General features: G+C 50.8%; 2 protein-coding genes and 1 long non-coding RNA gene across 5 annotated transcripts in view; 1 reads left to right on the top strand and 2 right to left on the bottom strand.

The window, feature by feature from the left end:
* The window catches only part of ATP6V0C (ATPase H+ transporting V0 subunit c), an 11,987-nt gene extending 5,740 nt beyond the window's left edge, over window positions 1–6,247 (bottom strand). The window contains exon 1 of the mRNA XM_071571268.1: window positions 5,871–6,247. Coding sequence (XP_071427369.1) covers window positions 5,871–5,946 — 76 coding nt within the window. The 5' untranslated portion in view covers window positions 5,947–6,247. The remainder of the gene's footprint in view (window positions 1–5,870) is intronic.
* Window positions 6,248–23,716: 17,469 nt separating this feature from the next.
* TBC1D24 (TBC1 domain family member 24) lies at window positions 23,717–58,664 on the bottom strand. 3 transcript variants are annotated; one of them, XM_071571050.1, is made up of 10 exons: window positions 58,605–58,664; window positions 54,028–54,081; window positions 44,822–45,052; window positions 41,991–43,021; window positions 39,152–39,169; window positions 34,335–34,493; window positions 33,546–33,609; window positions 31,400–31,495; window positions 29,783–30,017; window positions 23,717–27,563 (listed from the first exon to the last, which is right to left on the bottom strand). In XM_071571050.1, the coding sequence occupies exons 4-10, from the start codon at window positions 42,947–42,949 to the stop codon at window positions 27,409–27,411; spliced, it is 1,686 nt and encodes a 561-aa protein (XP_071427151.1). In that variant the 5' UTR covers window positions 42,950–43,021; window positions 44,822–45,052; window positions 54,028–54,081; window positions 58,605–58,664; the 3' UTR covers window positions 23,717–27,408. The 3 variants fall into 3 exon arrangements, with proteins under 3 accessions (XP_071427151.1, XP_071427152.1, XP_071427153.1); XM_071571051.1 differs by having other exon boundaries at window positions 58,616–58,651; XM_071571052.1 differs by lacking the exon at window positions 39,152–39,169.
* Window positions 58,665–60,007: 1,343 nt separating this feature from the next.
* Window positions 60,008–62,420, top strand: LOC139679477 (uncharacterized). Its single transcript, XR_011699199.1, has 3 exons — window positions 60,008–60,442; window positions 61,115–61,394; window positions 62,343–62,420. It is a non-coding gene; the product is annotated as an uncharacterized lncRNA (long non-coding RNA).
* Window positions 62,421–68,594: the final 6,174 nt, after the last annotated feature.

Genomic DNA, 68,594 nt, shown 5'->3' with positions numbered 1-68,594 from the left:
CAGCTCAGGTCACACACTGGGAAAAGTAACCTTGCAGGTGAGTCAGGCCAAGTGTCCCCATGTGACAGTCCCCTGGGACAGGAAGAGGCTCTGGGGAGCCTTCCAGTCAGGGAGATCCAGTAGCAGAGATCCAGTTTCACCAGTGGATACATTCAGACAAGATCAGCCCAGGAACGGAGGCTCAGAACCAGCCACACTCCAGCAGGATCTGGTCCATTCAGAGCCAGGGATTCCTTTGGTGTCCCACCATGGAGAAGGTTTCCACACTGCACATGTGACACATGTCCAGAACACTAACCTGCAGAATTCCCCTGCATTAGGAAGTGAGGCAGTAACACAAGTCAGATTTCCGACCAAGACCACCTGGGATGAGCACTTACACCTGGAGCCTTCTTCAGCTCATCACTCCCCAGTGGGCTGCCCTCTGGAGCCTCCCAGGGAACAGACAGGCACCAGTTCACCAACACCCGTCCACACTCCAGCACATTGTTCTGGAGAACCGTTAGAGGTGAAATCCAGGTCAAGTACAGTCCTTGCTTTGCCATGCCAGAAACCTGGGCACTTCCACAGAAATAGGCTGCTTCCCACTGGTTTTCCCTGCCCCCCATTTGACACAGCTCCACCTCAGGTTACAGTAATAGATACTCCACAGGTGCCTTGGAAAAACCCTGTTGCTCTGCCAGGTGCATCTCTACAGAGCAAGCAGGGGAACTGTACCTGGAGCCTGTGCAAGTCCCCATCCCACTGGCTGAGGCCAGTTCCCCACAGGGGTGAATAGAGAAGCTGTCCTACAAGAAGGTGGAGACTCTTAAGACCTTCAGTGAGTCACCTGTTACAGGATTAGGGACAGCTTTTTGTTCTTCCCTAACGTAATGAAAGGGTGTGGGGATTCCCACCAAGCCTGGCACTGTCAGCTGACAGTATTAGCAAAAATCCTGCAAGGCTGGCAGGCCTTTTGGGTCAGTACATCTGAGAACTTAGAAGTCCACCAGCTCCTCGAGAAGCTGTCACAATAAAAGCAGCCCAAGGCAAAGAGGAGCCACCAGTCTGCTGTCCAAGAGCTGGCACTGCTGCAATTGGCACTCTGGACTGTCTGACAGCACATGGAGTCTTTTGATTTTTTAACTATGGTAAGGCTGGCACTAACACCATGGTGCAGAGTCTTGCCCTTCTGCAAGCAGCAAAGTCTCTCCAGCCACTTGTTACTCATTTTTATCATCATACAAGCTCCTCCCTGCAACCTTCAAGACAACCCATTTCACAAACTGGGTGATGAGCACTCTCCAGGTACTGACTGGCAGAGTAGTTTGGTACAGGACCCCTTTCCACCAAGCAGGTCCCAGGGCAGCTCACAGCACCCACAGCCCCATCTCTGCAGTGTGGGAAAGCCCAGGTCACCCGCCCACATCCAGCAGACACTCCTGTGGCCAGAGCAGCCTGAGCCTCATGCTCAGTACAGGGTTCAGGCTGAAGGAAGTGAGTTTAGCCAGTTATGGCTCACTGGTGAGAAGCACACACTGCTGTACAGCACTGGTTCAAGCAGCACCCAGCAGCCTGGCCTGCCTGGGACACTGCTCAGCCTGCAACCTCTGAGTGCAACCAGAGAGATGGAAGAGGCCAGTTTTAGGGAGAAAACCTGTCCTGAGGCAGCTGGCATCCATGTCCACTGCTGCTCCCAATGTTCCCACCAGAAGGGAAAGCACCTGGAAGCTCTGCAGAGACTCCATGGTGATTCAGAGATCCATCAGGAAGCCACAGTACAAACTGCAGCATAACTGCCTGGGCCACGTTCTCACAGCCAATGGTTCATACTGATGCTCCATCTCATTTTCAGATGTTTCAGACTGGCATTGCCAGAGAAGAAACGATGCCCTTGCTGAGATGCCTTCCCTCCATCTCAAGCAGCAGAAGCACTGCCCACCTCACTTCTGTCACAGCACGTAGGTCTGACATCCAGTGCTTCACCTGCTGTGAGGGAGGAAGGCTTAGGCTAATCTGTGCTGCAGACAGCCTGGGAGCTCCCCCACTGCCCACACCACAGGGCCTTTGAGGTGCTGCTCTGCCATTTCATTTCCCCCAAGCTCCTCTCAGAATGAGGTGCCCAGCTCCTCACTGAGCAGCAAGCAGCTCTCCTGTTCCACCCCCCAGCTCTCAGCCAGTATTTCAGGAAGCACAGGTGCCATTTGCCTTCAAGGCTGCAAGTTGTTTATAGTCACGGTGCCTTCAGGAATCAGCCTGTGCAGGGCTGGCAGATGCACCAAGCGACATGTTCTGAGCCAGCAGCTCCACCATGGAGGTCCCTTAAGAGCCAACCAACTGCTACAATATCTGCAGCCCCAGTTTAAAAGAGAAATACTCTTTCATTAGCTCTGTAGCAACACCGAGAAGACACAGGGCTAATTTAACACTGCTGGCTAGAGCTCCCTTCATGAGGAATGTTTCAGCAGCTCGGCAGAGCAGCAGCTCCTGAAGGCACTGAATGCCCAACTGGAGGGCAGGTCTAAGGACAATCCTCCCCACACCAGGCAGGGCACAGTGGGCACACCAGGCTTTCCACAGAGCACCAGCACACCCAGGACCAGCCAGCTTTGCCCAGCACCACACTTGTCTGTTCTGGAGCTCAAGTCACATGGAAAAGCCACAATAATTTAATCACTCAACAGCACCTGACCCTGAGCCACCACATTTTACACATGGGAAATAAGGAACTGCAGCAATGAGTTGTAATCTGCAAATAACCAGACAGGCTTGAAGATGGCCAAGGTCACAGCAGCCTGCTCTTGTCTCTCACTGACCAGAACAAGTTCTGCTATTTACCATCAGCAGGTAACGATCACAGGTCACACAGCACTGCACAAAGTCACTTGTTTTCACATCAAACCAGCCTGGACAGTACAGAACCTGAGCATGTTTACTACAAACAGGTCTCAGAACTACAAGCTCCACAAGAATGTGATCTTTAGATACAGCATGAGTCAGACATGATCACTGCACTAATTAAAACTGATCCAGGACAATTTTAGAGAGTTTAACCCTGCTTGTCCAGACTTAGCTCCTTTCTTCTAAATCAGGGTGGGGTTTTTGACAAAATACAATTAATACCAGAACATGCCATGTTCCCATTACAAAGCCACATGACACTGCAAGTTTTAGTTTATCTATATTGACACCTCTGCCATATTGCCTTAAAAATCCAAACTACTTCACTACGTCCCCACATCCAAGACATAATTTCTCTGAGCAGCACCTATAACCTGCTGTCAGCACCTGAACCCATCAGAGGCCCTGGCAGGAACACCTGCACGGCTGAGACCTGCTGGAATTACAGCTCCACTGAGGACGGGAGAGCTCTAATCTCATGGATGCAGGAGCAGCTGACACAGATCCTGCATCAAGCACCATCACACACCAGCAGTGACATGACAGATACCAAGGCTTCATTACAGCTTAAGCCCTGACTGTGCATCATCACCCCACTCAAACCTCCCCCTGCAATCCCACAGCATCACACTGTCAGCCATGCAGCTTCCAGGGAAGGCTCCACTGCTGCTTCAGACACACCTCAGTGAATTGTGCTGAAGCACCAACTCCAGCCTGGCTCCCACTGCTGTTCCTGATGGAGCAGCTCCCATGCCACAGCCAGCTGTCCAAAGCCACACAGCCATGTTCCTCTGCTTCCCAGATCCACTCTGCAAGAGGAACCCAGGGTCCCCTTCCTTGCAAAGGAAGCTCAGTATTTAAGACCATTTCACAAAAGGCTGTGAACTGCTGACTACTTTTGCCCAACAAGTGACTATGTCTTAGATTCCTCTTCTATTATGTCAGAGGAGAGGAACGAGGCTGGAGAAGGGACTGGATGTGGCACTGAGTCTCCTCTTAACACCTCCAGGGACAGAGAATCCACCATGTCTTAATCCGACCCTACTGTGACCACCAGCCCAGGGCACGGAGTGGGGTCGGATCAAGGTTTGGACTTGATGATCTCGGAGGTTTCTTCCAATCCAACTGAGAAGAGCAACAAGGCTGGAGAAGGGACTGGAGCACAAGTGCTGTGGGGAGAGGCTGAGGGAGCTGGGGGTGTTCAGCCTGGAGAAGAGGAGGCTCAGAGGTGACCTCAGCACTGTCTAGAACTCCCTGAAGGGAAGTTCTGGCCAGGTGGGGGTTGGTCTCTTCTCCCAGGCACTCAGCAATAGGACAAGGGGGCACGATGGGCTCAAGCTCTGCCAGGGGAAATTGAAGTTGGAGATCAGAAAGAAATTCTTTGCAGAGAGAGTGCTCAGGTATTGGAATGGGCTGCCCAGAGAGGGGGTGGATTCCCCATCCCTGGAGGTTTTTCAACTGAGCTTGGCCGTGGCACTGAGTGCCATGATCTGGTAAAGGGACTGGAGTTGGCCCAAGGGTTGGACTTGATGATCTTGGAGGTCTTTTCCAACCCAATTGAGTCTATGATTCCATGAGGCAAGAGGCAGGTAGGTCAGCAGTCCCAGCACTGGCTCCTGTGGCATTTCAACCACTGAGTTTTCAGGAAACCCTCACTTGTCAAGTGTGAGTACAATGACTGAGTTCCAAGGTGGCCTCAGCACGGGCATCCCCCCAGCAGGTACAGACTGAGCAAGACTAAACACAGCCAGCCAAGCTTTTGTTTTAGCCAACACTAAAGCCATGAATGTGGGTGGTGTGAAACACCAGCCCATGGTGCCCACACCAGCATGGCCAGACAGCTTCCTAGTTTTAATCCACTGTCTCCTTGGCTGTCTGCACAGTTTAATATACGACATTCATGAACCAAGAGCAGCTTCCCCAAATCTGTCCTGCACAACCAGCCACCATCTCAGACGCTCCACACAGCTCGAGCTACAGCCAATTCAATACTGGAGGGGCTGGACTGCCCAACTGGGAGCCAAGTGAGGTGGCAGACGAAGACCAGACAACTCGCTCATGGCTGTGGAGACACTGGCTAAGACTTCAGAAGAAAAAACCAGACCGACTCCCAGTTCTTTTATTCCCAGTTACTGTAACACTTGCATTTTGGAAACAAACAGCCTTTGCTGTGTTACATCCCAGATGTAACGGCAGGTCTGCACCCACCAGGCCCAGCAGTGACGCTCTGGGGGGGTTGGCAGGCTCGGAGAGGGGGCAGCACCGCAGGGGGGTCTCTGGGTTCGAGGCAGCCCCGCCGGTGCCTCCGCGGGCGCTGCTCGGGCAGGCGGAGCGGTGCCGCAGCATGACCCAATTTACACCGCACTGTGCTCGCCGCAGAGGGCCGGGCACGGAGCGGGCTGGGCCGGCATCCCCCGGCACGGCGGCACCGCCGGCCCGGCATCCCCCGCACCCTTCGGTTCGGCCCCGCATCCCCGGGAGCCCCCGGCACGGCCCGGCATCCCCGGGAGTGCTCGCACCTTTCGGTTCGGCCCCGCTAAAACCCGGTGTGGCGTTACCGGGAGATGGCTGAAAGCCGCCCGTGTCCCGCTCGCAGCGGGGTGGGGGCGGCCCGGTGAGAGCCCCGGGGCTTGGGGGGGAGGGTCCGGCCCGGTGAGACCCCCCGGGATGGGCGGGAAGGGGGGAGGGTCCGGCCCGGTGAGATCCCCGGGGGTGGTGGGAGGGCGGAGGGTCCGGCCCGGTGATGGGGGGGGGGGGGTGCCGGGCGGCGCCGCCGCAGTCACGTGGCCCCGGGGGCTCCGCCGGCGGTGACGTCACCGGCGGACCCTCCGCCGCCCCCGGGAGCCCGGATGGAGCGGGGGGAGGGGAGCGGCGGCCGCCGGGCCCGCAGGACCCCCCACCCTGCGCCCCGCCGGGCAGGGCACACCGCGGGACGGGGACTCGCCCCCGCCACCCTCTCCCCGGCCCCTCCGGTGCCGGTCGGTGCTCACCGCTGAAGACCATGGCGGCCGAGGCGCCCATCACGGCGAAGAAGGAGGCGTACTCGGGGCTGGCGCCGGAGGACATGGCTGCGTGGGCCGGGCCGGACCGAGGCGCCGCTGGAGCGGGACTGTGAGAGGGCGGGAGGGGGAAGGCGGGAGGCTCCGCCGCGGCGCCGGTCCTCGGCGGGCAGCGCTCGGCCACAAAATGGCGGAGGCGCGGCGGGCGCGGGCGGGTGCGTGTGTGTGTGCGGGGAGGGCAGGAGGGAGCCGGTTTGGGTGCGGGGCGGTGGCGGGCCGGGTGGCAGCTCCGTCCCGGCGGCAGTGGCGGCGGCGCGGGCGCTGCGCCCTAAATAGCGGCCTCCGCAGGACAAAATGGCGGCGGCCCGCCCGTCACGTGACCGCGCCCACCGCCCCCGCCCGCCCCGCCCTCAGCGCGCACCACGCGCGCACGAAGGGGGGGCCGCTCGCTCGGCCTCACGGCTGCCCCGCACCCCCAGCCCCGTTCCCGCGGCAGGGACAGCGCCGAGCACCGGCGAGGCTCGGGGCTCCCTGCGCGCACCGGGCCGCGGGCCGGGCGCCTGGCCGCGCTGGACGTGCTGCTCTGCCCTCATGGCCCTCCTCCCCCTCCGCGCCGCCAGGGTGGGCCCGTCCGGCCCGGCTGCCGGGGCCCGCTGAGCGTGATTCAGCGCTCATTTGCATAAGGGGCGTGTCCCGAAGAGGCCCCGCCCACGCGGCGGCTCCGCCCCGGGCCGGGGGCGCCGGTGCCACGTCCTGGGGTCGGTGTCATGTCCCGGGGTCCTGTCCCGGGGTCTGTGCCGTGTCCCGGTGCCACGTCCCGGTGTCGGTGCTCTGTGCCGGTGTCATGTCCCGATGCTGTGTCCCGGTGCCACGTCCTGGTGTCGGTGCCATGTCCCGGTGCCCTGTCCTGGTGTCGTGTCCCGGTGTCGGTGCCTTGTCCCACTGTCACGTCCCGGTGCTGTGTCCCAGTGCTGTGTCCCAGTGTCCTGTCCCTGCCACACCGCCCGGGCCGTGTCCCTGTCCCCGACCCCAGGACACAACCTCCACCGCGTGTCCCCGTGCCCATCTACCGTGTGCCGGTGCCGCATCTCATGTCCTGTGTCCCATGTGCCATGACCCCGGTGCTGTGTCCCCCATGGCACATCCTGTGTGCCATGTCCCCCATCCCGTGTCCCGTCTCCCATGACCCCGGTGCTGTGTCCCCCATGGCACATCCTGTGTGCCATGTCCCCCATCCCGTGTCCCATGTTCCCCAGAGCACATCCTGTGTGCCATGTCCCCCATCCCGTGTCCCATCTCCCATGTTCCCCAGAGCACATCCTGTGTGCCATGTCCCCCATCCCGTGTCCCGTCTCCCATGTTCCCCAGAGCACATCCCGTGTGCCATGTCCCCCATCCCGTGTGCCTTGTCCCATGGGCCATAACCCCGGTGCCATGTCCCATGTCCCAGGTGCCATGACCCTCCCCCATGGCACATCCCGTGTGCCATGTCCCCCAGGGCACATCCCTTGTCCCCATCCCGTGTCCCATGGGCCATGATCCCTGTGCCATGTCCCCCGTGTCCCCCATCCTGTGTCCCATGTCCCCTATCCCATGTGCCATGCCCCCGGTGCCACATCCCCCCCGGGGTGTGCCAATGTGCCACACGCCGTGTCCTGCCTGTGCCGTGTCCCCCGAGCTGTGCTGACCTCCCGTGGGCTCCCCACGAGGGACACGGCCATGCCCAGGGGATGTCACTGGCTTGGGGTCCCCTCTGGGGGGGTCCAGCCCCTGCTCTCCATCTCCTCCCGGGGCCCAGAACCACCAGCATCCTGCTGGGGTTCTCCTTCTCCCTCCCATCCATGGCTCCAGCTCCCTGGGGGTGACAGCCAGTCCTCTGGCCCATCCCTGGGGCAGGGGGGGAGCAGCTGGGCTGGCTCTGAGCCAGGGGGTCACCCCTCCATGGGCTCTGCCACCTGTCCCTGCCTCTGAGCCAACCCCATCCTGAGACATCCCAGAGAGATAGTCCTACAGCCCTCCTGGAGGGGTGACTGATGCCATCCTGTTCCCAGGGTTTGGGGGGTTCAACAGCACCCTGTGCTGAATTTTCCATGCTCCAAAACACCAGCTCTCCCAGTTATTTGAGGGACACCTCCCCTTTCCCAGTGCTGCCCCTTTTCTGGGCCTTTCCAGAGCTCACAGAAGGTGAGAACAGGATTTATTTTGGCAAACCCAGGTGCTGCAGTGGGCAGAGGTGGATGCCACGTGCTGGGTGCTGGCACCAGGACACGCTGGTTCTGAGGGGGACATGGGCTTGTAGCAGACAAGTTCTTCATGGGGTCATCCAGCACGTGGCTCACAGCAGGATCTGGCTGAAGGCAGAGAGAAGGAGAGGGCTGGGGACACTGCCAGGGGGCAGAGCCACAGAGGGGGACCCCATCCCAGGCTCTGGCTGGGGTGGGCACAGGGGCTGTGGGTCCTGTGTGTGGAGTTTGTCACCAGTGCCACTGTCACCACCATCACCTGCACCATTGAGGTCACCATTGCCACCACGGCCACCAGCACCACCACCCTCCTGCTGCCTTTCCTGCAGTGTTGCACCCCGGGACCTGTTGGCTCTCACGGTTGTCATCGCTCTGTGGTGGCTGTCAGCAATAGGACAAGGGGGCACGATGGGCTCAAGCTCTGCCAGGGGAAATTGAAGTTGGAGAGCAGAAGGAAATTCTTTGCAGAGAGAGTGCTCAGGCATTGGAATGGGCTGCCCAGAGAGGGGGTGGATTCCCCATCCCTGGAGGTTTTTCAACTGAGCTTGGCCATGGCACTGAGTGCCATGATCTGGTAAAGGGACTGGAGTTGGACCAAGGGTTGGACTTGATGATCTCAGAGGTCTTTTCCAACCCAATCAATTCTATGATTCTATGATGAACTTCCCAGCAGCCCCACATAACCTCTCACTAGGATGGGGACAATCCCTGCCCCAGGGGTCCAGTGCATTTGGTCAGTGGGTGAGTTCCTCACCCCTCAGGCACTGGCAGCACTGGCAGTTTGTTCACCAGACTTAGGTTGGTGAGGGGAGCAGGGACTGGTGGTACCTCATCTCACGGTTCCCCTGAGGTCTGTGCCCCCCTGGGCTGTGTCCAGCCACGTTGCCACCAGCCCTCACCCAGAGTGGGCATCTCTCCAACACTGTGCCCAGCCTGGCTGCAGTGAGGGCTCCCTGTGGGATGCAGAGCCCAGGCAGAGGGTGGCACGGGCATCCTGGCTGGCAGGGATGAGCCCAGACCTCTGCCCCATGGGATTTATCCGTGCTGATGGGGCTGTTGTGCTGCTGGGCAAGAGCTTCAATGCCCCAAGGGCAGCAATGACCCGGGGCAACAACAGCATCAGTATTTGGGGCAGGGATCCAGGGCCCAGGGTGGATTTTAGGAGTCTCCAGAGGGTGTTCTTCCACCAGTGTCTGCACCCTCTGCCCCTGAGGTCTCCCTGTGCCACTCCTGGGTCCTGGTGGGTAGTGGTGGCTGCCCAAAGGAGCAGCTCCATGATCCCCACACCACGATGCTGCCTTCTCCTCCTCGATGGAAAAGCTCCATGACCCCCAACACCACAAAGCTGCCATCTCCTCCTCCTCGAGCAGCTCCATGACACCCACAACATGATGCAGCAATCTCCTCCCCCATGACCTCCATACCATGATGCTGCCATCTCCTCCTGGATGGAAAAGCTCTGTGACCCCCCACCCCACGATGCTGCCATCTCCTCCTGGATGGAAAAGCTCTGTGACCCCCCACCCCACGATGCTGCCATCTCCTCCTGGATGGAAAAGCTCTGTGACCCCCCACCCCACGATGCTGCCATCTCCTCCTGGATGGAAAAGCTCTGTGACCCCCCCACCCCACGATGCTGCCATCTCCTCCTGGATGGAAAAGCTCTGTGACCCCCCACCCCACGATGCTGCCATCTCCTCCTGGATGGAAAAGCTCCATGACCTCCCACCCCACGATGCTGCCATCTCCTCCTGGATGGAAAAGCTCCATGACCTCCCACCCCACGATGCTGCCATCTCCTCCCCCATGACCTCCACCCCACAAAGCTGCCATCTCCTCCTCCATGAGCAGCTCCATGACCTCCACCCCATGATGCTGCCATCTCCTCCTGGATGGAAAAGCTCCATGACCCCCCACCCCACACTGCTGCCTTCTCCTCCTGCCAGAGCCCCAGCCCCACTGCCCTTTGCTGGTTGGCAGCTTCCCACAGATCATCCAGGCCGTCTCCATCGCTCCATCCGCTGGTGAGGGACCATCCCAGAGAACAAAGAGCCTCCTTGTGGCCGTGAGCTCACCAGTTGTGGCGGTGGGGACGCTCTGGGGACGCTGTGTCTGCACAGGGGCCGAGCAGTGGCTCAAGGGCTGAGCTGCTCTCCTTCCACCCTTTGGAGCAGTGGGATGCTGGGACACTCCTTGTCCCTGTGTTGTGGTTGAGCACCTTGAGCCAAACCCTCTTGCCCTTCCTCTTCCTTCTTCCCCTCCCATGCTCTTCACTGGGGACTCACTCGATGTTTCTGGGTCTCAGTTCTCCAGCACTAAATGTTTAACAAAGTGTTTGGGCTTCACCAGAAATTGCTGATTCACAGAAGGAATATTTTTCATGCTTTTGACAATGCTTCATTTCAAAACATTCATTTTGCATTTTCCTGTGTCCTGTGTTTATTCAGCCCCCCCTACCAGGAGGAGCCACAGAGTTCATGGTGGGGTCAGTGCCATTCCTGCTGCTCATGTCAGTGCCAGCACAATCTGGGCTGTGCACACAGGGAAGGTCTGGGTGCTGGAAATGGGAGCATCCATCTCCTTCCACCCACCCAGGACTGCCCAGTCCTTCTCCACTCACCCCACACCAGCCTGCACTGACCAGGCCAACAGTGTGCTGGGCATCCCCTGGGATGCCCACGGAGCCACCCCAGTGGGCCAGGTGTGGCTGTGATGTGTGGAGTGAATGGACACAAGGATGCACAAAGCCCACATGGGCCAGAGGGGGGAAGGACCATTTGGATGCTGGTGACAGCACGTGTGACCTCGCCTGGCTCCCTGCAGGTACCTCCCCTGATACCCTGAGGTAGCCAAGAATAATGTGATGCCATGAAGTCCTTCCCACACTCCTGCAGTTTAAAAGCACTATGGCATTCCCACCATGGCATTCCCACCGTGGTATTCCCACCACCAGCAGCTGTGTCCCCTGGCCTGGGCAGCCGCTGGAGTGATGGCACTGCCTGGCCGGGTCTCTCACTCAAATCCGGGTCTGTTCTGTCCCCACGGGAGCTGCACCCACCCCGCCCTCCTCGGGGTGCCACCGTGCCCTGCCACCCCCTGCCTGGGGCACCGAGGCTCTCATGCTACTGCTGGCTCTACCTCGAGGTGCAGGCATGTTTCTTCCTCAGGGAAAGGGCAACAGAAGGAGGGAACAACACTCAACGCAAACCGGGAGGCGAACGCAACGTCAAGAGCGAAGAGCCAGAGGGCGGATACAGAACAACCCGAATTCCTGTTCCCACAGCAACCGGCGCTCGCCCCTCACCCAGCCCCGGGCGCTCGCCGGGCTGGCACCGCCACCGAGGGCACGGGAGCTTGTCCCCTCCGGCTCTGCCCTTTCATTTGGAGCTAGATTAACCCTCTTCTGTGTGCGTGTCGGGCGGAATTGCACAGCACCACACCAAGCCCAGCCTAAGGGGGCTTTTAGACCGTCCATTCCCATCCCAAGGAAGGAGCAGAGGGATGAGGGGGTGAGCCAGCAGGTGCAGACTCGGGGTGCCACCACCTTTTGGGGGCCACTTTCTGAGTGACCCTGTGGCAGAGGTTTTTCCCACCACCCTGGGCTGTGCAGCTCTCTGGGCATGGACCAAACCTGCTGGAGAGCAGCCCCAGAGGGCTCCAGCTGCTGTTGGCAGCTCCCAGCGAGCAGGACAGGCCCCTCCACGCTGCCATCCGGGACCCCAGGACTGCTGCCCTGCCCTACCCTGCCCCGGCTGGCTTTTGGCAGGCTGGAACAGCTGTTTGTCAGGGGATCTGTTTCTAAATGCCACAGCAATGCTGGCAGCTTTGCCCGTGTCATGAAGCAGGATGGAAGGGGTCTGGGAGCACCCTGCTCTTTCAGCAGGTCTGGGCACAGAGGTGGCAGCGTGGAGGGTGCCAGCCATGAAGCAAACCCTGTGGAGCATTTCCTCACTCAGTGTCTCCTGTGGTGTCTCACCCAAATCACACGGCCAAGTCACGGGGCTGAGGGGCCCATCCTCCATCCCCGGGCTCCTCCCCACTCCCTGAGTCCCTGGGGGGACACCATTGGCCAGGAGAGCAGGACCTTTGGCCATTGATAAATGAGGTTTCTCTCACTCTACTTGGTTCTTAATTAACTGGTGCCCACTGTGAGCTGTTTGTTCCCTCCTTTTCTGAGTCATCCCGGTGCTGGACTTCTTGATGAGGCAATTGGGGGCCTCTGATTCTGATTCTATTCTATTCTATTCTATTCTATTCTATTCTATTCTATTCTATTCTATTCTATTCTATTCTATTCCTCATTCCATCCCTGTCCCCGTCCCTATCCCCATCCCTATCCCCATCCCCATCCCCATCCCTATCCCTATCCCCATCCCCATCCCCATCCCCATCCCCATCCCCATCCCTATCCCTATCCCTATCCCTATCCCTATCCCTATCCCTATCCCTATCCCTATCCCTATCCCTATCCCTATCCCTATCCCCATCCCCATCCCCATCCCCATCCCCATCCCCATCCCTATCCCTATCCCTATTCTATTTGCACTAAACCAGATCCAATCCCTTTCCCTTCTCTCTCTCTCCAGGACTTTCCTGCCCTCTGTAAACTCTCTGATCTCCCCCTTTTCCACACCACACTCATGGGTGAATGCAGCAGGGAAATCCTTTTCCCAAATTCAGCTCCTGGGGATGGTGCAGAGAAAAGGTATTTTTTTTTCCACCATCCTTTTTCTGACATACTCTGTCAGGGGCCTTTCCAGGATCTCAAGGTGTGCATGGCTGGTCTTCATCCTTCCCTCCCCAGGGCATCCATGCTGGACCCCAGCAGGGATCAGCCAGGGCTTCCCATGAGGAGATTCTTCTGGGGTTTGAAAACAGCATTTATTTGCTCTGGGTTACCATAGTTACTGGTGGAAGTCGTGCTGCTCCTGCTGCTTGGTTGGGAGATTCTCTCCAACGTGGCACCACCAGCTGGTTTCACCTTCACCCATGGAAATGGCAGGCACTTCTTGGCTGTTGGGTGGACTCTCTGTGGGATGCCCCCGCTGCCCCTGGCACCCTTCAGCAACCTCCTCTTCAAAGCACAGGCTGCACCCACAGTGCTGTCACAGACTTGCAGTCCCCAGGCACAGGGTCTGCATTGCTGGGAGGGGCCAGTGTGGTTTTCCCAGCACGGAGCCTGTACCTATGCTGCATCTCAGAGCTCTTGGAGACAGACACAGAGCCAGCATGGCAAACCTCCCACCACACCCCACGCCTGTTTGTTGGGAAGCTGGTCTGCAAATGGGGGCCTGGAGCAGCTGGTGAGTCCTGGAGAGGCAGTTTTGGAGAGAGGATGCTTGGTGAGAGGGGGATGCAGCGTGGGAAGGACACTGGGCTGCTGGGAGCCACATGTCTCTTTCTACGATCAGGTGACCCACCTGGTGGATGAGGGGAAGGCTGTGGATGTGTCTATCTAGACTTCAGCAAGGCCTTTGACACTGTCTCCCATAATATACTCCTGAAAAAGCTGGTAGCCCATGGCCTGGACAAGTGTACCCTCTCCTGGATTAAGAGTTGGCTGGAGGGTCGGGCCCAGAGAGTGCTGGTGAACGGAGCTGTGTCCAGCTGGTAACCAGTGGTGTTCCCCAGGGGTCTGTGTTGGGTCCAGTCCTGTTTAACATCTTTATTGATGATTTAGATAAGGGGATTGAGTCCATCATCAGCAAATTTGCTGATGACACCAAGTTGGGAGGGAGTGTCGACCTGCTGGAAGGCAGGAGGGCTCTGCAGAGGGATCTGGATGGACTGGAGAGATGGGCTGATTCCAATGGGATGGAGTTCAACAAGGCCAAGTGCAGGTCCTGCCCTTTGGCCACCCCAACCCCTGCAGCGCTCCAGGCTGGGCACAGAGTGGCTGGAGAGCAGCCAGGCAGAGGGACCTGGGGGGACTGAGGGACAGGAAGCTCAACAGGAGCCACCAGTGTGCCCAGGTGGCCAAGAAGGCCAATGGGATCCTGGCCTGGATCCAAACTAGCGTGGCCAGCAGGCCCAGGGCAGTGACCCTTCCCCTGGACTCTGCATTGGGGAGGCCACACCTTGAGTGTTGTGTTCAGTTCTGGGTCCCTCAGTTGAGGAAAGAGATTGAGGGGCTGGAGCGGGGCCAGAGAAGAGCAACGAGGCTGGAGAAGGGACTGGAGCACAAGTGCTGTGGGGAGAGGCTGAGGGAGCTGGGGGTGTTTAGCCTGGAGAAGAGGAGACTCAGAGGTGACCTCAGCACTGTCTGGAACTCCCTGAAGGGAAGTTCTGGCCAGGTGGGGGTTGGTCTCTGCTCCCAGGCACTCAGCAATAGGACAAGGGGGCACGATGGGCTCAAGCTCTGCCAGGGGAAATTGAAGTTGGAGATCAGAAGGAAATTCTTTGCAGAGACAGTGCTCAGGCATTGGAATGGGCTGCCCAGAGAGGGGGTGGATTCCCCATCCCTGGAGATTTTTAAACACAGATTGGCCGTGGCACTGAGTGCCATGATCTGGTAAAGGGACTGGAGTTGGACCAAGGGTTGGACTCGATGATCTTGGAGGTCCTTTCCAACCCAATCGATTCTATGATTCTATGTGGGCTGTGCTCCCAATGCTCCCATGCAGAGACACCCAGAGGGGCACAAACCCAAAGTACAGGTTGGTCTGGCACTGGAGCCTCCCAGTGATGGGATTTTCCTGCCAGAGGCTTGTGGGAACAAGGTGGTGTTTGTCACCCCCCTGTAGCCACAGCTGCCACCACCCCACAGGAAGAGCCAGGAGCCAGCCTGGGATGCCACTGGGACTCACCTGCCCCTGGATGTTGTCCTGCTGCCCCAGGGACACAGGACATGGCAGGGCAAGGCCAGGCCCAGGGTGCCACTCTGGATGCAGAACCACCTCTTCTTGGGGATGGATGATGAGAATGGGCAGCCACAGGGTGCCAAGAAATGGAAGGATGCTTTTGGGTCATCACACTCAGTTTTGGGGAGAAAACCCAGATTGGCTTCTCCCAGGAGAGGTGAGGGCTAAGGCTTCCTGCTGCCTGGATGGAGCTGCTTTGGAACTGTGGGCTGGGCTGCCCTGACTCTGCCCTTTGTCACTGGGCTGGGGCAGTGCCATGGCTCTGCCCCCACAGTCCGCTCCTCCTCCGTGCTGCCAGCTCTGCCAGGCCTGAGGAGCTGGCAGGAGGGGAGGGAGATAAAGCCTTGGCAGAACACGGTCCTTCCTGCAGAGCTGCCACGCACGAGGCACTGGGGAATCGCTGCTGCTCTGCCCCGGGCTGTGCCAGGGCAGGAGCCTCCTCTCCCCTCCCTTCTTCCCTCCCTGCCTGGCTCAGCTCACATCAGGCTGCCCCACTACCACTTAGTAAATTAAACTCAGTCCCTCTGGCCCTTCCCAGGTATTCCTGTACAGCTGATGTGTTTTCAGCTCCTGCACTCTGAGGGAGCAACACCTCTGGCCCACTGTCATGCTGTGCCTCACCATGTCTCCAGGCTTCTCATACCTATGGACCCCTCAAGGACTAGAGATGGGACTGAGCTGGTGTTGGTGCTGGTGGCAGCAGGTTGGGAGCACCCAAATGTCCCTGGATGCCGTGGGAGCCCCACCTCCCACACCCCTCCTGCACACACCACTCTCTGTTGGGCCTGACTAATTTGTTTAGAGAGGGATATTTTTGGCTGGGTGAATAATTTGCCAAAACAGGGTCAGATTGTCCCTAACAACTGTTCTGTGCCTGAGTTGGGGTGACCAGTGTTTCTGCAGATGTGTGTGTGGGTGCTGGCAGTGCCCCAGTCCTGCTCTGCCTGGCTGGGGGGACTGTGGGCATGGCACTCCAGCCCTGACAGCTCCTGTTAGCTCAGAGTGGGGCAGAACATCCTCCAGCCTCACCTCCCTGCCCTGTTGTTGGGCAAAGGATGTGGCAGCTGGCACTGCCATGTCCTGGCTGTGTTCCTGCTGCCCAGGAGCACCCAGCCCAAAATGCTACGGGTGAGACAAATTAACCAGCACTCAGTTATCGCTCTGTTTGAGCAAAGACAAACTGAGAGGGAGAAGGAATGTGTTTCCTTTGCTCTGGTTATTTCCCTCTCAGGCTGTTATTTCCTTGCTTGGTTTGCTGGGGAATGGGAGCTGCCTGCCAAGCCCTGGCTGGCCCTGGAGCTGCTGCTGGGCAAGGCACGAGGCCTTTTTATTTGAAGGGTAATTTTTCCTGGGTTTGGTGTGTCCCTTGCAGGCAGTTCCTCTTCTCCAACACCCACAGTGAAACATCGTGCCTGTAGTGAGAGGACAGTTGGCTAAACATGGGGACGAGGTCACATCTGCTTATCTGAGCCTCCTGGAGCCCTGGGCCGGGGCAGCCACGTGGAACCTGCTGGAAGCTGCAGAGACCAGCTCCTGCTTCCCAAAAGCACAGGCAGCGCCTCTGGAATGAGCATCTTGTTGGGAATGAGCAGGACCACAATGATGTGGGAAAGACTGCGGCAGTAGGAAGGAGTTTCTGTTCCTCTTGGGCTGGAGGAAACAGTCACCCAACACCACTGTGCAAGATCCCCATCCCAAGAAGGGTGTGCTGGGCTGAGGTCTCAGGGTCTGCCCTGCCCCTGCTTCATGTGCTGCCTTCTCATCTAAATCCAGGGAGAAAGCACTGGTCCCTGCAGCCAGGGTTGTACCCAGCCCCTGGAGATGGAATTTTAGAGCTGCCTTGGCAGGAGAGAGAAGAAAAAGCACCAGATTTGCCCCCCAGTCCATTCCCAAGGCTGGGATTTGGCAGACAGGGTGGCCAAGGCTGGGATTTGGCAGACAGGGACAGCTCTGCACACACTGCAGAGAGGACTGGGCACTGAATGTCTCCAGCTACTGCAGCCAGGGAAGGAGGAGGAAGGTCCAGGTGGGACCTCCAGGTGGGACCATGGTCTGGGCCATCCTGGGGCTGTTCCAGCTTTTTCTGGGGTGCTGGAGGTGGGCTGGGATTTGCTCTGCCCATGCTCATCCCCAGCCATGCTGGGCATGGCATCCAACACCTCCTCTGGGGGGAAGCTCCATCATGCCTAGTCAAAGATGGCCTTAATCAGACCTGTCCTAGCACAGCAAACAGACTGAAAGGAAATTCAGAGACCTCCAAAGGCTCCAGTGCAAGTTTTCAGGAGAGCAGGGAGCAGCTGCTTACCTGTGGCTTCCTATTTTCGCCTTTATATTTGCCCAGCCTGTGCCCACCACTGCTGGCAGGAGATGTGCTGCCCTCAGGGCTGAAATAGCCAAGAAAGATGATATTTGGTAGGAGAAATTACAGTGTGCCACGGACCTGCTCACCTCCATGCCCCCAAAGCAGCAGATCTGCACCATGACCCCAGGGTTTCCAAAGCCCAGTCCTCTGTTTTTTAGTGCTTTTTAGGCTGCCCATCCATCATGGAATGATTTAGGTTCAGAAAGACCTCTAAAGTCATTGAGTCCATTACCCCAGCACTGCCATGGCCACCACCAAACCATGTCCCCAAGTACTCTTGTTTTTCAAACACTTCCAGGGATGGTGACTCCATCACTGCCCTGGGCAGCTGTGCCAGGGCCTGACCAACCTTTACATGAAGGAATTTTCCCAATATCCATCTAACCCTCCCCTGGTACAAGAGACTGTTTCCTCTCCTCCTGTCCCTGTTCCCTGGAGCAGAGCCCCCCCCCCTCCTCCCTACCCACCCCCACCCCCCACCGCCCCCGCTCCCCCCTCCTGGCAGGGATTGCAGAGAGAGCCAGAAGGTCCCCCCTGAGCCTCCTTTTCTTCAGGCTGAGCCCCCCCAGCTCCCTCAGCCGCTCCTGCTGCTCCAGCCCCTTCCCAGCTCCGTTCCCTTCCCTGGACACGCTCCAGCCCCTCCGTGTCTGTCTTGTTGTGAGGGGCCCAGAGCTGTCCCCAGGACTGGAGGTGCCTCAGCAGTGCCAGCACAGGGGGATGGGCACTGCCCTGGGCCTGTGGCCACACTATGGCTGGTACAGCCCAGGTGCCACAGACCACTGTTGACCATGGGCTCTGAAGGCATTGCCTCCTACAGAGAGAGCTTCTATCTTGCTTCCTGTTGGGGACAAAGCCATGACTGCATTAACCACTGGGTGTTGGAGAAGACACAGCCAAGACAGCAAAGTTCAGAGGCTGCAGATGAAAAGGGCAAGAGCGTTTGCAGATGACAAAAGATCACACAGGGATGTTGGCTCAGAAAAGGGGAAGAGGGAGAGGAGACTCAGTGGAAAGACATGGGGGACATATGAAAACAATCAGTTCCTCTTTCTACCATATCGCCTAAGTAGAGCACTGAAATTAAAAGGCAGCATCTGTGGAACCGATTAAAAGAAGCAGATTTAATGTATTTTATTTACTAGTTCAGAAAGTTTAGGTTTGGTTCAGAAAGTCAGAGGTAAGGAGAGCCACAATGCCCAGGGGGCAGTCACAGGTGACAACAAGGCACCTTGTTTTCCAGCACTGCTTTGAGGGTTTATAAAACCAAGAGGGTTTAGAGTGGGAATTAATCCAGCTTTGTGATTCCTTTCAAGAGAGGGAAAACATCATTACCTATAGTCCCTGATGGAAACAGGGCAGCTGGGATGAGTGCAGTCCCCATGATGCCCCCACAGCCTGGTCCTGCACTGGACTCTCCCCTTTCATCCTCCTGTCCCTGAAGTGAGAAAGTGGCTGGACACTTCTGGCATGTGCCAGGAAAGGGAGAACAACTCCCTTCAATGTGGGGGACTGTGATTAGATTCCAGCCCCTTACCCAAAATCAGGACAGGAAGCCTCCATCCAGCCAAACATCTCAACCAAATCTCAGTTTGGTCCCTTCTCCATCCTCCCTGCAGGACACACCCATGCTCTGTCCTCGCCCATCCCTCACACACAGAGCTGGCCCTGGGCTGGCTGAGCCTGGAGGAGAGGGGAGGCCTGCACAGCCCCAGGCCTCTCTGAGGGACACGCCGTTTCTTCCATCCAGGGATTTTTTCCCATCAGCTGACACAGTCAGGGTCACACGGGCCAGTGGAGTTCAGGAATAGCTCGTTCCTTCAGGATGCCTGTACAGCTACACGTGTATTAGTAATATCTGCTGAGGCACTGGCTCACCCACCCTAGTGCTTGTCCCCTGGGCACTTCTCATCCTCATGGCCCAGTCCTCCCTCCCTATTTCCATGCCTGTGGGGAAGCTCCCGTGTGCTGGAGCAGCCCTGGCACAGATGGAGATCTCTGCATCCCGCTGGGAGCTGTGAGTGCTGGGTGGGGGGTGGCAGCCTGATGCTCTGGGTCTCACTGGGAAGTGGCACAGGCTGAAAAGGGCAGCAGGGAACATCTGGGATTGAGACACAGAGGTTTTTGGCCCCCAGGGGTTTCCAGGCCAGATCCTTCCTGGTGGTTTTAGTGATGGTGAGGGAGCAGCAGCAGGGATGGGCTCACGATAAGGTCCCTCAGAGAACACCAGCACTGTCTGAGGCCTGGGCAGAGCTGTCACTAAGGGGACAGTGGGTGGCTCCAGGTGCCATGTGGGACCTGCTGGGTAATGCCCAGCTCTGCAGCCCTGGGAGAAGGGAGACCCTGATCCCATGCTGGAGGAGGGACAGAGCTGGTCCCACAGCCTTGGTGTGCCCGAGGCCATGAGGGCTCACTGCTGGACTCATCTGCTCCTGAGTGGCTCAGAGTGCCGTGTTTCTGCAGAACACTGCCCAGAAAGGCAAAACTTTCCTGTTCTCCCTCTTCCTTGTGCTCCCAGTGCAGCTCTCTGGCCTGGAGGGGGATATTCATCATGTGCCTTTCACCAGCCCTTGCAAGTGGCTTTTCACATGGATTCACATCCCTGGATTTCTCATCCCTGTGCTTCTGAAAACCTCCCAGGCTGGAGCCACACAGAGCCTGGGAAGGAAGAGAACCTTGAGCAGCCATCTAAGAGTCTCGTGTAACCTCTGCAATTCTCCTTGTCAGTAGGGTGCAGATTAAATATTAAACCCTTAAAAACATCCTCTGGCTCAGAAAACCAGTGGAGAGGCAGGGCAGGACTGCCTGTGTGATGCCATGAGTGTGTGCCCTTGTCGTGTGTACAAGGAAACACAGATCCAGCCCCTGCAAGAAGGTTCTGGCTGCATGAGAGACAGATCACAGCAAAGGTCATGAGACACAATTCAGGCCAAAGGCTCCTGCCTGGAGCTTGTTTGTGCTGGTTTACAGGACAAGTGCCTGTCCTTCCACTTCCTTTGGGCAGCCCTGGACACTCTTCTTTGCCAACAGCTCTTGGGACAGCCCAGGGGCTGGGGCAGCACCAGCTGGAGGTTGGTCTGACCTGGGGAATGGGCTGGAGGGACCATCTGCTCCTGCCAGCCACAGGGACAGCACATCTCCCTCCTAAATGCAGGCTAGAAATGCTGAGGCCAGTCCAAGCTGGAGGCAGCTCCAACACTGTCAGAGGGCTGGACACAAGGCAGGGAGCTGGTCTGGAGAGGAGCTCCAACTCTTCCTTGGAAAGCCCTGACTTGGCCCTACCTCCACCCCCAAGACTCTGTAGAGCATATGAATCAGATGTCCTCCTCGAGTCAGTTACTCCTGTGGTTTTCACTTCTGCAATTTCAAAGATCTGCTCATGAGCCTTTCTCATTAGGGAAGGAAGCTGTCCCAGGAGATCCACACCCTCAGGAATGCTGAGAGTTGTGGCCCTGCAGTCCTTGGGGCTGAACTGCTCAGAGTTCAGTTTAGGAGTGGGGGAGTCAACCCCAAGGGCACAACCCCCGGGGGACTGCAAGGAAAGCTCTGACCCTGGGAAATGCTTTGTCCCCCAAGAGTGCAGGAACATGTAGGAGCTGTGGCTGATGTTTCTGGAGTGCAAGAAAAGCCTAGTGAACTCAAGAGAGAGGTTATGGCTGTTGTTGAGGAAAAGAGCATCCACAAGTATTTCTGTGAGCTGTGGAGCTGGTGAAATCCATTTTCCTCTGGCTTTGTCTTGAGGGTGGGTAACTGGGGGACACACACACGACACTGTTGTCCCACCCTTCCCTGGTTCTGTGAACAGGCAGCCAAAGCCAGGGAACTGAGCAACTCAGACACTGATGCCTCTTCCCCTGTTAAACTGCTGTGTGTGGCCACAGGGAAGGTCCTGCAGCATTTTGGCTGTGGAGGCATTGGGGAAGCCTGGACTCCACTGTTCCACTGTCTGCAATAATTATCACCTCCAGGTGAGGGGAGCAGCAGTGCTGCATCCCAGAGACACAGCTCACGTGGCAAAGCTCTGTGGGTGCCAAGGGCTGATGTGCCCAGTGGCTGCCAGGGCACCACAGCTCAGCATGACCCCCACAGCCACTGGCCCTGTGCTGCTGGAGCAGGCAGAGCTGCCCTCAAGCAGGTATGATTTGCTGTCTAGAGGTCCTGGATGTGCACCTCGACCCAGCTCAGCAGTGACAACTTGTGGAGCTTCAGCCCTAAACCTCCCTTGAACAAAATTGGACAAGTTGCTGCTCTGCAGGATTCACAGTGAACAGACAACCTGATTAGGTTTGTGGTCTTTGGCTTGAATTCAGACAGAGCCTCATCAGGGTGAGAGTGCCAAGCATGGTGTACTCAGACCCCACAGCAGGTGAGGGATGCAAAGCCCAAGTGCAGGGAAGGGACTGGCTCCCTGTAGCACAGCCAAGAGCCTCCTGGAGCAAGAGGGCAAAAGTGGGTCTTCACATGAGCCCAGAGGGATTTAAGGTGGCATGAGGAGGAATGTTTAAGGAAATGGATTGTGCCCCAGCAGGAGAGCACTGGCTGCAGCCAGCTGGGCCTGCTGAGCTGGTGGAGCCCATGCTGATGCTGCTCTCAAATGGTCACAGGTCACAAATGTGCACTCCCAGTCACTTATGACTCAGAGGATCCAGCATCAGTCGGGCTCCGAGGATGAGGTACTTATCACTGGCTCTCTCCTCCCTACAGGTGTCCAGAGCTGCCTCCTCCTCCCTCCAGCTGGAGGGATCAGGAGGAGCCACCCAGTCAGAAACCCTCCAGTCAATGGCAGGTGGAGGCCACAGCCATAACTCTGGAGGACAACTTAACCATGGAAAGGGAGGTGACTCACCATGCCAGCCATGACCTGAAGCTGTGTCAGCAACGGGAGGCACGTCCCCAGGTTCAGGGATAGTGCAAGCAGTCCTGGGGCCTTATTCACATCTGTCCAAGAGCAGCCAGCAGCAGGACAGCAAACCCTCAAAACTTCCCCAGCTGAAGTCTGAGTCCAGCTCCACAGAGCAGCTGTTTGTGTGGTCTGAAATCAGCTGGGAGCAGCCCATGGCACCAGAGCACAGCCAGGGAGACACGACCCTCCCCGCGGCTCAGGCTGTGCAGCCCAAAGCAGTGCTCGGGAAGGGCAGGTCTGGAAACACCCAACGGGGGGCTTGAAAAGGCAGGAAACCCTTTAAGTTTGTTGCCAGAGGCAATGTGGTGCCACCAGCTGGTTATGAAACATCTCCCAAGGAAACAGGTAACTGTGAGACATTTATGGAAAAGCCTGCACAGAAAACTCAGAAAAAAAGGCACAATTAGCAAACATCAGGCTCTTCTCACACCGCAGCACAAGACAGAGCACAGCCTTCCTTTTCCAGTTCAGGCATCTACTCCCAGCCCTGGGAGACATCCCCCACCTTCCCACCACCCCCCCAGGCAGGACAGAGCTCCCACCGCCTGATGCAATCAAGGACATTGTCCCCTCAGGTCTCAATCACCGTGAGGTCCCAAATCGGTGCTCAGTTCCTCACACCCCTCAGTTACGCCTCTCTGCTTCTAAGCACCTTCGTTGTTAAGGCCCTTAAGGGAGTTGTAAAATTGTGATTTATGGTGTTTAAGGCTATGGTCGCTTTTGGAAACCAAGTGAACAAAGACTATTCATGCCACTTTCCCTTCTCCTGTCTCTTTTTAACAAAGGACTCAATCTGATAGTGTTCAGACTGGGAATTCTGGGACTTCCGACTTGCAGGAATGGATGTACAAGTGATGGAGGGAGAGAAGCAGGGTGAGAGGAACCTCTAGTGGCCACGGGCTTTCTGTGCAGCAAACCCTCACGGCAGTCCAGAGCTGGCATGAGAATCCTCTGGGAATTTTCTGCCAGCTCAGCAATCCCTCTTTTCCACCCTGCATCGCCTTAAACCACAGCTCTGCTCTTGGAAAGGCAGTTAAATGCCTCCCTGCCATCCGATCCCGTCAGATCTCGGAAGCTCAGCATGGTCAGCCCCGGATTAGTACTTGGATGGGAGACCTCCTGGGCAATGCCGGGTGCTGTAGGTTCCAGTCCTGAGGACTTCACTGGCACTGTCCAAGCTTGCTCGGCCGTGGCAGATGAACCTCAGGACTGAAACGGTGGGGCCAGTTCTGCACATGCTGAGCCTCACCTAAAATCCACTGCGCAGGCTGGAAGGGCACACCCACGTGGGGACAGCCCTGCCCAAATCTTCGTTGGCCAAGCCGAGCCACACACACCACACACACGCTCTTGGAAACATCCACGTGCAGCAGCACGAGCTCCGAGGTCTCTCTGTCTCAGGGTGCCTTTTGCTACGAGCTCTACAGGAAGGGAAAGACCCAAAGGAACCACAAAATCAGCAGCCCTCACAGTCAAACACTTTTAATATAATCCAAGATTCAGCACAGTGACAAAAACATCATCGGTGCAGGGGAGCGATTCCAAGGTAGGGCAGAAAACCAATCCAGCAGCACACCCCCACTCATGACAGAAAACATCACCCCAAACAATGCACACACCCCACTGAACAGCCTGAGACCCAGGACAGAGGCCTCTCAGAGCTGGGTGCCCACGCCTTGGATGTCCCCAATGGCCAGACTCGTGTCACTTGCCAGAGCTGCAGGTCAGCCCTTGGTCCCTGCTGGCCGTGGCCTCAGTGTCCTGTGGGCAGTGGGCAGAGGGCATCACTCCCCACCAAAAATGAGGATGGATTTCCAAGGACAATATACACAATTTCAATGCACACACACAAATAGCAGTTGATGGATCTGCACGTGCCACCCCTCCATGGGCAACCACAGATCTCTATTGGCATGGATTAACTCTTTAAAGGACAGTACTGGCCTCCCTCCACTTTGACTTCAGATATGTCACCAGAGAGGAAATGAGAGTTTTGCCATCCCTTTGTTAATCTCCCTCTATTAACGGGAGGCTGATTAATGTGCTTCAATTAGAAGAGAGAGGGTACTAAAGTGCAGGAGCTGTAGGAATGACAGCTCAGGTGCAGTGAAGTCTGTCCAGCCTGGCTCAAACAGTTCCCATGGCCTGCAAACAGCCTGGAGGTCATTCACAATGCAGTCAAGTTTCTGATGTCAGCAGTTTTGAATCTTTTCTGCCTTCAGGAGAATATGCCAAAGCAAAAGCAGGTTCCCAGGAAAGCACACACGCTCCTGCAGGGCTGGGGTCGAGGCTCAGCCCAGCTCCAGGAAGGGCTCGTGCCCTGAGTCGGGCACTGCTGTCATTGCTGCCTCGGGGACTGCAGAGAGCGACTGCCAACTGCACCAACACTTGTTCAGAGCTGCCAGGAACAACTGCCTAAAGCACTTCACAGCTGGAGCACTCGAGATAACTCTGACTTTCTGATAAGGTGCCCATTGTAGTCATTGTCTTCAAAACCAGGCTGAGGCCTCCACCTCAAGAGCTCTGCACCTGACAAACTGTAAAAACCTTGATATGCATTTGGTCAGAACAGCCATTAACTAGAGAGAGAAAAAATGCCTCTTTGCTACAGGAAGAAGCCCAAGTCATGACGTTGTTCCTCTGAAGTGTCTCACAACCACAACAGGAATGACAGATGAAGATTTGCACATGACAAAGAACAACCATTTTTACTGAACACAAGCACTGTGTGATGATACAGCAGGACTGTCCAACTCCTCTCCCTGGATTGTTGCAGCCTCTTCTTTATCCAGGCTATTCCATTTCAAGCCACCCAGAGCAGTCCCACAGGATGCCTTTATCAAACCAACCCAACCTTGTGCCTGGTGTCCAGTGCTGCTCCTTGGATTCTCACACTGGTAATGAATTTCAGAGCACCCAGGAGTTATTTCTAATTCCAAACACTGAAATCACTGTGCACTAAGAGCAGGGCAGGGAAAGGAACATGTTTCCAAGGAAGGTTTCTTAGATATGGCTTAAGACAAGGTATTGCCATAGTTGCATCCAGTGGGGATGGGAGTGAGGAAATCCCCTCACACTGCTGGCTGCAGCAAAGACTCTGCAGATGAAACTTATTCATTTGGAGTGTAATATTCAACTCCCACAAATCCTGCCACCACACAGCTCCAGGGAATTTCTGACAAAACCAGCTGAAAATTAATGCTATCGTGTTTTTGAGCTGTTTTGTTTTTCCCCCAAGAGCACCTCAGACAAGCTCAAAAAAGAAGATGCAGAGAAAACTGAAATCCCACCTACACTAAGGAGAACCTACTAAGTGAGATACATGTTCTGAATAATTTCTTTTGTCTGGGGAAGCTTGTGGGATACCTATAAGGGCAAAGTGACCCAGGTGGCTTTGATAAATATAACAGAAGGCAGCATCACCATCATTGTCTGCAAAAAGCCAGATATGACTGAGTTCTTCCACATCTAAATACATCAGTATAAATTAATTTTCTCTCCCAGTTCAATCAAGGTTATGTAAACCTGTGAAGAGACAGCTGGACAGAACTCAGTAGTGGGAAGGAGGAGAAAGGGAGGCCCAGCACTGCCCCTCAGACAGGGTGAGAGAATGCAGCTGCAAATACAAATGGTGCAAAACACACTGAAAACTGTTCTGGATACAGGGTAACATTTCAAAGACTTATTTTGACAAATTCAAAATGGCACCTTAAGCAGCAAATCACATTTTTGCCAAGTTTGTTCACACAGTGTGCAAGAGGCAAACCTTTACCAAGCCAATGTGGATTGTCACTGCTGGCAACACCACCCAAATCTCACCTCTGAACACAAACATGACCCCGTCCAGCCTGGCTTTTAACATTATTCATTTTTAATTTTTCCTATTAATGAACTTCAAGTTTAAGTAGCAATAACATTTCTCCCACTTTACAGAAATTTTTTAGACTGAACTGTTAAAAAAATCAGCAATTTCTCTTTCCCTTCATTTTACCTGTTGTGATAAATCTTATTAGTGAGATTCTTACTCACTGAAGCTCTGAACATCCTGTGGTATGCTCTGGACTATCATCAGTGATTATGTATTTGTGCCTCATGTGGGAGAAGCTGCACAGCAGACAATGCAAGACACTGGGGAATTGCCTCCAGACATCCCAAACCACAGAGCATGCCTGAAGAGAACTGTAGGAGTGCTCAGGAAGAACAAAACCCTCCTTGCATCACCCAAAACCCACCAGAACATGCTGGCAGAAAACTGGTACCTTTTCCAGGACCTCTCTCCCACCTTCCTTCCTTCCCCTGTGGGAAGAACATGAAGCTCCTGTATCACTGTGTCTAATTCCCCAGACAAACAGGGATACCAGCAGAGTTTTTCTCAGGTTTAAAGCTGCATTTCAGCTCCCAAGAAGGATGAAGGAAGGGCTGCTGCTGAGCACTGCAGAGATGCTCTGGCTTTCAGCTGCCTGACACACAAGTAAGTCTGAAGTCATCATACTGATATGGAGCAGGAATGTAAACAAACCCAAGCCTTGGAGATATCACTGCCCAGCTTGGATGCATTTCCCAGACTCCTCAAACAGATGCAACTGGGATGTGTCAAGGGTTCTGGTACAAGGAGAAGATTAACAGTCATGGTTCTGGTATGAATTAAGAGCTTCATAACTTAATGGTATTGATTTGTCTGCTCAAGTAGGGCAATGATTTTATGAGCTACTGTTCTACATCAAATCTGAGGTCACTGGTGTTCCCTGTGAGAACATTTGATACTCCTGGCTCAGGCCAGGTGCTGGTGCAGGTGGCTCAGAGCTCTGCAGCACAGCTCAGCCAGTGCTTGTGCCCCCAAGGAACTGCAAACTCCAAGCCTAACTTGTGATACAGACCTGTATCCACCTAGGATGGGTCTGAAGTCATCACATTTTCATTTTTACCTAATAACAGGACCTGAACACAGCTCTCTGGAGGTAAAGAGACAAGGAGCTGACCAGACACATTACTTCACCTTGACCTGTCTAAAACAAGAGTAAACAACTAGGCCCTGTATCCACACTTGGGAATGACTAACAACACTGAGCCCCACACAGAAGATGTTCTAACTTGGCTCCTGCACTGGAATTTGCCTTGGGAATCCTAGGACAACTGAAAACCTAGTTGATTAATAACAGTGGTGTCAACCATTCATGGTGTCCCTGAAGCCCCACACCTCCAGCACTGAGATCTGGAAGGTTTCAGAGCACAGTGGCTGGTTATTGAAAGTGTTGCAGTGGCTGGTTCTCCCGTGGTTCAGATCTGCATCCAGGTACAGAGCCTGGCCATCACCACCTCCTGGGAAGAGACAGAGAGAGAGTCAGGGGGGTCTCTGCATTTCCAAATGGCTGCATAAAACCCAAATAAAACAAAGACTTCAGTGCTGGAAGCCCTCAGTGATGTCTGCTTGCTGTCTTCAGAGTATGATCAAAGTATAAGGTTTAAGTGATAATATCAGAACTGGATGATTTCTCTTAATAATAACAAAGTAATGCAGCTCAGTAAGAATAAGAAACCTGACTCAAATACCTGCATTTGTATTTCACTGCTGGAGGATACTGGGAGCTACCAACTGCAAATTTTCCCTCCAGTAAAGCAAAACCAAGTAATTCTGTTAGCAGTCAAAAATCAAAGCTGAGAGAAGAACAAGAAAAGTAAATAACAGCACTGGCTTGGTCTTCTAAATCACTACAAAAATGTAAGAGTTAAAAGCATTTTGATTATCTGTAGGCCAAGGTTCACAGAACTTACAGTCAGAGAGTGCAGAGAAGTGAAATAGGGTTAGACAGAAACGTGTTAAGGAAATAAAAAGGAAGATCTCCTATTGCTTATGGGGCAACCATCAAAGAAAAGCTACGAAAAACATCTGCATTATCAAAAGGGTGGGAATTCTGGTCCATAGCTGGAGTTGTGCAAAACATTCACCTCTCTGTATCTACTACCCAAGCCTGTATCTCTCTTATTCCTCCCCATGGTTTAATATATGATAAATGTAAGTGACTTCCTCACCTAAGGCTGACAGGAAGAGCTGGTGGGATGCACCACACTCCACAACCCCCTGACAGGAGGGTGGAGCCAGGTGGGGGGCGGGCTCAGCTCCCAGGGAACAACGGACAGGACCTCAAGTTGTGCCAGGGGAGGTTTAGTTTGGATATTGGGAAAATTTCTTCACTGCACAGGTGGTCAGGTACTGGTAGTTGCCCAGGGAAGGGGTGAAGTCCCCATCCGTGGAGGGTTTTAAACCTCATGTGGACGTGGCACTTGGGGACATGGTTTAGTGGTGGCCTTGGCAGTGCTGGGGGAATGGTTGGATTTGATGATCTTAGATGTCTTTTCCAACCCAGACCATTCCATAGTCTATGATTAGTGCACATATTGCTAGCTGGGAAACCAGCCAACACTTCACATTACAGAGAAAATCACAGGCCAGTTGTTCTCCTAACAAGTGTCAAGTAAAGCTTTTTGGGAAAAGGACAACTATGGTTCTATAACTGTTCCTTGTAAATCCCATGGAAGGGACAACATTACTAAGCAGGTTTTTGCCAAAGTCAGCAGCACCACAGATCCAATAAAGTTCCCAGAGAATTAACATGTTTTATAGTTTACTCTGTGTTCCAAAAGCCTTGATGCAAAGCAAGTTCCTTTTTGAGAACTAATTCTCATCCTGAATCAGGCAGTATGAAGGAATAGCTGTGGATGAGTCTCCTCTAAAATATTTGTATGCAAGCTTTCCCACAGACAAATTCTGTTGGGAAATAATATCAGGTTTATCAATTTTACCTCTAACTGTAGTGATACTGAAATAGATACAGGGCTCCCCTGTATTTATCATGTATCTGAGGTGGATGGGAGGAGCTGGGGTAGGAGCTGTGCTCCAGTTCTCACACTGACTCACTGTGGTAGTTTTGGCTTTAGTTTTAGCCTGGCCTCAGTTCAGCAGGCCCAGAGAGTCTATGCAGATTAGAGGGGACAAACATCACCTGACTTAAATAACTAAAGAGACATTTTGTATCATTTTGATGCCAAAACTAAGTATAAAAGAAGGTGTAGGCAGTGCCTGGGGCAGTCCTTTGACGGCCTGTGCAGAGCAGACCTGCTCTAACCCTTGCTGGGGGTGTTGGGCCTCATTCACCACTTCACAGCTGTTTGGTTTGGGAAGTACCTTTTGTCTTTGTTGTTGGTTTTCTCCTCTCTTGCTGAGTATCCTCTGGGGGAGCTTGTTGGAGTGTTTTTGTGAGTTGGGGTGGTGCAGGTCTGTGTTGTTTGCACGGGCAACTCCGTGGTTGTTGTTGATTTGGAGTTTTTTCCATGTTTGTATATATATATATGTGTGATATCATATTCTGGTTTTAATTGTCTTTTTTGTATAACATAAGAAGCTTGCTATTTCGGGTTTTGGGGTTTTTTTCTCCTCTTCAGTTTTTTCCCTCCCTCCTCTTCCCTTGGTGGGAGGGAGGGTGGATTCTCTCCCTGTGCTGGGCAGTTGGCATTTTGCCAGCTCAGCCTACCACACTCACCCACGATGATGCACTCGCTGCTGCCAGCCATGAACATGGAGGCAGTTTTGGAGGGCAGGTTGAAGTGCCGTGCTGACAGGAAGGGGGACAGGCGCTCCGAGGGCTCGGCGGGGACGCTGCCGGAGGACAGGGCGCTGCCGGATGGGGACGAGTGGTTCTCTGTCTCTGGGCCACTCGAGGCCAGCTCTGGGTGCTTTATGACCACCCACTCGTAGCGTTCCACTTCTGGCTGCAGCTGCAGAGGGGCAGAGAAGGGCAGAGCTACACTGAGTACACACAGACTGCACAGAGCTCTGCTCAGCAAGGGAGAGTCCAGCCCCTCCGTCTCCATCAGCGAGATAGATTGGATCAACCTGTCCCTGAGGCTCAGCTGTTCTATCCTTGTCCTGGTTCAGTAACCAGGACCGCGGTGTGGGTGTGACCAAAGCTGTGCATTCTAAACCCTCTGGGCCATTGCCCAGCAACTGTTCCCAATGGCCCATTGGCAGCAGCTGCCCAGGGCACAGCTGAGCCCTCAGGCTGGGAGCTGGCTGGGAAAGAAGCCTGGCAGAGGAGCTGGGAGAACTGCCCTGCAGGGACTCCTTGGCACCTCCACACCCACCTGAGGGCTTAGCTCTGCTCAGGGGCCAGCAATGATTCCAAAATCCCCCCTGACTGCCAGAGTCAGATCCCCCAGTGTGGAACTCCCTGCCCTGGGGGAGGGACCGGGTGCTCCCACCTGCACCTGAGGGGAGAGAATCTTGGGCTTTGGGGACTTTTGGTACCACTCTTTGGATCCAGAGGAGGAGCAGAACCTGGACAGGAGGAGCCCACCACTCTCGGCCAGACTGTGCCATCATCTGCACCAACAGGTTTTTCATTTCCTTTTACTTTGGACTCGAAGGAACCACGCGGGGCTCAGCACAGGGGCCACCAAACCCCCCGTGTTTGGGCCCCAGGGGGTGGGTTACACTGCTGGGTTTGTGGGTTAAACTCAATTTCTCTTTGTGCCATTGCATTTATTGTAATATTGTTATTACATTGTAACTCTGACTTATAATCTCTTTTGTGTTGGGTTTGCTTCTCTTGCTGGTTTACCTTTAAACCAGCACAGTCCTTTATTCCTTAGCTTTTCAGGTGACTGAAGAAATGATGCAGCAATTTCTGAGTTATCTTATTACATCTCTCATCTCTACATCACCTCTCTCTATAACTCCGAGGCAGGAGGGAGGAGCCAGGTGGGGGTTGGTCTTTCCAGGCAACAAGTGATAGACAAGAGCAAATGGCCTCAAGTTGTGCCAGGGGAGGTTTGAGTTGGATATTTTGAAAATTTCTTCACTGAAAGGCTTGCCAGGCACTGGCACAGCTGCCCAGGAAAGTGGTGGTGTCACCATCCCTGGAAGTGTTTATAAAACGTGTGGATGTGGCACTTGAGGACATAGTTTAGTGGTGAACATGGTGGTGGTGCTGAGCTGACAACTGGAACTGATGATCTTTAAGGCCTTTTCCAACGATTCTATGATTTTTAAAGAAAATATTCTGTGCAAGGGGAGAAACTTAAGTAGAAGGGAAGTGAGACTTGCACAAGTACAGTGGTTCTGTCTTGCTGCTGAGCAGCAACAATAGTATTTTACTCACCCTAAACACAAAGCACTCTCCAGTTCCAAAGAAACTCAGCTTGTTCCCTCCTCGCCGGCGCTCACTCCAGTCAGTGGACAGGTAGGCCCCACAGACCTGGCACAGACAGCACAGTCAGGCTTCCCATTACAGGAGAAAGTGTAAACCCACTGATACTGACATTTCAGAGACCAAAACTGCAGGTTGCAGTTTGAGTTTTGGAATCTCTGTACCAGTGGATTAAAGCAGCACAAGTATTTATATCCAAAGATAGATTTAAACTGCTTTAATCCAGTGGTGGTTGCCCTTAAATCCAAAGAGCTTCATATATTATTTCACATCTCTGAGGCCTTAAGGGAGAAATGTTCCAACCAGAACTCTGAGTATCAGAGCACAAATCACTCCAAAGCTGTTCAGCCTGACTCTCCCTTCCTCACTTTGGCATCCAAAGCCACAGTGTTGTCCCAAATTACAGTATGACCAGCTCTGCCTGAACACTTTCTGGTCATAAACAGTGGCCTTGGTGGCTTTATTAAATTTCCAAGTGTAGACTAAAGCCAGCTTAGCTAAGCCAGTGCTGAACTAGCTCAGATATTTAGCAGCAACCTACAAGGGGGTCACCAGTCTCCAATAAAGAGAAGCCTTCAGAAGGCTGAGCTGTTCTCTGGAGCCTTTTGTTTGCAGGAGAAGAATTTTTTGCTACTGGCAATACACAACCCTGTCAACTGCACACAGAGCAAACAGTGGGGCTCCAAGAATGGGATGAAAGCATTCCTGCTTTTTTTTACCTCCCCAGAAGCTGGAAAAGCAGTTATGGTTATACACAATTGTTCTAAAGAACATTCACTGTTTGGCCTCCACCAGCATTACAAGCACAGCTCCTACAAGATCAATGAAGAGCAGTTTTTTTACACAGATAAATCTGTATTTAGATTTAAATCTCAATTTAGATTTACAACTCAATCTAAATGACCCAGGAGTCCATTTGATGTGATCTGCCTGATGGATATGAGAGACAGAAAATCAGAAGGCAAATTTTCCTCATTTTCAAATGTAACTATAGACATATGAATAAAGGATGAACAATCCTTTGGAAAAAACCCAACCCACAAGCACCAAACAAAACCTTATTTTTCTCCTACCTGTTTTTTTAAACTATAAATATATTTTTGAGAGGTAAGAAGCAAACCATGCTATAAAAACCAGCACCCTTTGCAAAGCCAGACTTCTGATACACTCCAGGACAAGAAGCAAAATAATAAATATATTCCTTTCTTTCCCCTTTAGACACCAGGGGCATTCCATGGGCCATTGGCAAGCCAGTGCAGATCTGGATGGCCAGAAACCATCAGAACTATGAAATGGCCTGGAGTGTGAGCCTCAGGTAGCTGCAAATAAGAACAGAAATGGGCTTGTTGATGGACAGGCATCCTGCAGGGACACAGGCAAGAATATAAGCCCAGAGGCTGCAAACAGCTTAATGGCATATACAGGATATTTAGAAGTCATGCACAGTGGCACAATCAGCACCATCACAGGAAACTCCTGTTGCCCTCCTGAGAAAGTTCTGGGAAGACTTACAGTTTTATGTATTATTTTTTTTAAACAAGGAGACAAAGCTAATGCTGCTGTTTTCACTTTATGCTGCCTGATGTTGTCACACACAGCAGAGCAGAGACAAGGCATCTGTGTGCACTCCTCTTCAGAGCTTCTTTGGCTTATTTTTTTCCCAGTCAAGAATGAGATGGATCTAAGGCATTTGTTTTCAAATTATGTATTCCACTATTATTCATACCATTTAAATTCTGCTACTTTCTCTCATATCCTGGAGAAAATATCTTCTAAGCATCATGAGTTTAACACAATTCACACTCTGTCCCTTTGATCCTGCAATTTAGAGTCTGTTCAAGAGGAAAATGAGTTACTCCAGTCCATCATCTCACTTTACTCACAAGAGAAAAAGCAGCTGACCAAGACCTGGGTTACAAGATCTACCCAAGAATACACAGTCCTGTAGCCAAAAAATGGAATCATTTAAGGTGTGGATTGCTAAAAAACCAAAACCAACCCTTCCTCATTAATTTTATTATACACAGTTGTGTGTTGCAATACAGCATTACATCCTGCCCAAATTCCAATTTAATCTCTGCTCTTCTACTTCACTCACCTCTTTGGCTGTTGTCTTGATGAGGAGGAGAGTTGGTTCGTGCCCCTCGCTGTGGGAGTAGAACCTGAAGTGCAGAGCACACAGAAATGAGCACTCAGCTACCACCAACTGCAGCTTCTTTGCTCCTCAACATCAGGTCTCACCTCCTCCTCCAAGTGATGCCACAGCAAAAAACCAAAAAGAACTGAAGACTAAGAATATTCCTGCAAATGTTTTCTACAGCCTTTAGAAATAATACAGCTGAGTGTAAATGAGTATTATCAGGCAGTTGCTCTCAGTTCTCTGCAGCTGTTTATGTCTCTGCAGAATAACAGGAAACCTGCCTATCCAACAGCAGCATTTTACAGTATTTTGAATTAAAACAACCTACAGGGCTGGTGGCTGTGTCTGGAGGGCTTTGGGTCTTCATGGAAACTGTTAATGATGCATTCCCTTTGCTGGCTTTTGCTCTTCCTCAGGCACATGGGTTTGGGAGAGCAGGTCACTCCCCACCTCAGTACCTCACCTGCTGATACAAAGTCATTTTAGGAGCTACAGTCTTCCGTGCTAAGTGCAAGGAGAACTCATATCTAGTTTACCTCCCTTAAAAAATAATGATAATCAGATTCATGTAGAGGAATCTCCTGTTTCCTTTTCCCTTGGATCAGTTTGAACATAGTTTTCTATCCAAAGGAGCCCAAAGAGCAGCCATTGAGTTGAACCATTTGACCCAGAGAGGAATGAACCAACGTCAGAGCAGCACAGGCTGGGAACTGATGGAGGTTTGACAGCTTTGAAGGTTGTCCTCACCTGCTCAGACTACAGCCATGCTCCAAGGTGGTGAAAAGCAGGAGGGGCTGGCACAGCGCAAACCGCTCCGGGATCCACGACCAGATATCTCTCATCTCCTTCACACTGACAATTTCTGACTTGAAGTTCTCAGCATGAACTGCCAAGTGCACATTCTGCCTGAGAAATACAACACAAACCATTAAGAAACAGTCGTTTAACAAGTTTTAGGTTACTGGACAGTGACATGCAGAGACAGCTGAGCACTAACAGACTGTATTAGGTAAGTTACTGTTCAAAGCTCCAGCCCATGGGATTAGAAGGCTGTGACCCAGTGAAGGTAATGAACTACTGCAATTTAACATAATCCTCAGGGGCAGAGCTCTGGCCTGAGTGAAACACTTGGAGCTGTTCCTCTGTGTGGCAGCTGTGGCCTGCACCTTTACACACAGAGGACATGATGCTGAGCCAGTGAGGATGTCCAGGACCTCAACCAGTACAAACTATTGGCTGTTTGGGACAGTCTCTCTCTCAAATTGCACTTGTATTTAAGCACACAGAACAAATACCTAAAGAAACAGTCAAGGTCCAGAAGGAAGGGGTAGTACTTTCCCCTGCCTTCTGCCCAAATCCTGAATTCCTAACACCCTCAGAAACCTTAGAGGAAACAGTATTACCAGGCCAGGCAATTTCAATCCAAGGAAAACGTCTGAAGCTTTTGCAAAGTTCAGCCTCTTGGCAACATGTCATTACCAGTGACTTCCACTTAAAGAAATTCCTGGGCTCATGGTTACAGACAGAACCTGAGAACATGAAGGAATGCTGGACACTGACACTGGAAAGGAACCCCCCACCTCCCCCAGAGGGGTCTGATACAGTTTTAAGGATTGATTCATGGCTTTTAAACAATCATCATCTTAACCAGCCTTCATTTCTCAGATTAGACAAGCACACAAACCCAGAGGCTGGGGATTAAACAAGTGTTATTGCCTCCACAGCCCATGTTAAACACTTAAAATGCAAAGGTGACAGCCAAGGACACGGTGCAGTGACACAGGACTTACACAAGATGCTGAATTACTGGGCAGCCAGGAGTTAAGTGAAGCTTTATCAGTTTGCTCTGCATGCAAGGGCTCAGGTGCAAGTGTTTGCCTATTTATGATTTTTTTTAAAATAACTACACACTTCTTGACCCTTACTTTCAGGGAACCCTCAATGCTGTACCCCTGCATGGATCTGGATAGCTTAGCTCACTCCCTAAAAAACCACAAACTATGAATTTTTTATTATTTTTCATGCTCATAGTACAAAAAGTCAGCAGCATTTGTACTGTATTCAGAGTGGTGCTTGCTTGGAGACACTGGGAACTGCTTTCTGGAAATCACTGTAGCTGTCTCAGTGGTAGCATTTTTAATGAAGTGACTTCTTAGGTCACTTAAAAAAATAATAAAATTACTGCTTCCTCCAGCCAAATGAACCAAACAACTCCCTGCATTGCTACCCTGAGGGATTTAATGAGCAAGGAACTTCTGTGGGCACCTGTGGAAGAAACTTACAACTATTAATGGGGTTTAAAACTTCCAGTGTCACTGACTAGGGACAGTATTTGTATTTTTAAACAACAAGCTGAGGCACAGGGGAGATCCCCTGAAGCAAAGTGTGAGCCAAGCCTTGAATCCACATCTCTGGAATCTTACTTTAGGTCTCATCCTCCAGGTCCTGTCTGGGCTGCAGCTAAAACTGGTGGCACTACAGAACAGAGCTGAGAGACAAAGCCTTGGTTTCAGTTCAGCAGAAATTTAGACTTTTTTTTTCTTCCACACTTAAGTAATTAAAAAGTATGCAGGGCAATCAACTAGTTTATTAGAATGAATTCCTGAAGAAAAAGTAACAATGATAAACAGGCTAAGAGTTAGTAGCAAATATCAAAAGTTTTAAAGTTACACCTCAGGCAAGCCTGAGAATTATTTGTATTTCTGGTCTGGTACATTCTGGTACATTTCTGTGAGCTTTTTGGGCAAGTAAACTTCAGCTCTTGTTCCTAGGAGTCTCTCACACCCAGAGTGCCTTTGCTTTGGTCTTTGTTCCTTCTCCTGGCTCTGAACTGCTGGTTTGAGGAGTTTCCTCCCCAAACCCCACTCCAATCAGCAGTTTTGACAGAACAACTTTCAGAACCCTCTGTCTTCCCACAACTCTTCCCTTCAGGCAGAGTATCACCTTTTCAAACAGACCTTTCTGATTTACTAGAAAGCATTTACCACTGTATTAGCCACTTAAAACTATCCCAGGATTACAGTTCCTGCCCTTTTGAATATCATGGCAAATAATTTCATATTTAAAGCCACCATTTAGTTAAACCTGGGCCATAACTTGGCCAAAGGATGTGAAATCACATGACCTGCTATTTCCCAGTCACAAATCACAACTGCAGGTGCTTGGACTGAAACCTGACCCTGTGTAGAAATCAGTGTCCACACAGCCTGTGCCTACATCAAACCACCCATGTTGCTGAGCAAAAATGTAAGTTTTTTTGTGGGGGGAAGGCCCAGAAAATTGCAACTAGTTGCAAGTATTGACCCTCTCTTGTATTATGTATTAGCTCTCTTGTTGCTGACAGTATTTATCTAATGACACTGAAAATCATATCCTTCAGTTTGGCAGCTGCTTTTCAAAGTAGCAAACAAGTGAAAACAGAACACAAAGTGGCTGAGAAAAAAACAGATGTATTGGTTTATATTAATTGAGTTATATTAATTAAGTTTAGTCTTCACCATACCACAGGTTTTTCAGGGTTATCTGGTAAAAAGTCAGCAATTTGAAGAAACAGTAAATTTGGACAGCATTAAAGTCAAGTCTACCACTAGATCTAAACAAATTCAGTGAGGTTTTACCCTGCATTAGTGTTTTCCTCAGTTGCTGGAATGAGCATGACAACTTTCTATTGATTGCTGATGTTGGAAAGTCTTGTTCAACTGCTATTATATCAAAGGAAATTAGATTTAGAAAAGCAGCACAATTAATGTTTAATGAAGCAGCTTAATTGCTGTTTTCCTAGGAATGCTGTTTTTCCCAGCTATATAATTAATCCAATGTGCTTCGGACACCTCAGTGGTCCCAAAGGCAAAGCCAACACTGAGGACATGCAGGAGCAGCTGCCCCAGTGGGTATGCCCTGGATTATTCCATGACAACAAATACCCCACTCCAAGGGATGACTCACTGAGTTACATCTCCCAGGCACTCAGCAATAGGACAAGGGGGCACGATGGGCTCAAGCTCTGCCAGGGGAAATTGAAGTTGGAGATCAGAAAGAAATTCTTTGCAGAGAGAGTGCTCAGGCATTGGAATGGGCTGCCCAGAGAGGGGGTGGATTCCCCATCCCTGGAGGTTTTTCAACTGAGCTTGGCCGTGGCACTGAGTGCCATGATCTGGTAAAGGGACTGGAGTTGGACCAAGGGTTGGACTTGATGATCTCAGAGGTCTTTTCCAACCCAATCAATTCTATGATTCTATGATCTCCCTGCTCTACTCTGGTTTGGGTCAGATCTTACAGGGGCTGCATTAGCTTTAAATTCCATTATAATTTTAGTGAGAGTGTAATTGTTTGGTAAAAGGGAGATGTTCTTTTTCAGTCCTAAATGGTGGTATAAGTAATTTGGGGTGTATAAGACCAAAATCTAACCCTGTATTGAGATCAGTGTCAATGGGCACCCTGTATTTCCCTAAGGCCCCTCAGCCCCAACCTATTTCCTATCAGAAGTCAAGGCTTCCTGCTGCTTTCAGAACAATTTACCTGCAGCAAAGTAACACACAGATGCTGAAGAGGTGCTTGGCTGAAAATAACAGCCTGCTGATTTGTTAGAGGTAAAATCCTCATCACAAAATTATAGTAACATCCTTTGGGTGAGTCTCTTAAGATGTTCTTTCAAACATGAAAATGTGAGGGAGTTAATTCCAGCTTTTATTTTATAAATTAGTACAAATGTTAGTGTGCATCACTCACTAAAGTTAACTCAGGGCACCTGCAGCAAGGCCAGGGGCTTCTCAAAGGCATGAATTTAAACCCCAAAATCTGTGGTATTTAATAGTCACAGGGCAGCCTTTCTCCTTTCCAAGTTCTCCTCTTATCAGGTATCACAATTCACTGGGTTTTGTTCTTTAAAATTTACTTTTCAGGCCAAGACTTGATGAATGACTTCATTAACCATTAATGCTCTATGGCTGAGTAACTCTGACCTCCTTGATACAGGAAAAGAGTCTTGTCTTCTTGCCTCTAAAAACCTCTGCCTACTTAAAAATAAATATAATCAAGTATTAATAGAGACAGATCACTTTTAGGAGTGTGCCAAGTTGGGGTCAATCCAAAATCTTTCCAATCAACTGCAGAATGTTTGCAAATAAGAAAAAAAGCTGAGTATGCCTCACATCTAATGCAACAGCACACACCAGGTTTGGATGTGGGACAGCTCTGAAAACATGTTATTTGAGATGGTTTCAGAAAAATAACACTTTTTTCTTCTAGTGTAGAAAGGACCATTATTACAGTGGCCCTTTATAGCCATTACCATAACCCCACCATGGACATCACTCTCTCCCACTCTGGCTGTGCTGCTGCCTGAAGTGCCCACTGCCTGTGCCCCCATCCTGCTCTTACAGCTGTGCAGGTGCTGTGAACTAACTTTGCAGAGTGTGCCCAGGAGCTCTGGCACAGCAATGGGATGCTCCAACTGCTGCCCTGCCACTCCTGCCCCAGCTCAGCAATGACAACAGCCTTGGAACAAACAACCAGGCAAAGGGGGGAAATGAGCAAAGTGCAAAGGCTCAAGAGTTTTAACCTACCTTTTGGGAGATGCAAGGCTGCAAACAGGAGGGGTGCAGTGGGGATGGAATGGACAGAAGGAGAACGTACACGGAGAAAGACAAAAAAAGATAGAAAAGATCAGTGACTTCCTACATCCATGACAAAGTGAGAGAAAGGAGCCTGGAGAGAAACAAAGCAAGGTTTGATTTGAGTCACCAAGCATGAGGAAAAAAATCAGACAGGTGAAAACATATTCCTATTTTTCCCCCTTTTTTGTTATGTTATTGGGAAATAAGTCATCATCTCCTTGCACAGGCCAAACACACCTGGAGAAAAGAACTCACTGACATCCTCTGGAGCCCTGGAGAACAACTCTCTGCTCTCCTCCTGCTCCCACCTCTGTCCATGCTGGGACCCAAACTGAGCCAACCTCCCAGGGACACAGAAGTTTCAGTGGGTTTACAAAATATATCACAGAATATATCACAGACTATTCTGAGTTGGAAAGGACCCACAGGGATCATCGAGTCCAACTCTCAAGTCAATGGCCCACACAGGGGATTGAACCCATGACCTTGGCATTATCACAGCCAAGTTTGAACCAACTGAGCTGATCTCAGGGTCTAAGTAGCCAAGAGAGGATAAACATTTTCAGTAGCAACTCTGCCTGGTGTAGCAGTAACTCCTGGCTTTCTTTGGGTATATTACTGTATTTTGCTTTGAAGGTATCACTGTTGTGAGCGAGAATTTCTCTGCAACATTTAACACATCAGGAGATTCTGGGGGTTTTGTGGTTAGTTGTATGGTGGGTTTTTTGTTGTTGTTTATTTGGTTGGTTTTTTGTCTTTTTTTTCCCCTTTAATTAAAGCTCTCACTGCTTTAAAGAATATACTCAGAAAGAGTATTAAAACTCTCCTGAATTTCAGAACAGGAAGAAAAGACACACATTGGAAGAGTTAATACTTCTGGTTGTGAGTCTCAAAAGGAACAGTCTGAACTCTCCCTGATGTGACAATCCACTGGCCAAAGGCCCTGAAATATTTGAGACTGACAGAGAAATGCAGAAGCTGATTGTAAACCAAGCTGTGAGTCTAAAAATTAACCACTGGAATAGACTGGAGGGAACTTTGCATGTACTTGGGCACATGAAGGAGGTTCAGCCAAGGTTTATGTTATTCTATAGGCTGAAATGTGCTCAGTATGTATTTCCACACCATGGAATGGTATCTGTTTGCAACTAACTCAGCAACACAGTTGGCTGGAAGATCCTCCTACGTGGGGGGCTTTGGATTTTTGAAGATTTAGAGAAAATGAGACTGTCTATAGAAAACCAGATTCTAGAGATGACACTCACTGACCCAGGGAGTGTCCAGAGGGCAGAGCTGCTCATGAAACTGTCCAATACTTAAACTTTGATCTCAAAAACAGCTGGGAGAAGTTTTCTGCTGTCAGAGGCCTCTGGAGAAACAGAACATACACCACCAGGATTTACCTGCACACAAATTTGCACTTGCCAAGATGCTAATTTTGATTAGATTAATAAATTGCTGCCTTTTCTATATCCATGGAGAGGTCTTTCAGCTACACTTTTTGTTAGTGTGGGTTTTACTATCACACCTAGAGCAGGATTTCAGTCCTAGTTTCACAGCTGGTTTCTCCTCCCCTCATTTCTGAAAAGGAATTGTGGTGACACAATAAATTTCTGGATCTGCCCACTCACTTCTCTCCCACAGTCCTTCCAAAATCATTACTTCTACCAGTACATGAATCTGTCACAAAATAGGTCAGTTCCCACCTGTGACTGCTCTACTCTTGACTTCAGCAGGCCTGCAGTTAAATTAATTTAAAAAGTAACCAGTAAATAAGACTCTTTTCTTCCTTGCTCTGTTAAAATAACTCCCCAGTTAGGCAAAATGTTCCCAGGTGGGGCAGTGCCTACTCACACTGAAGAAACTGCCAAATTCACAGTACTGGGCAGCATCAAATTGACATGTTATACAGATAATCTCATATTTAAGAATTAGTTTTCACATTTGTTTGGGTGTATTTCTTCCAAGTAAATTGTGGGTTTTTTTCAGCTTTGCTAAAATGCCTTATGAAAGACACTTTTGAGATGCAATACTTGTAATTAATATATACCTGTATAAATTCATCTCTGAGCAAGCTGTGAGAAATCATTCTGTGCCTCTTGTATCATAACACTTTAGTTAAATTTCTCACTACAATGCTCAGTTTTGGGGCTTTTTCTGCAGGGACTAAACATCAGCAGGCAGCAGCACCCAGGGGTGGAGCTGCCCCAGCTGCCCCCTGTGCTGCCTGACTGCCCTGTGTGAGGATTTGTAGGAGTTTCTGAGTTGAGGGAGGCCTTTGGAGCTGCAGGCAGTCTCAGAGGCCAAGTAGTTGGTACTTTTTGGTACAGAGATGTGAACACTGAGAACTTAATTAGTCTTGTGAGACAAACCAGCAAGCTAAGCAAAACCAAAATAAGATAAGAAGGTTTTGGGAGAAGCTATTCATGAGAAAGGAATGTTGAAGAGATAAATTTCTCACAGAAGAGAGAATATCTGGGCAGAAAGTGATGTCCAATTAGAAGCTGTAATAAGGTTTACAGACACTGTGATACAGCCTTTAGAATTTGGCTGTGGGTGGGATTTGACAATATATATTGTGTAACATGTAGTTAAAGAGTATCTGTTTTCTTTTTCTTTCTTGCTTGCCTTTTTCTTTTATTTTTCTTCAAGGCGTGATTTAATAAAATATCTCGTGTGTGACACCTGCGAGCTGTGTCCCCTTCTTTTGGCTGCCACGATTTAAAGCCACACCACCACAGCCCTGCACGCTGGGAGAGCTCCGGGGGTGCCTGTGGGGAGCCCCTACCTCTTCTGTTTGACCGTGATGCCCTTCTGCTGCAAAGCCTTCTCGTTGGCCATCTGCAGCAGCTGGATCTCCTTCCGAGAGAAAAGGCGGATGGCAAAGGCTTTTTCCAGGAGCCTCTCCGGAGACACCGACTTGGCGATGTCCCTCACAAAGGCTCGGATGTCCTGCTGGATGCTGTCGGATTCCATGGGCTGCCCAGCCCTGACTTTGTGGAAGAACTTCAGAAGAGCCAGCGCGACACGGTAGAGGACTTTGTACCCTTCCACCAGGAAGACGTCGAAGACCCGCGTGACGTAGGCCATGGGCAGCTCCCCGAAGAGCCACCGCTGCCAGTCCGAGTACACCTCCAGCACGTCCTCGGACACCGCCACCATCAGCTTGTGGGCCGCCTGGCAGTACTTGTTCACCAGGTCACCGAAGGTCATGCAGGAGGACTCGAAGGCCAGGAATGTCTGGTCAATGAGGCGCTTGGAGGGGTCGTTGCAGGCCAGGATGCGACAGACCTGCTCGAAGCACTCGGCCTCGTCCCTGCTGTAGTGCAGGAGCAGCGCGGTCACCGCCGGCAGCGCCGGGCAGAACGAGATGTCCGGGAACTGGTTGGCGATGCACAGGATGATCTTCCTGACTGCCCCGATGCCCTCTGCGTTCAGGCAGTACGTGGGCACCAGGCTGTTGTCCACAAACTCTGGCAGGGGCAGGGAGCTGCTGCTGCGTTTTCCCACGATCTTCACGACGATGTCGCGGTACACGTTGGCGTCCGGGGTCACTGTGCGGCACGGGATGTTGCTGATGAGTTTGTGGTACACTTTGGCTCTCAGAGAGTGGTTCTTGGCCCAGTAGCCCTGCCTGGCCAGCTGCTTGAGCTCCTGGAACTCTGTGCAGCTGAGCTCCTTGGTGTCCTGGCTCTGGGCACTCACATCCATTTTGTCCCAGTCCACAAAGCGGCCGTACTCATCCATGGCTCCAGGAGAGGGAAATCGGATGATGCATGAGAACACACACCTTAGTCATGGAAGGACTCACAGATTTTTCTGCAAAAGGAGAAGTGAAAAGACAGGTTTGAGTAACAGGTAATTTCCCATTTTCTTTAGGAACACGCACATGTATGTTCAGCTTGTTCCTGCAATGGCAAAACTGTTTTGTAAAGTAAAGAAAGTTAAAGATGCCTTTTTAAGCCAAACTTTCCTTGCATTCTGTCAGTAACTTCTACTGTAATAGTTGGTCAATGGCCAGCCAAGAGGCTTGTCCTGAGGATATTTCCCAAGGAAATTAATTTCCCTAACTGGAGGTCCAAGACCTTTATGTTAATATCTCACTTAAGAGAACAGAAGAGTCTCATTTGAAAAATATCCATTGTAAAATCTCTCTTTCCAATTCTCTGGGGAAGTTAAGTGCTACTCATACTAGAAGGAGGCAGTCTCAGAAGTGGTTTACACTATTCTGAGACTGTGTGGCCAGTGAGAAGGGATGCTCATCTCATACTCACCACAGCCATGTGTTCTTAGTCATTTCATTGTGCTGGTATGAGCACCTGCGTGACCACACAGTCATTGAGACTAGTTTGTTAATCTGGTATGATTTTTCTTTTTCATTGGATAAGAAAGATTTCTTCATGAAAAGTGTGGTCAGGCAGTGGAACAGGCTGCCAAGGGAGGTGTGGAGTCCCCAACCCCAGATGATGTCCAAGAAACATCCCTGGAAGTGTCCACGGAATGAGTGGATGTGGCACTGAGTGCTCTGGTCCAGCTGACAAGGGGGTGATTGATCACAGGATGGACTCAGTCTTGGATGTCTTTTCCAGTCTCAGTGATTCTCTGGTTCTGTGTGGTATGGTCAGCCAGATCATCACTAGTGCCCAACAAAGACTAGTGCAGGACAGAACTCCCCTTCCTGACTGCAGGACAGGCTCAAGTCAACTTCAAACAGCTTCATTAAAGCACTTAAATGTTCTCAGTGGTGCTCTGGACACTGGTCATGCCCTGTCACACAGGCACACAGCAGCTCTCCCACTAGAGGGCCTGCTGTCCCTCCGCAGATGTCACAGACACCTTCGCAAACAGCAGGTTCTGGCCCCTCCTGCCGCACACCACGTGTTTACCTGTTCTACCAGCTGACAGCAGGTTTAGAGCACACCAATGTCCCAGCAGACAGCGTGGCTGCGACCACTACTGGCCACACCTGAACCAGCTTTAACCAGGGGAGACACAATAAACTGCACTATACAGCAGGTCTGCCCTGCTGGACCCTCTCTGCCAACGTGCCCTCAGTGCCAGACTGAGGCTGGGAACATGGATGCCACACACTCTGCAAAGGCAGATCATCCCTGTAAAATGCAACAGCTCTATAAAACTGTTTTGTATAATTAAGACATTATATAGCAAGGTTAAATCAACGAAAGCAGACACTGAAAGGCTTCCGAAGAACCTTCAGTCATTCCTGTGTTGACAGACTGGAAAACACATGGAACTTGACATTCATCAGCATTGTCTTCCATAAATCAGGTGCTTTAAAATGATTTGAATCTTCTAAGGTAGATACACCATCAAGGCAGAGAGCTCAGCCTCCTGTCTTCCTCACAGGAAAGTAAACCAAACATTTTTCCTGAGCAGCCCCACATGTAATCTTGACAGTTTTAGACAGTAAATACTGATCTGGGTATTTTGGAATCACATGCTGAAACTCCAAAATTTATCTCCTCTTTTAAAAGCTTGGCAGCAACACACAGGAGCCTTTCACAGAAAGCTTTTGGATGGCTCTTCTCAACCATATTTACTTCAGGTTCTTTTCTGAATCATCTCTGCACAGCGTAAGAGCAATACAGAAATGCTCACCGTTCCTTTTTGTTGCATTCTTCCACATCTGAAGCTAATTCTCCAACTGTAATTAAAGGAGGCAACACATTGTCCTGGCTGCAGTTCTGACAGTGAGGGATCTCACGGAGCTCTGCAGTGGAGCCCCAGTGTGAGCTGAGTGTGTGTCTCCAGGAGATGCAGAAGGACCCCGGTCCATCGCAGAGCCACTGTCAGCTCCAGGGAAGTTCACATTTCTCTGTCATTCTCCACCTGGGAATCACAGAAAGACTCATTATTTTTAATTCAAATCCTAGAATAAGGTCCTTGTGTAGAAGAGAAATTTAATCCTATTTTGCAGTGGTCAAAGCATGAGGAGATGAACCATTTTGCTCATGGACACTTTAGCATAGAAACCATCCCTTCCCTGTGCTTGCTGGAGCCTCCAACGTCCTCCCACCTTCTGCCACCCTCCTTTGGGAGCTGCTTGGATTTATATTAGGGAGGGTTAAGTAAAATGTCCATAACACAAAACATACCCAGAGACCCAGAGTTACATCTTGGCTGTCTTTTTCCTGTAAACTTTCTTCTCCTGTCTTGTTTTCTATCATTCAGAAAGACAGGCATATTAAGAGGCTGCATCAGACAGTCATATTTCCCTCCAGCAGTTACTGCCCATTTCAGAAACTTATGGATTTGATGAATATGTGCTCCTGAAGCTCACTGAGATCCGTGGCTCAAGGATGGCACTCAGGCTGCCAGAAGTTTTGATTTGAGCTCACAGTTTTTTACATTCTTTGGCTGGGATAAATCTGCTGAGTCTGCAAGTAGGTCTGGCTGCTTGTGCCTCTCACAGCTCTAGATGCTGTGAGAAAAAGTGACAGCAAAGCAAATGGGCATTGCCAGGGCTGCCAGAGCATGACCAGCTCTTAACTGTGCTTGCAAAACTAACAGAAGTTGTGTGCTGCAGTGTAATGGTGCATGGCTCCTGACAGTGTGCCAGCAGCTACTGCAGGCCAGCAGGCCTCAGCTGGGGTGGATTTACTTGCCAAAGGAGAAGAGCCCAAGAAATCTCAGGAAAATTCCAGCCAGCCTTCTCCTTCACCTCCCACTCTTTCTGAATCTTTCTCCATCCCTCCCTCCCTGCTGCAGGGCAACTTCTCTCTTCTGGCAATCATGTAAAGAGCAATGTTTAACTTCGGGCTGGTGGGAGGAGGACACAGAAGCTGCCTCGCCCTCAGCAGCCAAGGGCCAGTGGGTCAGGGCTGTCTTGTCTCCTGCCCAACCCTCCCACCACAAGGGAGCAACCAGGCAGCACAGACTCGTATTTGGAAGGACAGAAGGCTGCAGTTTCTGTTAAGGAATAAAACTAGAGGAGGATGACTGTGTGAGAGGGCAGCTGTGTCATGAAGCCCCATCTACACCTAAACTACCTTGCTTATACATGTAAGAGGGGTAAGACAGGCAGAAGGGAAAGAACTATTTCAGAAGGAAATATCTGTCTAAAGATATGGTTAAAGGCAGGCAGAGACACTCATTTGCAGACCCAGTTGCAGCCAGTCTCTTTCCCTCCTGCTGAAGCAGCTTTAGAGAAGTCAGCATCTCTTCACTGTAAATATCCTCTACCTGGACATGGGGACAACAGGAGGGACAACAGGAGGGATCAGCACCTGAACTGCCCAGAACTGAACTGCTGTCAGGTACGTGTAGGAACAGAACTGTAAGGGGATTATGAAAACTAGCAGAAAAAATTACATTAGTCATAACAACCATAGAATCACAGAATGGTTTGGATTGGAAGGGATCTCAAAGCTCATCTCATCCCACCCCCTGCCATGGGCAGGGACACCTCCCACCAGCCCAGGCTGCTCCAAGCCCTGTCCACTGTGGCCTGGAACACTTCCAGGGATGGGGCAGCCACAGCTGCTCTGGGCAACAACAAAGCTTTGAAGTTCTGTGTTCTTTATGCAGGGGAATCAGTCATTGTCCTTTCTCATCAGACTGACTTCTACAAACCAGCAGGAATTAACTGCAGACATAACAGAACCAGGAGAAAAAGCTTTTTCCTTAGTACCTACCCCACAATTTGGAGATTGTTAGATCTATTAGTTTATCATGGAGCTCTTCAGGTAAGTGCAATATAAAAAAAAGCAACCACATAACTGAGAATTACAACTAGAAAAATGCATATTGAAGATCTGGCAGCAATGGCTGCAGCAGAGGCAAAAGCTTTCCCAAGGTTAAGTTTAAGCTACAAAGCAGGCAAGCAATGATTGCAACTCAAACCCAAGCAAGGACCATGTAACTGGCAGGAGTTCCAGGCAGTGACTGAATTTTCAGGAAATATTTAGCTTGCTAGTCTAGCCACATTCTCCATTTCATTCCCTTAGCTCTTCCCATTGTCTTTTGGGCTGCTTTCAGAAGACTGCTGAAAACTGCCTGGATCTGTGTAAAATACCCAGCAGTGAATCAAAGCAAGACAAGCAAATTCCTTTACTGCCTGTGAAGAAAAATTCTATGGAACTGTCTAAAAACACATCAGCAGGAAAAAAAGAATTGAATTATGGCTTACTTTCATCATGGGGAATATAATGCTTTCACTAAAGATAACATGGATGGGGACAGCTTCAATAATTTTATTACTGAAAATAATTATTTTACTATTAAATGGTTGGGGTTTTTTCATTTGTTTGCTTTGGTTTTTCTTTCCAAAATGTGGGAACTGAAAAATCTGAAGTACAACTAACCCAGAGGACAATTACTGCTTTCAAATCCAGAGTACACCCAGTACTCTTCAGTAGGGAAATATTTACAGTCTATACTTCTTAAAAAGAAATTTCTACTTTGAATAAAGCCTGAAATTACATTATTTGATATTGCTTTTAATAAACAAAAGAGGGTGCCCTAGAAAACCCCAAATTACAATTAATCAGAAAACCTTGTCCCCTATTCCATTCAGACATTCTTTCAACTTCCTGTTCTGAAAGTCTGACCACAATTTAAAAGATTATTAAGATATTTCATTTAGATTTAGTGTAGCTGTCCTATAACAGGCACCCCCAAACTGTGAAAATAACATTTTTCATCCTGAGATCAGCTCAGTTGGTTCAAACTTGGCTGTAATAATGCCAAGGCCATGGGTTCAATCCCCTGTGTGGGCCATTGACTGAAGAGTTGGACTCGATGATCCTTGTGGGTCTCTCCCAGCTCTGAATAGTCTGTGATCTCTCTGTGATCTGTGATCCTAACCATGGGCAGTTACACCCCCCTGGATTCAGCCCTCTGCTATGGCTGTACAGGCACAGCCAGACCCCACCAACCAACATCTTGGTGTGCATTTTTATAAGAGGCTAACAGAAAGCAAATATTCTTTTTTGTTGCTCTGCAAATCAAGACTGATGTGAAGCTCCAGACCAGCAGAGTATAATTTGCTGTTTATATTGCTGAGCAGCTATGCAGGCAGGGAAAAGACTCAGATTTACTCTTTTTCATAACCTTCTTAAACCAATCTGTGCAGAAGGCACATGAAGAGAGAATGAGAACCTCTTCCCCAAGACTGCTCACTAGTGGTCCTTATCCCAGTAAGGGAAAATTAACCCCAAAAGGCTGAGTAGATGATTTCCATCCATGAGGAATACTCAGATCACCTCTGAGCTGTTTGCTTCATACACAGAACAGTCTGACAGAAGCACAAAGCAACACAGCAGGACAGCAATAACTGCAGAATAAAACACACAGGGCAGGCATCTTCTCTCTCTTTCCCAGCATTCCAGTGCATCCTGCAGCTTTCCCAAGCCTTGAGCTACAGCTGCACACCTTGACCTCTCTGCCACACGGATCTGGAACTGAGACACAACACCCCAGCTCCCCTTCACCCAAACACCCCTAACCAGAATCACAGAATCATAGAATGGATTGGGTTGGAAAAGACCTCTGAGATCATCAAGTCCAACCCTTGGTCCAACTCCAGTCCCTTTACCAGATCATGGCACTCAGTGCCACTGCCAAGCTCAGCTGAAAAACCTCCAGGGATGGGGAATCCACCCCCTCTCTGGGCAGCCCCCATTCCAATGCCTGAGCACTCTCTCTGCAAAGAATGTTTTTCTGATCTCCAGCCTAAATTTCCCCTGGCAGAACTTGAGCCCATCGTGCCCCCTTGTCCTATTGCTGAGTGCCTGGGAGAAGAGACCAACCCCCACCCGGCCAGAACTTCCCTTCAGGTCTGTAACAATTCCTTTTCAAGGCTTGTCATTTCCGCAGGTTTGTCCCTTTTCCAGCCGCAGTGAGGTCCCTGCCACCCACCCTTGTGTGCTCCAGAGCTGGAATGAAACACTCCCTTTAGCCTGAGAACAGCACGGGGCCGTGGGGAACGCAGGGCTGCGCTGTGGAGCGCCGATCGCTGCGGGCAGAGCACACAGGAGGGATCCATGGATTGCCTTAACTGCTCTAAACGCAGTTCGATCTCTGTGCGTGCCCCGGGCACTGTGCACAGCGCAGGCCGGGCAGCAGCAAGGAAATCCCTGATAATGGCCTAATACAGCTTACCAACCAAGTGATAGGGGATTATTAGCTGCTTCCTGCTGGGTTTTTTACATTCTTTTGGGGCAAAGTCTGAAATCTCTCAGTTTCCCGAGTGACTGATTAAGACCTGATGTCAGAGTACTCCACAGGGCAAACCATTTCAGGCATCGAGATGATTTCTCTTGGCATATCACCGCTGCATACGAAGCACAGGGCTTGTCCTAGAATCCCATGTTTTCAGTCTTAGGAACAACTTATCACTTTTTTAAACAGTCTTTAGTTTATCTGTAATTATTTAATTTATATGCAATTAATTTGTTGTGTTTGTTGGGGCTGGGAAGCCAAATCAAATCCTAGACAATGTTGTTACAGTCTGAAGTTCAGACACACATTGAGCTCTTCACTGCTGGGCATTTATATTTAGGAGAATGTGTTTGCCATAGAATCATGGAATGGTTCAGGTGGAAAGGGACCTTAAAGCTCATCCAGTGCCACCCCTGCCATGTGCAGGGACACCTTTCCCTATCCCAGGGTGCTCCAAGCCCTGTCCAGCCTGGCCTTGGACACTTTCAGGGATGGGGCATCCACAGCTTCTCTGGGCACTCTGAGTTGGTGACTCACCACCCTCTGAGCAGAGAATTTCTTCCTGACATCTAATGTAAATACCCCTCATAGCTGCAGGCACTTCAGCAGAAAGCAGCCCCTCATTCCCATCCGGGCTGGGATGACAGGATGGTGCTCATCCCTGTGAGCTGCGCTGGGCACTAAGATACCATAAAGACATGAAATAAACCCACAAAACAAGCAAGAGGAAAGTGGGGAAAACCACAACACATTCTTGTTGAAAAAACAGAAGAGAAAAAATGGTTAATGGTTCTACAGAAGGGCAAAAAGGCTAAAGAGCAGAGCACTGTAAGAGGATACTGGAGGTAAATGTTACCAAAGCCATGGATCAGCAGCTCACTCTCCTACCTACATCACAAAAACATGCAAGAAACAACTAGCATAATTAGAGGATAATTTCTACCTTATTTCCCTCCACACCAAAAGAAAACTGCACTTAGACAGCAAAATTATTTTACATGATCTATTAAAACAATCCATTAAAAAAAGATACCTGTCATAGTAGTGCAAAAAATCAATACAATTTTTCTACCACATTGTCTGTGTTTTCCTTCTGGTTCTTCTAAACTGTAAGACTGAAAAAAATCCCTCATGGTGTGCTAATTATTTTTCCCTTTGTTTCAAAAATGGAAGTAACTAGAAAGATGTCTCACTTCAACAGCAAACTGATTCACATGCAACCTTCAGTCTCTTTATTCTTTTTCTTTCCTCTAAACCCTTCAGTTTATCTTTCTCCAGCTGGAAGTACAATCAGCTACATGGAATGAAAGACAGTGTGACTGTCAGTGAAAAACTTGACATAGCATCAAATTCATATACAATAAACCAATCCCTCTTCCTGCTCTGTTGCACTGAAGGCTCTGTCAGTTTGACACCTATCAGCCCTACATCTCTCTTCACAACATTTACTGGCAGAAAAACATATTTAAATATCTGTGATTTGAAATGTTCTCCTCTTAGACATCGTGTCTGCATTGGTTTATGTTGAACACTGATTTATTTATTTATTTTGCTATTGTCTAAACCAGCAGGTACAGGTACATGTACTCTACAGGTACCTGTAACCAAGTTTTGTTTCTTACACAGTTAGTGTTTCTTCAGGTCCAGAACAGCAGCTGAAACCATGAATGGAAACACAGGTAGATTTTTCCATGCAAAGACACAATCTGAGACACCAGGAAAGGGCACCCCCAGCAGAGAGGTGTGCCAAGAAGTGATTCCCAGTCCATGGCAATGTTCCAGGGCTTCATTAGCAGGACACAGCCATTCTGGGGCTGAAGAACTCACATGTCCTACACCTGCTCCTCCCACCACCTGAGCAGTTTCCATGCTCTGTGATTATTCCTTTTCAACAGATTTTTGTGACCAAGTGTCCCAACATTGTGCCTGGGGGGGTCTTCCCTGTGGATCATTTGGTTTCTACCCTGGGCCAGTCCTTACCTGTGCAACCACCAAGCTGCTTGAATGCTTTGCACCCCAAACTGCAGCAGGTGCAGGTCCCAGAGCCAAGAGAGCCCAACCCTCAGCTCACAGGGGCTTAGTCTGCCATGGTCATTCTCACACTGAGGGACGGGATGGGAGCTGCTCTATGAACACACCTTGTTACAATGTCCCTCTTGGGTGAGGCCACACCTTGAGTGTTGTGTTCAGTTCTGGGCCCCTCAGTTCAGGCAAGAGATTGAGGGGCTGGAGCGGGGCCAGAGAAGAGCAACGAGGCTGGAGAAGGGACTGGAGCACAAGTGCTGTGGGGAGAGGCTGAGGGAGCTGGGGGTGTTTAGCCTGGAGAAGAGGAGGCTCAGAGGTGACCTCAGCACTGTCTGGAACACCCTGAAGGGAAGTTCTGGCCAGGTGGGGGTTGGTCTCTTCTCCCAGGCACTCAGCAATAGGACAAGGGGGCACGATGGGCTCAAGCTCTGCCAGGGGAAATTGAAGTTGGAGATCAGAAAGAAATTCTTTGCAGAGAGAGTGCTCAGACATTGGAATGGGCTGCCCAGAGAGGGGGTGGATTCCCCATCCCTGGAGGTTTTTAAGGTGAGCTTGGCTGTGGCACTGAGTGCCATGATCTGGTAAAGGGACTGGAGTTGGACCAAGGGTTGGACTTGATGATCTCGGAGGTCTTTTCCAACCCAATCCATTCTATGATTCTTTACACTCTACTACCAACAACCTCAGCACTCTCCAAGTCAAGATCTGTACCACACTGTAACTGTGGGGCTTTTGTTTTTTATCCTCCTGGTCCATAAAACAGTAGCCTTTCTCCCATGTAGGATTTAACAACATGCCTGCTGTGCTGGGCCAGGCAGAACGAGGAGCCTTGTCTGCAGGGTCCAGGGAAGCCTTTGCTGCTCAGGTGATGTACAAGCACAACCAGCTCATCACAGTCTCAGCAGTAACTTGCTAACACAAATATATTTGCCATTCAAATTCATGTACACACCCACAAAACATACATTGCACTGTACATATTCCCCACATTATCTCTAAAGCAAAATAAACAAAGTCATGAAAGCAATTCAAGTATCAGTGCAGACAGTAATGCCAATTTACTACTTCTGTTAAATTAACTGATAATCATAGAATGATAGAATGGATTGGGTTGGAAAAGACCTCTGAGATCATCAATCCAACCCTTGGTCCAACTCCAGTCCCTTTACCAGATCATGGCACTCAGTGCCACGGCCAAGCTCAGCTGAAAAACCTCCAGGGATGGGGAATCCACCCCCTCTCTGGGCAGCCCATTCCAATGCCTGAGCACTCTCTCTGCAAAGAACATAAATTTCCTCTGTCAGAGCTTGAGTCCATGCCCCCTTGTCCTATTGTAATACATCTTTATAGTGATTTAACACCCCTCAGTGCAATACATGAACATACAAAGCCTTGACTGGGGGGGACCTAAATTAGGGAGTGGGTGGAGGAAGCAGAAACTCTGGTGTAGTGGAACACACAAGTCCTCAATCTCAGCTGAGCCTGTGGAAAATGCTGCACACTCTCCTTGCCTCTGTAGTAAGCAAAGGGGACATAGACTCTATTCATGCCAGCAGTTATTCCTAGAACTTGTTTATTCCAGGGATTTGTACTCCCATAATTTCAGCTGGCAGCTAAAAACAGGGTAGGAAAATCTTACAATCTCAGACTATTTCATTATTCTCTATACTAAAGTTTAAATGTGGAGCAGTTTTGCCTTGAAAAACAAACATTGATTTACAGTAAGATGAACATATAAAAATTAAAGTTGTCATTTTACTCAGAATTTATTTTCTTCCAGCTCTGCAATACCCTGCAGATTTTGTTCCTTTCTTTGGAGATTGCTCAGGAGAAAAGCCTCAATAACCTGGTGTGTCCTGAAACAAAGTGTAGATTATCCTACACTTGAAAGCTATTCAGACACCAACACCAACCAGTTCCAACTACACTTCACAACTAAAGGAGGATTTAAGTTCAGTCAAGGGCTGCATTTCAGGGAACTGGAACAACACATCACTTCATTATGGTACTGATTTCTGTTGTCTTTCTAAATTTACATGTTATTAAAAAAAAGAGTAACAACAAGCCCTTCTGTGCAGCAGGAAAGGTACAGAAGCTGCATTTCACAGTGAAAAGCTCCTGAGTGTAGAATCCCAGACTAGTCCTGCATTATTTTGATTATGATTGTAAAATGAAATGGCCTTTATAAAAACAGATCAGCTGCTGAGTTTATAATGTTACTATTAGCGCATATTGTTAATCTTCTAGTCTTACTAGGGAGAGAACTTTGGGAACACCAGCCCTGTCAGAGAGTTCAGGGGTCAGGGCACAGGGCAGACAAGAGGCTTGACCCTTGAGGACCCTCTGGATCCATGAGTGTCTTCTGGGCGAACCTGGAAGTGTTTGACAGCCTTGGCACAGCTGCTCTTCTGTCCAGTGGCACTGGGTTAGGGATTCAGCCTCTCACGTGGAGGACACAGACACCCTGAAATGTGGATCAGGAGCAGGAATCCTCTCTCCACAAGGCACCAGATTCTAAAGCAAACGTTTTCTGTATACAATGAAGATACTCCAAAAAAACCCCAACCCAATAAGAATCCCTCCACCCCCTAGACTGAAGTACTTTTACTGATCCTTACCTTAGAACTTGTCCTTGTATAGATCTTCTTACAACTTACTCCCTTCTTCTGAGTCTGTTTATGAGGGGAAAAAAATAGGTAAAAATGAGACTGTTTTTTAAACAATGCACTGGGCAACACTGATGTGCATCAGGTGCACCAGTGACCTCCACACCTCTAAAAAACAAAAAATGGTATCTGCCTGATGTCCTCCAACCTTCATACTTGGAGTTGTGGTATAAATATCCTCACAGCAGAGAGGAACAGCTAATTAACCACATCATTAAAGTGCTTGCAGCATAAACAGCTCATTTCAGTCTCTGAATTCACAGGCAGGATTACTACTTGGGGTAGCTGTGTCAGAAATACTTCTACATCCCCCCTTTTATCCAGGATGCACAAAAGTCTGCATTAAATGGGCAATCTCCATAAAGTGTCTCTCTTCCTGGGAATAACAGGTGGTTGCTGCACAGGTGGGGGATTTTACAAATCCAGCTCTGCAGTTTACAGTGTTTGGATCCCCAGTTCCAAAACAAACCCACGAACTCTGCAATGGACTGTGGGGTTAGACCTGCTGAGGATTGGTATCTGTCCCATCAGGTAGAAAAACTGGAACTAATCATAGAATGGCTTGGGTGGGAAAAGACCTCCAAGATCATCAAGTCCAACCCTTGGTCCAACTCCAGTCCCTTTACCAGATCATGGCACTCAGTGCCATGGTCAAGCTCAGCTGAAAAACCTCCAGGGATGGGGAATCCACCCCCTCTCTGGGCAGCCCATTCCAATGCCTGAGCACTCTCTCTGCAAAGAATTTTTTCCTAATCTGAACATTATTTTTTTCTTCAAATGCCTGATACTCAGTTTAGCAGAGCTGAAAATAAGCCAGTACTAGTTTCCTGAAAAACAGTCACTACAACAACTTTGGGTACCAGTTATTTTTCCCTCGAGTAGTTTATCCATAAAAACATAAAATAATCCAGTGCTGGTGCAGTTACACCAAAGTTACACCTATTTACCAACGTAATCAGGGGAGGGGGGAAAGGTTTTAAACTGAGAGTAGGTTTAGATTAGATATTAGGAAGAAATCCTTGCCTGTGAGGGTGGGCAGGCCCTGGCACAGGTTGCCCAGAGAAGCTGTGGCTGCCCCATCCCTGGAAGTGCCCAAGGCCAGGTTGGACAGGGCTTGGAGTGATCTGGGCTGGTGGGAGGTGTCCCTGCCCATGGCAGGGGGTGGCACTGGATGAGCTTTGAGGTCCCTGCAAACCCAAATCCTTCTGTGGTTCTGTGATAATTCAGCACCCTCGTTAACACACACACTGGCAGTCCAGCAGGTTTCTTCCGAGTCTCCTTCCCAACCAGAGAGGGAATCAACAATTTACAATCCTTTGCAAAGTGTCTGAAAGCTCAGGTAATTGTCCTTTAACTGCAGAAGTTTGAGAAACACCACCACAGATAAGAGCACATCCATATATTAATATTAGAGAATTTAAAACATTTAATTGCAGAGCTGGACATCTCCAGCACACACTCCCACCAACACAAGTGGGCTCCAAGGCAGTCAATCATTAATTACAGTGCAGTGAGGTCTATTTTTATATCAAATGGTCATGTGATTGTCTGGTCAAGTTCAAAAGCAGGAAATGGTTGAAGAATACCATTCCTGTGACAAAATCCACTGCACCCCAAACACACCTCATGCAAACATGTCAGACTATCACAACTAAATCTAACAATGAATGCCTCCACAAACATAAAGAGAAATTGTAGTTAGTCCTCGGTCCCAATCAAGGCTGTGTACAGATGGAACATAAGGAGCTATTTTTCTTTCAGACCACTAGCAGAGTTTATCTGTTTGGAGTGGCAAAACACACAGAATCACAGAGTCATAGAATGGATTGGGTTGGAAAAGACCTCCAAGATCATCAAGTCCAACCCTTGGTCCAACTCCAGTCCCTTTACCAGATCATGGCACTCAGTGCCACGGCCAAGCTCAGCTGAAAAACCTCCAGGGATGGGGAATCCACCCCCTCTCTGGGCAGCCCATTCCAATGCCTGAGCACTCTCTCTGCAAAGAATTTCTTTCTCATCTCCAACCTAAATTTCCCCTGGCAGAGCTTGAGCCCATCGTGCCCCCTTGTCCTATTGCTGAGTGCCTGGGAGAAGAGACCAACCCCCAGCTGGCCAGAACTTCCCTTCAGGCAGTTCCAGACAGTGCTGAGGTCACCTCTGAGCCTCCTCTTCTCCAGGCTGAACACCCCCAGCTCCCTCAGCCTCTCCCCACAGCACTTGTGCTCCAGTCCCTTCTCCAGCCTCGTTGCTCTTCTCTGGCCCCGCTCCAGCCCCTCAATCTCTTTCCTGAGCTGAGGGGCCCAGAACTGAACACAACACTCAAGGTGTGGCCTCCCCAAGGCAGAGTCCAGGGGAAGGGTCACTGCCCTGGGCCTGCTGGCCACGCTAGTTTGGATCCAGGCCAGGATCCCATTGGCCTTCTTGGCCACCTGGGCACACTGTTGGTTCCTGCTGAGCTTCCTGTCCCTCAGTCCCCCCAGGTCCCTCTGCCTGGCTGCCCTCCAGCCACTCTGTCCCCACATGTGTCAGACACATTTATCTGTGTCTGGGCTCTGCCCAACAGCAGCAGCTGTTAACAGCCTCTCCAACCTCACAGGCAGCAGAGTGGATGCTACAGAGCCAGAAGAACAGCAAGGACTGAACTCGTGCTATGTTGTCACTAAGTTGCTCATTACTGACTGGATGTGGCTCCAGCACTAAAGCAAAGGCACTCATGACCCAAACAAATGCCAAGGCAGCATTATCAGATTGCAATAACCTTGGAGTTGGAGATGGTCAGACACATGTGCAGTGTGGACTGGTTTGCTTTGCTTGCCTGCCCTAAATATAGAGAAAGGGCTGTTTTAGTGCAGGGATAGCTTTTTTTTTTCATTTTTCTTTACAGTCCAAGTGACAAGGCTGGTAAGGGGATGGAGGCCCCTAAAGATTTCAGATTAACAGAATGAATAAGCAAAAAGCAAATGGAACTAAGGGGAGAAAACAAAGGTCATAATTAGAGGAGTGAGCTGGGAAGAGCAGATGCTTAAATATGTGACACATCCACAAACAACCTGCTAGAAACATTTACTTAGAAGTATTTAATTATTAACAGAAGAGAGAAAAAAAGAGACAGAGGGAAAGTTGTTTTTCTTTGAGTTAAAATTCTGGCTGCAGGAACACCTGCAAACTTTCAAATATTAATGACAGAAAAGACATTCAGGACAAGGATTCCCAACAGCTAATTATTGTGCAATACTATCCACAGCCATTTTGCAAATCACAAAGGATCACATATTGCTGGAAAGGGCCAAAGAACTCCCATAAAACGTTGCTGGAGTCCTTGGATTCAAGTTATCAGTGCTGCTCCAGAGTAACTATCTTGGAGAGAACTCTTTTGCAACAGTCTAACTGGTAGTGATTGTAGAAAGGAGGAAATTCCAGCAATAGGGAAGCCCTTTCCTGGTAATACAGAGCCCTAGATGTGGTCCATGCCATTTCTGTGCTCTGGGTATTCCTGTATGCTCTGACAATCCAGTCAGAAAAGCTTTGAGATCCTCCAGCTTCCTGCAGGAATTGGATAAAATATATATAAAAATATAAAAATGCAAGGATTAAGACAATACAATTCAGCTGAGCAGATCTCAGTTTTCTCCCATCACAGGTACATGTGAGGAGCCATCCCTCCTGCTGCCCTGGGACACCCCTGGACACGCTGCATCCCCCTGGCTGTGCCTCTCCTGTTCACAGACCCAGAGAGGCCCAGGAGCATTTTGGCAGGTTTTAGCCAGCACCCTAAATCTGGTGTTTGGTGGGGAACAATCTGGCAGCCCCGATATTCCTGCAGCAATTTGCACTGAAGGATGTGCTGTACAGACACACATATATATTTCACAGACCAGCTCCTGGAGAAAGACCAAGGTGGAAACAAACTCTGAACAGAATTCTCCTTCCATTACAGAAATCTGAAAACACTGAAGGAAGAGGCCGCAGAACACAGTGCTGGGTTCGGAGGGCTCCCTGGGAGCACCCCCTGCCCCCGAGGGGCCACCAGGCCCGGGGTGAGCTGTGCGTGTTTGGGGAGCACCACCAGCGGCCCGGGATCATCTCCGCCTCATCCCCAGGTGTCCCCCAGTCCCCCAGACCCTTGAGGGTGGCACAGGGAGCACTGACCAGCACTCGAGGCACGCACAGGCCATTTAACCCCTTCCATCCAGCCCCTCCACACACCGGACCAGCCCGGGGCGCTGCCCGGAGCCCCCCGCAGGCACAGCGTACCCACAGCCCGGCGGAGCCGCTCGAAGCCCCGCACAGACACAGCGGCAGGGGCTGAGCCTGAGCTTCCCCCGCAGCTCCTGCCCGGCCTCGCCCGGCCACCCGCGGCCCGGCCACGGGGGCCCCACGAAGGCCGGGTTCGGGGCCGGCCCCCTCCGGGTCCCGCCCGACCGCTCGCCAGGGAGATGCCTCCGCCCGGCCCCGAGTTCCATCTCTGTCCCGGCCCTGAATGCCACCCCTGTTCCGGCCGCCGCCCGAGCCGCCCTGCCCGCTCTCACCGCGCTCTCACCGCGCCGCCGCCGGGCCGTGTCTGCCGGGACCGGGGGCGCGCGCGGCCCCCGCGCCTGCGCGGAGGGGGAGGAGGGACGGGAGCGCGCACGCGGCCCCGGGCGGGGCTGTGAGGGGCGATGGGGGCTGTGAGGGGCAATGGGGGCTGTGAGGGGCGATGGGGGGCAGTGGGGGGTGTGAGGGGCGATGGGGGGCAGTGGGGGCTGTGAGGGGCGATGGGGGCTGTGAGGGGCGATGGGGGGCAGTGGGGGATGTGAGGGGCGATGGGCCTGTGAGGGGCAATGGGGGATGTGAGGGGCGATGGGGGATGTGAGGGGCGATGGGGGGCAGTGAGGGATGTGAGAGGTGATGGGGGCTGTGAGGGGTGATGGGGGCTGTGAGGGGTGATGGGGGATGTGAGGGGCGATGGGGGATGTGAGGGGTGATGGGGGCTGTGAGGGGCGATGGGGGGCAGTGGGGGGTGTGAGGGGCGATGGGGGCTGTGAGGGGCGATGGGGGCTGTGAGGGGCAATGGGGGCTGTGAGGGGCGATGGGGGGGCAGTGGGGGATGTGAGGGGTGATGGGGGATGTGAGGGGCAATGGGGGATGTGAGGGGCGATGGGGGGCAGTGAGGGATGTGAGGGGTGATGGGGGATGTGAGGGGCAATGGGGGATGTGAGGGGCGATGGGGGATGTGAGGGGCAATGGGGGATGTGAGGGGCGATGGGGGGCAGTGAGGGATGTGAGGGGTGATGGGGGATGTGAGGGGCAATGGGGGATGTGAGGGGCGATGGGGGGCAGTGAGGGATGTGAGGGGTGATGGGGGCTGTGAGGGGCGATGGGGGATGTGAGGGGCGATGCGGGCAATGGGGGCTGTGAGGGGTGATGGGGGCTGTGAGGGGTGATGGGGGCTGTGAGGGGCGATGGGGGATGTGAGGGGCGATGCGGGCAATGGGGGCTGTGAGGGGCAATGGGGGGCAATGGGGGATGTGAGGGGTGATGGGGGCTGTGAGGGGTGATGGGGGATGTGAGGGGCGATGGGGGCTGTGAGGGGCGATGGGGGATGTGAGGGGCGATGGGGGGCAGTGAGGGATGTGAGAGGTGATGGGGGCTGTGAGAGGTGATGGGGGCTGTGAGGGGTGATGGGGGCTGTGAGGGGTGATGGGGGATGTGAGGGGCAATGGGGGATGTGAGGGGTGATGGGGGATGTGAGGGGCGATGGGGGATGTGAGGGGCGATGGGGGATGTGAGGGGTGATGGGGGCTGTGAGGGGTGATGGGGGGCAATGGGGCCTGTGAGGGGCCATGGGGGGCTGTGATGGGTGATGTGGGGCGGTGAGAGGTGGTGGGGGACTGTCAGAGACAATGGGGGTGATGGAGACTGTGAGGGATGTGGGGGTTTGAGGGGCTATGAGGGCCTGTAAAGGGTAGTGGGACGCTCTGAGGGGTGGCTGTGAGAGGTGACAGTGAAGGACTGTGAGGTGCCAGGGGGGTACAGGGCACTGATGAGGGGCTGTGAGAGGAGATGGGGACTGTGAGGGGTAGTGGGCCATGGTGAGGGGCAGTGTTGTGATCAAAGTACAGAAATCTGGCAGAAAAGAAACCCCCTTGTGGTTCAGCTGGTCTTTAGAGATGAAAGGGGCTGGAGGTGGCTGGGCCTTATCTCTGATCATAACCAATTTGGCACTATAAGTGGTCATGTTTGATAAGGACTTCCATGAGCACAGGTCCTCAAACAGGGCAGGTTCAACACTGCAAGTCTGGTAATGTTGTAAGAACCTTCACCATTCAAGAATAGTGTGGTTTATTGAGGCAGCAGAAATACAAGAGAGAATGGCTTCAAACTGAAAGTGAGTAGGTTTAGATTAGATATTAGGAAGAAATTCTTTACTCAGAGGGTGGGCAGGCCCTGGCACAGGTGCCCAGAGAAGCTGTGGCTGCCCCATCCCTGGAAGTGTTCAAGGCCAGGTTGGACAGGGCTTGGAGCAACCTGGGCTAAGGGAGGTGTCCCTGCCCATGGCAGGGGGTGGCACTGGATGTGCTTTAAGGTCCCTTCCAACCCAAACCATTAATGAAATGCAGATCTGGAATTGCCCTGGATAAATGCACCAGCTGTGGCAGAGCTCTAACAACAGCAATAGTACAGTGTTAGTCCAAGTAATAATAATGTTATGCAGAAACTTACCAAGAAGGCTGAAGGGGAGGCAGAGGAGAGTAGCCCATCAACTGTCTCCAAGGTCCTCTTTGGTCTTCCTCCTAACTATGTGAAACTTTTACCCTCCTGAAATACAACCCAGTCTTATCCCCCTGCTCCTTCTTCACATATGATCTAGGCAGAGAGCTGAGTAATATATGAGCCTAATATGTGGGAGCATGTACTTAATTAAGTCTGTTGGCATATGCAGGGTATGTGTTTTAATATCTAAATGGTGCTCAATCAGGGAAAGGTTACATTTCTTTTTTGCTGTGGTGTCCTCCAAAGTTCTGGTCACACAACTTTGTTCTTTCATTCTGTTCTTCAGAGCCAGCACAGAGCCACTGTATCTGCACAGCACCTGCTGCCTCAGCCAGCTCAGCCTTTCCTGACATCAGCTGTGCAGATCTCCCCCCCCAGAGATAACACAGAGGGTGCACAGCACAGGCTGCAGATATGAAGCCCTTGCCTGGCTCCTTGGTCATCATCTCACAAGACAGCAGCGCTGTGTGAAGAGGCCTTGGGCTGTGTTCCTGCCTGCCTTGGGGGCTGGGAAAAGCTCAGCACAAATACAAGACACAAGTGTTGCTTTAGGAAAGCTTTAAAATGTGAGTAGTTTTGTGCTCAGTAACAATGTGACTTTTTTTGCAACGCCTGCAATGTCCGGTCCAGAAATTGGTTCATGTTAAAGAAGGAGGATTTCCACGGTGTTTATTTGACTTGGCTGGGCAGTGCTGTTCTGTTTACGACTGGATAAATAACTGCCACATTAAAGATTATTAACTAGCAATGCTTCAGTGACCAATAAAGCACTAATCTTTTATATGGTGTTGTAAATGTACACAGCTTGGTAAAGCTGGATCTTGCCAAAGAGATAACAAATCCCTTACTCAGAAGGTTTACAATCTAAAGGAAACCACAAAGGACCACAAGGAAAGTACAAAGCATGATAATGAAACATAAAACACACAGAGGACTTGTAGCCATTGCAGCTGGATTTTAAATAGGTTCTTAAGAGGGTTTTTTGTATTTACCTTAAAGCTACTGGGCAGTGATTAGAGGCAAGATAATATCCTAGAGTGTTTTGGGTTGGAAGGGACCTTAAAGCTCATCCAGTTCCACCCCCTGCCATGGGCAGGGACACCTTCCACTATCCCAAGTTGCTCCAAGTCCTGTCCAGCCTGGCCTGGGACACTTCCAGGGATGGGGCAGCCACAGCTACTCTGGGCAACCTGTGCCAGGGCCTGCCCACCCTCATTATAAAAAACTTCTTCCTAATACCTAATCTAAATCTCCTCTCAGTTTAAAACCACCACCCATTGTCCTATTGCTACAGGCCCTGCTAAAATAGTCTCCCCATCCTTCTTACAGTCCCATGTTTAGTCCTGCAGGTGGACACAGTGCCCACTTTGCCAAGTGGCCAGTGGGGTCTTGGGCACTCCTGTGCCCCTCCCTCTGCTGGTGGCCAGTCAGGGCAGTCCCACTGCCCCAAGGAAGGACTAAGCTCCAAACTGATGGGAAGCACCAACCAGCCTTCCTAATACTCTTCCTTCCAGGCTTCCTTGTGACTGGCCAGTGCTGCTGAGAGCAATGAATTTGTGTTGTGGAGCACATGACAGAGCCTGTTCCAGAAGCCATTTGTTTATTCAAATGTAAGTTGGAAATATATTACAGCATTTTATATTCATTTATAGGCTCTGTAGGGTCCTACAGGGCACTTCCACACATGGAAAGGATCATGTTCCCTGTGCTAAATGAAGTTGAGCTTGCAAGGAAAGCAGGCATAGAAGAGGACAAAAGTAGATGGAGAGGTGTGGGAACAGAGATAAGTGTGGGCAGCATTTGATAAGATTTTGTAGGAGGATGAAAAACTTCCATCTGTCTTCAGCATTTATAGATCCTTTCCCTGTAGTACGTGGGGCTGTGTCTGTGTATTTGGGCTCATGGTGCCCCTCTGAGGTAAAGCAGTGCTGGTATTCCCATATTCCTTCCAGGAAACTGCAGCAGAGGGAAGGTGTTCACATGGTGCAAAAACGGAGGCAAAAAAAGCTGGGAACTGACAGGCTTTAGGAAAGTAAGAGCAGGCACAAGGAGGGGGATTGGATTCCTAGAGTTTCTCTCCTGAAATGTGAAGTGTGGTTGGAACTGAACATACCCTTTAGCTGGATAGTTGCTCTCATTGTTCTGAAAGAAGCAATCATTGAAGGCTCTCTCCAAACTCCTGCCCTGATGCTCAATGGTGCATTAGCAGGAGGTATTTTAAGGGTATAATGGTGACACATTTGTCACCAAAGCCTCTCCATTGCCTGGTGGCTTTACCTAATTCCAGTACTCTGTATGACTTAGGGCAGAGTGTTCAAGGAGGCAGAGCCCCGCACAGAGACAGATCAGTGTGGGGAAATCTTTCAGGAGGGGGGCCTGTGTGATGGCAGATTAAAAGCAGACAGCAGTCTGTGGACTTGTAGAGGTTGTAAAACTGCAGCTGATGTGTGCAGAGTGGATGGTGGGTGTTTTTGAGGCTGCATGAGTAATCTGTCAGACTGTTCTCAGGCTGCTGGACTGCCTGTGATTGTGAGAGAAAGGGTGAAAACCTTGCTTGAGTAGCTGGTTGATGGTTGATGGAAAACCTGTTTGAGTGCATCTAGTTCCCTTCTTGGAGAAAGGTGTTCATTGCTGGCAGCTTTACAGAAGCCAAGGAATGCTGAGGCTCTAAGCACTACACCCTGTGATGGTTCACATAGAGAGCAAGACCTGATGACTTGCAGGGCACTGAGGGCAGTGAGTCTGCATGGGCTTTTTAGGGATGGAAAAAGGAAGATCTCTTCTCCCAGGCACTCAGCAATAGGACAAGGGGGCACGATGGGCTCAAGCTCTGCCAGGGGAAATTGAAGTTGGAGATCAGAAAGAAATTATTTGCAGAGAGAGTGCTCAGGCATTGGAATGGGCTGCCCAGAGAAGGGGTGGATTCCCCATCCCTGGAGGTTTTTAAGGTGAGCTTGTCCGTGGCACTGAGTGCCATGATCTGGTAAAGGGACTGGAGTTGGACCAAGGGTTGGACTTGATGATCTTGGAGGTCTTTTCCATCCCAATCAATTCTATGATTCTGTGATTCTGTGATTTTTATCCTGCAACTGCTCTGAGTTTTGGAACACTTCCAGGTGGTATCAAATAAATAGTTCCACAAGTGTTGGGTGAAGTCTGTTCACCCATGGATTTGTGTCTTGAGGATGGCTTCTCTCTCTGTTTCTGAAGACAATAACAAGTGAGCTCATACTGAACCATTCCTTTGTGTGGGAATGCTATTCCCTCTGAGCATTCATTTTCCTGAAACATAAAGGAGCAGAGATCTCCCTGGTGCATGTCTCATAGTTGTGTATCTCTCATTTTCTTATGAGACCAGGCTGGAGCCATGGACTAGGCACTGCATGTAATGGAGGCTTTTTGGCAGGGGCAGTGGAGGGACTGGAAAGCTGGACGGGGCAAGGAATTGAAAGCAAGAAAAGAAAAGCAAGTGAGGAATGGTTGGTTGGGTGGGTGGGACGGTCCATCCATGAGACTTGTCCTCACGGGTGTCCAACAGTCTTGGAGAGGAGGCTGGCGCTGGCAGGGTGGGCTGGAGCGGGGCTGGAGGAGCATCAGAGATGCACAAAAGGGACTTAGACCAAAATCTAGCTGGGCTAATAATACCGTGGCTTTGCTGGTCCCACAGCAGTGCGGTTTGCACTGGGCTGTTTGCGTGGAAAGCTGATAAGCCTTGGCAAAGTGTGACCTCCTGTGGGTGAAACAGGGAATTACCATGGGATAATTAAGCAAATCCTTTTCCTATCTCATGCCAGCATCTTAATGGGACGTTTGCTAGTGGTGTGGATCACTTCTCTTCCGGCTGCAGCAGCCAGACCTGGTTTTGCTTCTCTGGATGAGCTGCTGATGTTCCTGCTGGCAGTGAGGGTGAGGCTAAAGACAATAGTCCCAAAATTGGGAGCGTGCTGGTGGATGTTTCAGTGACACTAAAATGAATGCTGTCATGAAGGCAGCCACACATTTCTCCGTGCCTCCAAGAAGTGCTCTGTGGAAACTGTGTTTTCCATTTGGTTGGATTGGTTGCAGCCACCCTTTCCTGTTTCTTCATCCCTTCCTTTGCCCCACTCCTGCCTTTTAGGGGTGAGCAGTTACATTGTACCCAGAATGCCACGGCAGGGGTTAACTTTTGGTACTGGGTGGTCCTCTTCGTGTGGATAGGGGATTTGTGAGGTTGGAATTGGCAGAGATGACTTTAGTCCCCCTCCTCCATGAAGGGTCTGTGTGGTGGTGTGCAGTACACTCCCAACATAATGCACCAGGTATTCCAGAGGGGAATGTTGCCTCTTAGCATCCAGTTTTGGCTGCAGGTGTTCCTGTAGTGTTCAGTACCTGGTAGGGTCCAGTCCACAGAGACTGCTCTGGCTGCTGGGCACCTCTGGGGCACTCCTGCCAGTCCCTGACTCTCTGGAGGAAGAGCCCATTCAGGAGGGATCTCGTTCCTGACAGTTTAGCTCCATCCATGGAGTGTCTGCCTGATGACCTGTGAGATCTTAGGGAATGGCTTATTTTCCAAGGTCTTTTCCTGAGAAGGTGAATCTGAAGGAGATTGGTTTGTTCTCAAATGGAGGTGTGTCCTATAAGCTCCAGGGACTTTGGTGAGTCATGTGCTACAGATATGGATGGGTAAGTAAATGTTGCTTGATTTATGCCCTGTGCTGTCTTCGACACTGCCTTCCCTCTGCACTCCTCTGATGAACCCAAATGCTTCACTGCCTTTTCTCAAGGGACTCACTTGCTTTCTCCAGGCAAAGCAGACCCTGTTTTTTGGGAACTGGGGTGCCTCATAGCATTGTGCCTCTGCCTGGGCAGCTGGCTCTGGGTCTTCGGTGCATCTTCCTCATAGTGAGATGGAGTGGGAGCTGTGAGGTCCCTGCAGAGTTCACAGCAGAGGTGGCTGAACAAGAAAGTGCAAAACCAGGCTGGGATCCCATGGCTTTGCTTTCTGGAGACCTGCTGAACCTGCTCGGGTGAAGGATAAGAGGGTGTGGTGCCCAGAGGGCATCTACCTGGAGTGGGATCCTACCTGTCCCAGGCAAAGGGCCAGGGCAGGTCCCTGGCTCAGCTCTCAAGTGGGCTTTACACCAGAATCCATGGCACTGGATGCTCTCACACCCACCTGTGTTCTGCTCTAAGGCAAAGCAGAACCTGCAATTAGTGTTTCCAAAAGGTGTGAAATGGAGCTGGAGCAAAAGCAGGCCCGGTGGGTGCTCTGGCCCAGGCCTGGTCCTTGCAGCCCTCGCACCTGCGTCGGAGCGTGAATTGCTACTCTGTGCCGTGCCCCTCACCCCTCCCCACGCTCTGTTTTCATTAGTGTGTGCTCTTGGGTTAAGGACCGTTCTCACTTCCAGCTGAACAAACACTTTCCATCGCGTGTAAAATCCAGCCTGGTGCTAATAGGCGTCTCCCCCCACCTTCCTCCCTCCCCTCTGCCACCTTTTGTGCAGTTGGCAGGACAAAAAAGTGTCGCTATTGCCTGACTTATTATCGGCACGGGACTGTAATTTATGGCATATGCTTGGTAAAGAGCCATGCTGAAAACATTTATGGCCCTCTTAGAGTCCTGTGGGGTGGTGGGGAGGGTGATGGCTGCAGAGGGGAAGCCAGTTGTTCCACCCTTGCAAAACACTGCACAGTCTAAAAGCTTCCTCTGCCTTCTGACAGTAGTGCTGTGGGCGGTGGGCTCAGTGCCCTGCCCCAGCGATGTCAGAGTTGAGACACCAGTGCCTGGAACAGATGTGAGGTTCTGCTATCCTTAGGAAACACACAGTTTCTCCCTGTGGGTGTTTATCACATTCCCCATCTTTACCACTTCTGGTTCTGTACAGTCTCACCCCTCAGGCCAGGATCTCAGACTCTGCCTTCCTTGTGTTCCTCATCCATGTGGCAGAAGCTGCCCTGTGTGCACCAGGTCAAGCATGGGAGCTGTGAATAGCCCCTCCAAAAGGCAGGCATTACAGTGGGACAGCTGCTCTCCAGCAACCAGGTTCATGCTCTGTCTGCAAAACAACTTGAACATTGAGTTCTCTGTGTCTGGATTTGACCTGAAATGTGCTGTGGAGAGAAGAGGGCAAATGAATTGTCATTACTGTAGGTGGGCTGGATTTGAATAGTAATCTAAGGGGCAAGGGAAAGTCATTCCTGGCAGCAGTGACTTTTCCAGTGATTGAAGAGACACTTGTGAGAAGTGGGACTTTATATCTTGTGATGGTTTGTGGTATGGAAATTTCGCATGGGGAAGAGTTTTTGACACTGGGCTATTTGCTGACTATTGAAAAGTTAATGTTGGCTGTTGAGCTTCTCTCAGTAAAACATCGTCCTTCATCTTTCAAAGGCATTTGGAGCTTGGCTGTCTGCCCTGTCCACTTGTCCTGATTCAAAGGATGGGAGCAGAGCATCATCCAAACCATTTCCTGGCTTCAGGAGCACACTTTCCCTGAAGCTACTCAGTTAGAGAGAGCATTTGCTTGGCCTGCAGTGAGCCTGGCTCTCTGTACACCATGGGGATGGATCACGTGGCAGCTTGTCCTCTTTCTTCGGTTCTGGCTTTGCCTGCTGCTGAGTGAGAAGCAGGTCTTGTGTGCCTTCTGCTTCACCAGTGCCATGTGTAAATCCATGTGCTGGAGCTGAAGGACATGTTCTGGCTGGGGTTATGTTGCTGCTAAGTCCTGAATGCTCTCTGCTACTTGCTGTCTGAAGGTTTGCAAGATAAAACCTCGGGAGCTGGATGGCACAAGGAGTCATGCAAAGCCCATAATGCCAAGTTAATGCCATTTCCAGAGCCACCACCCCCAGCTGCTGTTATTTCTGGACATCTTGTCTGAAGGGTCCCAAGGCTGAGGTTTTGGTCTGGGAGAATGCTTTGAGCTGGAATTGCTTCATTCCTGCTGCAGTTGGACAGGGAGTGTGTTTTGGATGGCATTTATTTCCCCAAACAGTAGCTGTCTTGAAGTTTGCCATCTGGTGTAATTCTGTCCTCTGAGCTCCATCTGTGCTGTGCAGTGGGGAGAGACTGAAGCCTCCTGTGAGTGAATCAGCTCATTTATCTTAATCACTATTGGGTGGAGCAGGTCTCTCTGGAGCTGCTTCTGTTTCTTCTCACTGGAGCTTAGATGTTCAGGTGCCAAACTGGGTGCTAAAATCAGCGGTGAAAGCTCACATCATCTCTGGGGGCTGAGCCACCTTTTGGCGTTGTTCTGTTGACTGAGTTCCAGACACTCAGTGCCCAGGTCAAATCTCTACCTGGGTCCTGAAAAGAGCCCCCCTTTCTCAGCTGATGTGAAGGCAACGGGAGGTGCTTCTAGAGCTGGATTCTGCTGATAACAGGGAAGAATCACAATCTTGAAAGATTTCCCAAGTGTCCCGCAGGGTGAAAGCAGTTTGGCTGATAATAAAACCTCTGCTGAGTGTGAGATTATTCAGTAGGAAAAGACGGGGGGAAATGGCAAAAAATACCTGTCTTAAGAGGGTTCACTGTATGTGCACCTGATAAAAATCATAACATGGGATCAGCTTTCTTCTCTGCTTGCTCGGCTTTTGGCATGTGTAACCAAGCTCTGGCAGGCAGGGCAAACCTCCTTCTCCCCAGGGTCGTTAAAAAAAGACCATTTCCCCATTTAAAGAGCGCGAGGGAGGTGGGGATGGAAAGGGGAGCTGAGCCAGGCAGCGGGCGAGCCCTGCCCACGCTGCTGTGCCGGGGCTCTCCCACCCCCACTGCTCTCCACAGCGTT

The sequence above is a fragment of the Pithys albifrons genome, chromosome 16 (genome assembly GCF_047495875.1).
Source record: "Pithys albifrons albifrons isolate INPA30051 chromosome 16, PitAlb_v1, whole genome shotgun sequence".
Classification (NCBI taxonomy): Eukaryota; Metazoa; Chordata; class Aves; order Passeriformes; family Thamnophilidae; genus Pithys; species Pithys albifrons.
This window is presented reverse-complemented; position numbering and strand designations above follow the sequence as displayed.

Coding starts and splice junctions, on each gene's coding strand:
- TBC1D24 (XM_071571050.1), bottom strand. CDS start 42,949: ATGGATGAGTACGGCCGCTTTGTGGACTGGGACAAAATGGATGTGAGT. Junction 33,610..34,334: donor CATGGCTGTAGTCTGAGCAG/GTGAGGACAACC, acceptor TCTGCACTTCAG/GTTCTACTCCCACAGCGAGG. Junction 31,496..33,545: donor TCAAGACAACAGCCAAAGAG/GTGAGTGAAGTA, acceptor TGTCTGTGCCAG/GTCTGTGGGGCCTACCTGTC.